This window comes from Prunus persica, chromosome G7 (genome assembly GCF_000346465.2).
Source record: "Prunus persica cultivar Lovell chromosome G7, Prunus_persica_NCBIv2, whole genome shotgun sequence".
NCBI classification, from domain to species: Eukaryota; Viridiplantae; Streptophyta; class Magnoliopsida; order Rosales; family Rosaceae; genus Prunus; species Prunus persica.
This window is the reverse complement of record NC_034015.1, coordinates 11544944-11615106: the sequence shown is the minus strand read 5'-3', so window position 1 is coordinate 11615106 and position 70163 is coordinate 11544944. Positions and strand designations below refer to the sequence as shown.

The 70163-nt window shown below is 35.5% G+C and overlaps 7 protein-coding genes and 3 long non-coding RNA genes across 14 annotated transcripts in view; 7 read left to right on the top strand and 3 right to left on the bottom strand.

Annotated features, from left to right (window-relative positions):
- The window catches only part of LOC18771881 (E3 ubiquitin-protein ligase SINAT2), a 4811-nt gene extending 2726 nt beyond the window's left edge, over positions 1 to 2085 (bottom strand). The window contains exons 1-2 of the mRNA XM_020568477.1: positions 1915 to 2085; positions 65 to 422 (exon numbers count right to left, since the gene is read on the bottom strand). Of these exons, the coding sequence (XP_020424066.1) occupies positions 65 to 214 (150 nt within the window). The 5' untranslated portion in view covers positions 215 to 422; positions 1915 to 2085. The remainder of the gene's footprint in view (positions 1 to 64; positions 423 to 1914) is intronic.
- On the top strand, positions 11072 to 14884 carry LOC18770927 (beta-glucosidase 12). 2 transcript variants are annotated; one of them, XM_007204819.2, is made up of 13 exons: positions 11073 to 11339; positions 11520 to 11589; positions 11972 to 12030; positions 12156 to 12231; positions 12366 to 12437; positions 12539 to 12626; positions 12724 to 12979; positions 13111 to 13226; positions 13349 to 13572; positions 13660 to 13691; positions 13816 to 13918; positions 14080 to 14188; positions 14289 to 14884. In XM_007204819.2, the coding sequence occupies exons 1-13, from the start codon at positions 11094 to 11096 to the stop codon at positions 14464 to 14466; spliced, it is 1629 nt and encodes a 542-aa protein (XP_007204881.2). In that variant the 5' UTR covers positions 11073 to 11093; the 3' UTR covers positions 14467 to 14884. The 2 variants fall into 2 exon arrangements, with proteins under 2 accessions (XP_020423329.1, XP_007204881.2); XM_020567740.1 differs by lacking the exons at positions 13660 to 13691; positions 13816 to 13918 and having other exon boundaries at positions 11072 to 11339.
- Positions 26888 to 33302, top strand: LOC18770798 (beta-glucosidase 12). Of its 2 annotated transcripts, none has more exons than XM_020568340.1 (14): positions 26888 to 27131; positions 29251 to 29504; positions 29685 to 29754; positions 30495 to 30553; positions 30682 to 30757; positions 30867 to 30938; positions 31046 to 31133; positions 31232 to 31487; positions 31656 to 31777; positions 31903 to 32126; positions 32214 to 32245; positions 32370 to 32472; positions 32631 to 32739; positions 32849 to 33302. In XM_020568340.1, exons 1-14 carry the CDS (start codon positions 27098 to 27100, stop codon positions 33018 to 33020), a joined length of 1671 nt encoding a protein of 556 aa, XP_020423929.1. In that variant the 5' UTR covers positions 26888 to 27097; the 3' UTR covers positions 33021 to 33302. The 2 variants fall into 2 exon arrangements, with proteins under 2 accessions (XP_020423929.1, XP_007204571.1); XM_007204509.2 differs by having other exon boundaries at positions 26889 to 27131; positions 31656 to 31771.
- LOC18771714 (gamma-tubulin complex component 3) lies at positions 35280 to 38844 on the top strand. The gene is made up of 3 exons (XM_007203705.2): positions 35280 to 37923; positions 38049 to 38498; positions 38582 to 38844. The coding sequence occupies exons 1-2, from the start codon at positions 35651 to 35653 to the stop codon at positions 38338 to 38340; spliced, it is 2565 nt and encodes an 854-aa protein (XP_007203767.2). The 5' UTR covers positions 35280 to 35650; the 3' UTR covers positions 38341 to 38498; positions 38582 to 38844.
- On the top strand, positions 39414 to 42621 carry LOC18770916 (DNA-3-methyladenine glycosylase). 2 transcript variants are annotated; one of them, XM_007204646.2, is made up of 6 exons: positions 39414 to 40041; positions 40427 to 40498; positions 40626 to 40749; positions 41604 to 41674; positions 42118 to 42175; positions 42258 to 42621. In XM_007204646.2, the coding sequence occupies exons 1-6, from the start codon at positions 39709 to 39711 to the stop codon at positions 42419 to 42421; spliced, it is 822 nt and encodes a 273-aa protein (XP_007204708.1). In that variant the 5' UTR covers positions 39414 to 39708; the 3' UTR covers positions 42422 to 42621. The 2 variants fall into 2 exon arrangements, with proteins under 2 accessions (XP_007204708.1, XP_020423408.1); XM_020567819.1 differs by having other exon boundaries at positions 41589 to 41674.
- LOC18769679 (activator of 90 kDa heat shock protein ATPase homolog) lies at positions 43290 to 45089 on the top strand. Its single transcript, XM_007203826.2, has 3 exons — positions 43290 to 44438; positions 44523 to 44602; positions 44735 to 45089. The coding sequence occupies exons 1-3, from the start codon at positions 43551 to 43553 to the stop codon at positions 44826 to 44828; spliced, it is 1062 nt and encodes a 353-aa protein (XP_007203888.1). The 5' UTR covers positions 43290 to 43550; the 3' UTR covers positions 44829 to 45089.
- On the top strand, positions 47016 to 48767 carry LOC109950153. The gene is made up of 3 exons (XR_002272454.1): positions 47016 to 47760; positions 47841 to 47919; positions 48053 to 48767. It is a non-coding gene; the product is annotated as an uncharacterized LOC109950153 (long non-coding RNA).
- Positions 49390 to 50987, top strand: LOC109950482. The gene is made up of 2 exons (XR_002272744.1): positions 49390 to 49883; positions 50697 to 50987. It is a non-coding gene; the product is annotated as an uncharacterized LOC109950482 (long non-coding RNA).
- On the bottom strand, positions 51060 to 52664 carry LOC18769815 (thioredoxin-like 3-1, chloroplastic). Its single transcript, XM_007202570.2, has 5 exons — positions 52134 to 52664; positions 51750 to 51824; positions 51520 to 51586; positions 51405 to 51422; positions 51060 to 51314 (listed from the first exon to the last, which is right to left on the bottom strand). The coding sequence occupies exons 1-5, from the start codon at positions 52433 to 52435 to the stop codon at positions 51216 to 51218; spliced, it is 561 nt and encodes a 186-aa protein (XP_007202632.1). The 5' UTR covers positions 52436 to 52664; the 3' UTR covers positions 51060 to 51215.
- On the bottom strand, positions 66938 to 69468 carry LOC109950451. Of its 2 annotated transcripts, none has more exons than XR_002272659.1 (5): positions 69088 to 69468; positions 68633 to 68694; positions 68472 to 68531; positions 68236 to 68338; positions 66938 to 67388 (listed from the first exon to the last, which is right to left on the bottom strand). It is a non-coding gene; the product is annotated as an uncharacterized LOC109950451 (long non-coding RNA). The 2 variants fall into 2 exon arrangements; XR_002272660.1 differs by having other exon boundaries at positions 66938 to 67381.

The window sequence follows — 70163 nt, the reverse complement described above, 5'->3', positions numbered from 1 at the left end:
ATTAATTTCAATTGTTAAACAGAAAATTCAGGTGAAACATAATATATCTGGACTGCAAATGTACCTGATGAATAGGAGGGTACATCAAATTTGTGCAGACAGGGCACTCAAGTAACTCATGCACGCCATTGGTTGAATAAAGACCATTTTTTCCACCCAAACCAGGGGAAGTTTTATTGAGCATACTACCTGTCTCCAACTTTGCCATTGCCATGTCATAATCTGAACTGTTAGGTGAGACTCAAGAACCCCCTTGCAAAATGACCCCGGGAGTCACGAATGATTCAAATCAAAGAACCCCTTGCAAAGTTCCCCCAGAAGACACGAGTGATTCAAATCTTAAAAAAATTATGGCTCAAAGACCCAAAACAATATTCAACTTGCCCTCTGTTCCACCTCAATTCTCCATGGACATGCTATTTCTGTCAAACAAAATATAAAAAAAATGGTATATCACATGCTATGAATGAAATACTTTCTACACAATTTATTATTCAACTCTTGTCCAAAATCCAGAAAAAACACAAAAAACAAGATTAGCATCAAACTTTCATGAAAAAGACACAGTATGGCACTGGTTAGTCAGCGCAAAACACTTAGAAATGTTATGAGATATGAGCAAGTGAGTTCAGTTGATGCAACCTACAGTTGCTTTCGGATATCTAATGAGCTTGGAAAAGATTCTTGCTTGGCAGCTAGGAGATTTCCTAGGTCGACCTTACACCTATAAATATCTGTATTTTTTCATATTAGCTCTGAAAGTGCCCTTCTAGCTCTAAAAATGCTGGAAAATTGATTACTGGTATGGACTGTGGAATTTGTTTTGATAGTGAGTGTTACAAGAAAAGGGTGCAGTAAGTTATGAATTTCCATAATTATAAAATAACTATGTTTGCTTAATATCTCTAGTTTAAAAATCAATATCGAAATGTTATTATTGCATAATTATTATGGTAGCAATAAAAAAGTTCATAAGAAAAGGAAGAAAGGATATTATGGAGATTGGAGAAGAAATCATGCCCCTTGAAAATATTTTGAAGTAAAAATGGAAAGTCTTTCTGCTTTAAAAGTGATATGAGACAGAAGAACGAAGTGAAAAGAAATCATGATAAACCAAAACCAAAACTGAAACTTCCATTTCTAGCTTCCATTGTTACATAGGTAATAAATTTGCAGATTTATAAACATATTCAGCAAGATGAGGACAAACTCAGATCGATTCAGAACTGGGCTTGACTAAAACCCACATTCCTCATTTACTCTAACAACAATAAGTTGGGAATTTTACAAGAAAAACTTCAAAATAAAGCAAATCCCATTCCTCATTTAAAACCAAGCAACCAGCCTTTATTTTTTTTGTACGAAAGCAACCAGCTTTCTCAATACAATAAACCCCAATTCAAAGCTGCACTGCAAAACAATTCATCAACAAGAGTTTAAACTAAGCTTTCCAAAGTCTACCTTCTCACCATAATCATTGATGAAAGCAAATTTCAGAGAGAGAGAAAACAAATTCCCATACAAATTTCCATCCAGATACCAATTTTCAAACTAAAAGCTGGGATTTTGCCAAAACCTAACTTCCCTCACTTTAAAATAGCAGTATGATAAATCCTGCAACAATAAAAATTAAAAACTAAAAACAAAACAAAACCCCATTCCCCTCCAAAACCATTACTAATCAAAAGAAAAAACAAAACCACAACATAAAGAACAAAGAACAGACCAAAACACAGATACCCAGACGAGATTTCCAAGCCAAATGCCTCCACGAGCCACCAGTTGAAGCAAAATAACAACTGGGTCTCGCTCCTAAATACTAATACAAACAAAGAATTGAGATTGCAACACCTCAAACAAGAACAAAGACAAAAGAAAATCGAACGACGAGCCCAGAAACAACACGCGTATTACCCGGATATGGAAATTGAAGAAAAAGAGTGCCTTGCTCGCATCGGTGCTGGCCATCGATGGCCTTTGTTGTCTGTATGCTTCAGAATCACTAAATGTGTTTTTGTTTTGTTATTTTATTTTGGTTTTCTTTTTGTTTCTTATGTGTTTTGAAAATAAAATATTCGGTTTCTGTTTCTCGGGTTTAATTTCTTAAAGGTTTGAAATTCAACACACACAAAATGACTCAACTGTTTTTATTTTATTGTTTGTTAAATTAAATTTTACCCAAGCGTGGACCAATTTTTCCTCTACCCGCACGCGATGTTTGAATATTCCAGTCTTTTTGTTTTGTTCTTTTTGTGGTTTTTTTTTTTTTTCAAGCACGTTGACGCCTTTAATTTATACAATGGGACGCTGCTCGATTTCAAATAGGGTTCATTTGCGTGATAAAAATAAATAAAATAATAAATAAAAGGATATGAAATTTGCATTCCCAAATTGACACAGCTCCTATTAGGTTTTTAATGGATTTTTTTGGGTTGATAACAATAGGGTTGTAATTGTTGCCAAATAAATATATTTCATACAAAAAAATTAAGGTCGTACTGTGACTATATATGAAATGGCTAAAAGTAATTTTTGACTCTAAAAAACTTAATAGGAAAATGGATTTATAGATCTAACTAACCTAATGGAAAAGAGCCCTCACGACATTGTAGTAGAGTGTGTGCGTGAGAAATCTTCTCCTTTTATAGTTTAGATTATGGTACTAAAAAAAATATGTTTCAAATATCGATTAGCAGAAAGACAAAGTTCTTCAGAATCATAAAAGTGCTTTTTAGATAATTTTTTAGAAAGTACTTGAATTTTTAATAAGAGTTTCAACGTGCTTTCAATAAAAGTATTTATAAACACATAATAACTTTAATTTTTTGAATGAACTCTAAGCATTTTGTATTAATGATTGGATACAATTTTTGAATGAACTCCTATTGGTATCACATTCCACATGGTAACTTCTCCCGAACTAAACACATAGTAAGAAAAAAAAAAAAAAAAAAAAAAGGGGATTCTAAATTTTGCTTTGACTATTTCCAAGAACTCTGGCAATTTTTATTCTCAGTTGTACTGACAAAAGATATTATACTGCTAAAAGTCTTTAATGACATTTTTATATACTTCTAACTAACAAAAGACTGTCACTAACACAAGATATCATCACATCTTGCTCCAACCTTCATGCAAGGGAAAGAAAGAGAAACCCAAAATCTACTTTTGACTGTTTCTAGGAGAGAAACCCAGAATTTACTTTTGACTGTTTCTAGGAGAGAAACCCAGAATTTACTTTTGACTGTTTCTAGGAACCTTGGCAGTTTCTGTACTGTCAAATTTCCACCATATGGGTGGTTGCCCATGAAGGAAGGCAACCTCTTACATGAGCTTGTCTGAAATGAGCAATTTGGGTGATGTGTTGTCCTGTGAGACCAAAACAGTACGTTGGAACTTAACAATTAGGGTTTCAGAATTCACCAGAAACATGGACCACACCCACCTTGGTTTCTAGGACCATCAAAATATTTGATTTTGGATAATTTAATGATTTTTTATGGGCAAATTCCAAACATGATATGTTCTTATAAGACAATGTTTACGAATTAATATTGAAAAAAATTAGGCCTATCTTTTGTTCTTGCTCTAGTAATCTGCATCAACTATATAATAAGAATTTGAAATTAATAAAATCTAAGAATATTAATTAGGTAACCTCTCTGGTATTAAAAGAGAAAAACTAATGATTAGGTAACCACATATGGCAATGGTTTCATACAATTATTCATACTACGTGTGCACGACTTGTTCCATCTGCTGGTAGCATATGGCTTTCATATCACCACTTTTAGTTTTATTATCTGTATTGTATTGACAAACTTGTTTAAACTAATGTTAATAGTTGTGTGCAACCAACACATTTGTGTTGAGATGAAAAGAATTTCATAATTTCTTGTTCTAAGAGGCGATTGCATGTTTACGAGCACGTTTGAGACTGTTTATGTATGAAATATTTCTGCTCATAAACGCTTTTGTTATAAGTATTTTTAGTAGAAGAATTAAACAAACAAGTGTTTTATTCAAAAAGTGCTTTTATTTCTCAAAAGCACTTTATTTTTATTTTTTTGCCAAAACGCAGTCTTAGAATCTGTTTACCTTCTTACCAATTTTTTTTTTTTTTTTTTACAAGTGATATTAAAAGAACATAGAACTTTGAGTAGAAGATTAAAAATTATTAATCACTTGAGTTCTAAGATCTTCATAAGTCTTTCCGGTTTTAAAATATGAGCCTTTTGAAATTGGCATTGCAAATTTCTTCCCACATATCACAATGAGAAAAGGGAAAGAAAAAAAGTATCCCGTGAAGTAGGTTCGTATATGCTTTTGAAAAAACAAAGCTCATAATAAATGTATTCATGATGTTTGAATTCGTGTACGTATTCTGAAAAAACAAAGCTAATAAATACAGCAGTAATGTTGAATCTGATACGTTTCAGATATTTTGTCTTTTCCGTTGTATGAAAATTTGACAAAAATACAAAGTGGGTTAAAAACTTAAAAACTCACATGGAATAAAATTAAAAATTCATACGTGTACATGTTATAACCTACATTAATGTTTTATTTTATACAAACGATATTTTATTTTAATTTAATTTAAATAACGATGAGGAAAATTTGAACTCGGATGCAGAATAAAGAGACAAGAAACAAATGAGAACTTATAAAAAATTTAAAAAATAATAAAGAAACAAATGGCAACACCCCAACCAACAAGTAAAGGGCCCAATTAAGCCCAACAAAAACTACACAAAGTCTCAGCAAACAAAGCACGCGATCAGGCTAAAAACACAGGCCAACCCAAAGAAAGGAAAACTACCCAAACGAGACAAAGAATAAAAAGGAGCAACCCCGGTTACGAAGCAGAAACTACAAGGCCTTATTATGAGTTATTTCTATTCATCTGTCTTATTTTCTCATTCACCTTATTTTCAAAATTTTAAAGATAAATTTATCCATTTGTAAAATTACTTCTAAGTACTTAGGAGGACACGCATTTTCACACACAATAAAACACACTTTTAACACCATTAGATTCATCTACTATCATTGGTTCAAATTATCGACTTATAAAATAATAATTAATGTTAATTTTGTCTCTTATTTGACTTTTTTCTGGAAAATAAATTGCCCTCCCCTAAAATCATACTTTCTCTCTCCACTCTCTCGTTAACTTCTCTAACTCGAAAGCTGAAAGAGAAGAACTTTCTAACCCATCAGAGCATGTCTAAACTAAAATCACCCTGAAGATGGTTAATCTTTAGTTTTTTGAAGAAAAAAATTAGCTGTAAAAAATTCACCATAAGACTTTTTCCAACAGGATCATCCTGCCGACGATATATGTCATTAGGTTGGGGCTATCCTGCAAAGATTGAACACATCTTTAATGGTGCGTGCCCTGTTACATCCTTCTGGGTCAGGAAAAATTTATTCTCTTACATGTTTATAATTTTCCCTCTACTGGCACATCCTTGTATGCATTTTTCTTCTCCTCTAAACCATCCTAGTCCAAGTCTGGTGGTGGTATGACTTTTTCATTTATCCTGGCGCATTCAATATCATGCTCAAGAAAGAATTTTAACGACATTAGTTCCACTTTTTTCTTTTCCTCTCATCTTTATTATTAAAATTAGAGAACTTTGAGTTCACGATGATATTATTAAATAAACAAAAATTTATAAGTGAAGTTTTAATCTCAGCAATTGAATTGAATGAATGTTAATCTAATGGTTAAGAAAGTGTCATAATAGATACACAATGATAGTTTCTCAACAAAAAAAAAAAAAGAAAAAAAAAGATACACAATGATATTTAGCTTGCTTGAATTAATAATTAAATGGTATTTTAGAAATAATGGTGGGTGGAAAGATAGGACTGTATTTTTTCAAATTTATATGGTGGGTGAGAAGATAAGGTGGGTGGGAAAATAAGACAAAATGGTGGAAATAGCAGCACTCTTTATTATTGATCTTCCACTGATACCATAAACCACAAAGCATATAAGCCTTGCTGCTATACCCAATTTCCTTGAAGCCATGGGAATTTAAGGGGCGTTTGGTATCCTATTCAAATAGGGAACTCAAAAACTTTGATTTTTCTTAAAAACAAGGAGTTCTTAAATCTATTTTTAAGATTCAAAAACTTGTTTGGCATGCAACTTGAAAACTATTTTCAAATCTTAAAAATTTGAGAACTTGTGGGTTGTTAGAAAAAAACTGAAAAAACAGATATTTTTTGTTCTTAATAATTGGAATGTTTTTTTGTTGTTCTTGAGTTTGAGTTTTTAAAAATAGGGCTACCAAACAGGTTTTCTTTATTTTGAACTCAAATTCTATTTTTAGTTTAAAAAGTTGGATTCAAGTTGAATACCAAACAGGCCCTAAGCTTCGTTATCAAAAGATTTTTCCATGATGAACCAAGGGTTGTGTTATATTGTTACAATCGGAAAAAAATAACACAACCATTAGAAGCTGGTAGGCATTTAGTGACGTCCTTTCTTTAATCAATACATTAATCAATTAGCTTCACTCACATCTATAAACTTTAAGATATCTAAATTTTAAGATACTTAAACTTGTTAGTTTCAGTGTCCTTAAAACCATCTCCAACCGTGACCATAAGTCATATATAGCCCTCAAAACATACAAAACCCATCTCCACAACGATGGATCTAACCATGTACTGGGTAGGCAGCTGCCTACCCAAAATTTTTTAGAAAAATAAAATATGTATGTAGCTCCCTAAACTCAAGACCCTAGAGGCATATGCATATGTGAGAGAGAGAGAGAGAGAGAGAGAGTGAAGCCGACATGCAACCACTAATGCTAAGGCTTTATCACTTAGTTTTCAAGGCTAATATTCTTTTCTTCAAAGTTCCATTATGATATTGGATCGTGGTCAAAGCATCTACAGAAGAAAAAAAAATTTTCACTCAAACGGTTGAGTTTAGTATGTAAATTTTGCCTACTCGACTTTTGAATTCTGGAATCGCCACTACATCTCAGGCGAATGGGCTAAAAAAAAAAATTGCCCAAATTTTGAGGGCCACATTTAGCCCTTTAGTTCTCCTCCCACATCACTTGTAGCCCGATTTTAGCCCATGCCAAATTTTTTTATGGGCCCAGAGCATGTGCTGTACAAAAAGAGAAAGTATCATTCGTGGGCGTGAGTACGAAATATCTCATGCAACTACGATCAAAAGGCTGATTTATAACCGTTTAAATGTATTTAAATTGGTTTTTTAAATTATAAATAAATATATATATTGTGCGGATGTCCGCATGTCATTATTGTGCGGATGCCATTGTAAACAAGGAGGAAAGCAAAGAGGGGTAATATAAAATACATGGCGTTCGCACAATAATAACATCTAGATGTCCGTATAAGAGAATTTCTGTATATTAGTTATTCGCTTATCCGGATGTCCGCATATTATTATCATGTGGATGCTATTGTAAATAGGGAGGAAAGTAAAGAAGTGTAATTAAAAATACACAACATCCACACGATAATAACGTCTGCACGTCCGCATAAGAGAATTTATGCATATATATATACAGTCCCCTTCTATTGAGGGATCCCTCAAATAAATTATTTGAGGAACGCCCTTTAGGATACCCTACAATTTTTTTTCCAATGATCCGAACCATCTATTTTTTAAGTCTTCATTCATAGATCATTCTTACAAAAAATTAGACAAATTGAAAACCGTTTCGACATCTAATTGTGTCCTACAAAATCAATGAACAATGTACTTTAAGAAAGTACTAAAATTTCAATAACTCAATTGAATGGTCAAATGATATCGGATTCAAGTGATTTTTTGTAAAGATGATCTTTGAATGTGTATCTACAAAATAGATGGTTTGGATTAGTGAAATACAATCCGAAATGGGCCCTATAAGGGGTATCCCTCTTTTGAAACATTAACACTTTTTTTTCCTTCTCTTTTCACTTTTTAAATGTATATAAAATTCTTTATATATATATATATATATAAAGAATTGGTTCTGACCATTGGGAGGTCATCAGCTTTTGAAATGCATCAATTTTTTTTTCTTCAAAATTGCCGTTGTTGGCTTTTATTTTTTTATTTTAAATTTTAAAAAACCTAAAATATGTCAATAAATACCTCTAAATTTTTTCAAATTCTTATCAATGTACACATAAATCTGGAATATTGTCTTTAAATAGTAGTTAAATTAAATTAAACAATATATAGCAGTGGAATGTACGAGTGTTATACCATAGTTTTTTTTTCAAAATAATAAAATATGGAGGGGGCTCAAATATAGCCCCATAGTTGGAGATGGAAAAATTTAGCCTTACATTATTCTTTCAAAAAATTAATATTTTGGAGGGCTAAAATTATAACCTTGGACTACATTTAGATAACGTTTGGTAGTGCTTAAATTTTTAAAAAAGCTGCTTTAATAAAAATTTTGACAAACCACGGTGTTTGGTAAACATCAGAAATGAGCTTTTAAAAAAAATTGCGGTCAATCACCGCTGTTTTTTAAAAGCAGGCAAAACCCAGCTTTTAAAAGCTGCTTTAAAAAAAATTTAACCGGTGGTTTAATGAATGTTTTACTTTCCCATAATGCCCTTACTTATTTTTCAAATAGACAGTCCTTGTCCCTCCAATACAAATCGAGCGACGCAAACTCCTCTTCTTCTCCATTCTGCAAACTCCCATTTTCTTCTTCATTCTGTTCATTCACAACCATCCCTCTTCCTATTCGTTCGACCTCACATCCCTTTTTCTATTCGTCGTCTGCAACAAACCCCACCCAAGCTCCAACCACAACCACAACGTCCGACCATGGGCTGTAGACGACGACGATGACAGCAATGACAAACGACGAAGACTCCACAGCTTCGACTGTAGACGACGATGATGACTGTGTAAGGAGGACGACTTCTCTGGGCAGAGGGAGAAAAATAGAACAAGGAGAAGGAGTAGAAGAGAACATTTTTTAAAAGAAAAAAAATTTGCAGAGAGAAAGGAGAAGAAGCAGGTGACAGGAGTACTGGCGGATCAAATTCCTATCAAATCAAAATATGAAAAATCGGTTTTAGTGCAAAATACGATTTAGGCTAAAAATGATGGCTCATTAAGTCAATATATACTTCATACTAAAATCCCATAAAATCAAGTTTTCTTATTTAATGTGTAAGGAATAAAAGCCACCAAAAATTATCTTGAGAAAATGATTATTCCGAAAAACTATTTTTCATACTTAATCAATTTTGCACCTCCGCTAAAAAATTTCTTGGTCTGCCACTGGACAGGAGGAAGGAGAAGAAGCAGGTGAAAAAGGAGCAGCAGAAAGGGATGCAGAGATCTGGAAAAAAAAAGAAAGATTCAAAGAGACGAAAATGTTCTGACTCAAAAAAATTGTAAATTTAAAAAAGAAAAAAAAATGTAGCGTAAAGGTTTTTTTTATTTTATATTTTAAATTGAAGTAGAAAAAGAAATAAGAAAACAACAAATAATTTCATCATGATTCATGTCCTTTTTTGTCATTATACACACTAAAAGTAATTTTGATAAAATTTTACCAAACACTTTGATTACTCACAACACTTTTTCAAATATAGTTTATCAAACGTCTAACTGATTTTTTTCACAGCTGATTATTCTCGCAGCACAGCAGAAGCAGTTTTTTTAAAAGCACAGCAATGCCAAACTAGCCCTTAGCCCTATGACAGGAAATGACCTAACTATTTTATTAACGTATCTAAGTAGAATCCTAATTCAATAAATTAGGATTTTAATGTACGTACTAGTTAGTTATTGGTCTAGCCGTACTTCTTTCCATTGTTAAAATAAATCCCAAGTGGAATTCCCCCATTGATATTATATAAAATAAAAAATAAAATAAAAAGGAACTATAGTGCACCTAAATTGAAAGTGCACTTTAGATACTGGGATATGATTTCTCCACTCTATTTTTCTCCACTTACACTTCCTTTTACTTTTAAATACTTTTTAAAATTAAGTATGAAGAAAAAGAAAAAAACGAAAGGGAGTGTAAGTAGAGAAAATGGGAGTGGGGAAATCAGCTCCCTAAATACTTAGTATAATTATATTTATCTAAACTCTATGGAACTTAGTTAGATATGGTCGGCTTGCTTTGTGTTGACTGAGTTGAGAATTTCAAAATATTTATTAGAATCTCACTACACTTGAGTCATGGGTGATTGTGCAACTGGTATATTAGCACCATGCCATAAACCCAAACCTATAAACTGCAGCTATCAAGGAAAGCGTAGAGAAGGTAGACCACACATAAGAATCCATAGTAGAATCTTAATAAACCCATAAACGTGACGCTAGCTATGGACTGCTTCACCCATAGTGTATACCTAACTATATTATAAATGTACCTAACTTAAGTAGAATTTTAGCATGCTTAATTTTGATGTTAATCTACCCACATAGAACTCTAATGTACCTAATGAAAGTACATTTTAGTTTCCAGATACCTTAGTAGAATTTCCCCTATCTAAAATTTTCAGTACCTAAATAAGTCAGTTTACCTAACTATATCATTTTAGACCATTGCTTGTATAAATATACATATATATATTTTTTACCTACAAACTAAAATATTTTTTTACCGATTTGGATTATATATATATTTTTTAAGAAAAAATATATATTTTAAAATCTTTCACATACACTTACGAAAAAATATATTTTACTTTGTAGGTAAAAAATAAAACATTGAATTCAATCCAAATCGGCTCCCTAAAAAATAATCAATTTGCCTTTATTTATTTTAAAAATATATCATCTGTAATCTAATCCATAAAATCTAGCCTCTCTTACCACTAACAAAATTAACGCATTGATTTGAACCACACATAAAAACATAGCATGTACTTTTGTCCTTTTAAACAACTAGTGCGGCCAAACTTTTTTTGATGCTACTGCGTGAACCAGTCTATATCTAGCGTCAAGTAACGACTTTTTGTTTGCAAATTTGCTTTCCTTCTAAATATTCAAAGATCTCAGACTCGTTTCTAATCAAGATAGAAATCAAATATTTTATGTACCCCCTCCCTTTAGGCTCTATATAAACTCCATGCAGCAGCAGTATACCAGGAAGAGCACCAAAAACCCTCTCCACTTAGACTTAGTTATGGCAATGCAATTACACTCTTTGCTCTTATATGTGGTGCTTCTCTTTGGCTTTGCGTTGGCAAATACCAATGCTTTGCATTGCCAAAAACCCTCGCCACCCATTGATTGCCCAAATAATCTGAACAGGGCCCATTTTGATTCTCTTGTACCACATTTCATATTTGGTGCTGCTTCATCAGCTTACCAAGTAATCATCTCCCTTCTAGGGCTTAATTAATTACTCTTTAAGTTGTTTTAATTAAGTTATTACTTAAGTTTAATCTAATTTCAATGTCAGATAATTAAGATCCATGTATGAATGCTGACATCTTCATTTGGTATATCCTCTTATACATATACGTATACGTGATACGTATGCACATTTCAGGTAGAAGGTGCTGCAAACGAAGATGGTAGAGGACCAAGCATATGGGATTTCTTCACCCACAACCATCCAGGTCTGTCAACATCAACAGAGTTACGCCACCATAACCATGACCATGTATCAAATTGACCAAATATATATGTCATTCATGCATCCATGTGAGTCGAACCTAAAACCTCATTCAACAAAATGGAAACTTCACTAGATAGTTGGAAAGTTGTAAAGAATTGAAGAAGGTTATTATACATCTAATAGGGGTACACATGGAACATGAATTTTAGATACAACAACAACAAGAAAGTTGCTAGCTATTTGAATATCTAGATTACTTTGTATTATTTTTAATTATTAGTGGTCATGTGGTATGCATAATTGGTCCCCACACAAAAGTTTACATGATATGATTTCTTCGAACTTTATGCTCTAAAAGTTAAATTATCTTTGGTTAATTGTAGAAAAGATCGATGATCAAAGTAATGGAGATGTCGCCATTGATGAATATCATCGCTATAAGGTTCTAAAATCACAAATTTTATTCTCTTGGCCTTCTGTAGTTGAAGTGTACATATTGAATTCTAATTGGATCCTTAGTTTTTAACTTCTATCTTATAATTATGTACATATATTGTGTCACTACAGGAAGATGTGGGGATTATGAAGAATATGTCAATGGAAGCGTATAGGTTCTCTATCTCATGGTCCAGAGTATTACCAAGTAAGTTGGTCATCCGCATCACTATATTTGATCGTGACAAACCAATTTAAAGTTTAGCATGTTTTATTTTATGTTATTTATATTTATAGATAGGGATTGAGTTATATTTACTTGTTGTTTTTAATTTTTATAAGGAGGAACTGGTCAACCTAACCCGAAAGGAATCAAATACTACAATAATCTCATCAATGAACTCCTAAAGAAAGGTTATATGACTGCCAATCTCATATATAATCCCCATTACATTAATATGGTACATGCACTCATAAAACATATTTCAATTTTAATTTTCTTTTATTGTATAAAGGTATGAAACCATATGTTACACTCTTTCACTGGGATGTTCCCCAAGCCTTACAAGAAAAATATGGTGGTTTCTTAAGCCCTCATATTGTGTAAGTGAATAAATTTCAAGCGCTAGATATTATTGATAATTTAATTAAATAAATAATACTATATATAATAAATAAATTCTGAAATGTGTACACACAGCGATGACTTTAGAGCATACGCAGAACTGTGTTACAAGGAATTTGGTGATCGAGTAAGGCATTGGATGACAGTTAATGAGCCATATACCGTGAGTAACCATGGTTATACAATCGGGCTCCATGCACCAGGCCGATGCTCTTATAAGTACGACCAGACATGCCTCGGTGGAGATTCAGCTACTGAACCATATTTGGTGACACACCACCAACTCCTTGCTCATGCCGCTGCTGTAAAATTGTACAAGGATAAATATCAGGTCTGACGAGTTATTATTATTATTATTATTTGGTCTGCATTGTATTATGTAACAATAGAAAATAGAATAGTTTGGATATGTAAATAAACAAAGGTTTTACTCTCACAAATATATTCAATTCTCTTATGTAGGCATTGCAAAAAGGTGTGATAGGAATAACATTGAATACTCACTGGTTTGAGCCTGCTTCTAAGGCAAAGCATGATATAGATGCCGCATTTCGAGCTTTGGATTTTATGTTTGGATGGCAAGTATTATTCATATAATATAAACTCATTTAAATGCTTTATTTATGAATTATATCATTGACTAGCTAGATAACATTACTTTATACCATACTATAAGCTTGGAATTTTCATATTTCCGTAGGTATATGGACCCATTGACAAATGGTGACTATCCACCTAGCATGCGATTTCTTGTTGGAAAACGATTACCAAAATTCACAAATGAAGAATCCAAGTTGCTGAAAGGGTCATACGATTTTATTGGAGTAAATTACTATTCTGCTAGATATGCAAGTGCTTATCCTGCAGATTATATAATACCTAAGCCCCCAAGCTACTTGACTGATGCTTATGTTAATGTTACAAGTAAGTACAAATTGAAAACTTCAAGTAATTAATGAAGTTCTTAGAATAATTAGATCCTAATATTCATATTCATATATATTGTGGCAGCTGAGTTTAATGGGGTTCCCATTGGTCCAAGGGTACGTAAAAAATTATTAGCATAAGCTATTGGTATTTTGACAATTAATACCTATACATATATTTTGTTTTCCACATACATATATAACTCCTAAAATTATCACTAATCTTCAAATGGGATTGCAGGCTGCTTCAAACTGGTTATATATTTACCCAAAAGGACTTTATGATCTTGTACTCTACACAAAGAAAATGTATAATGATCCGATTATGTACATTACTGAGAATGGTAATTAATACTTTTAAACATTAATTAATTGCATCACCAATGTTTAACATATATGTATAATGGTGTAAAATACAGTTGAGTGTTGTAAACTCTAAATTTAAATGCACATTTCTTTTTTGGATGAAAAAAAAGTATGCATTTGATACCGCATTATATTGCAGGCGTGGATGAGTTCGATAATCCCAAAGTACCACTTCAGATGGCCCTTAAGGATTCCAATAGAATTTACTACTACTATCACCACCTTTGTTACCTCCAAGCAGCAATTAAGTATGTTTTTGTCAACAAATGGTGTAACCTTCTTACATTTCGCTTATTTAATCACTACATTGACCCGAAATTTATTCAATTTTTGTGTGTATATTTGCAGAGAAGGTGCTAATGTGCAGGGATACTTTGCATGGTCATTGCTAGACAACTTTGAATGGAGCTCTGGATACACTATGCGGTTTGGTATAAATTATGTCGATTACGCCAATAGACTAAAAAGACACCCAAAAGACTCGACGTACTGGTTCCAAAGTTTCCTCAAGAGTACACAAATTTGAATCTGAAATTATGGATAAAGTACAGTAGTTGTGTGAGTTATATTTCATGTGTTAACTTTATGTTTGACTCTTTCTGAGGCGGAATAAGTTGCAACACCTCATTATGAGTCGAAATAAGTTGCAACAACTCATTATGAGTTGGTAGTCCTTTCTTGTGTGAGTTTAGTTTTAATTTTAGTTTATATTGTTGATCTGCTTGGTTTATCCAAATTTCTTCGCTTTATGTGGTGATGGTGCTTTGGCCGTTTGTGGATGTGGTTGGAGGCATACCTTATTGTCTAGATGTTGTTGAGGTATCCCTCATGTGCTTGTATTAGTCCTTGTGGTCAGCTGTCGTTTATGGCTAAATGATCAATGTAATTTCTCTAGATAAAAAACTAATAAATGAAAATAAAAACTAAAAGAAATGAATGTTGAGCCCCGATCGAAATATTTGCTACTTATACTAAGACATCTAGTTTTTTTTATGTTAAAATGAACTTAGAACAAGATATTAGTGTGTCATTTTTCCATGAATTTATTAAAAATTCAAAAGAAAATGTTCCGGTGCTTATTTGAGAAAATGTTTGCTCTATTAAAAGGACAATATTTTTCTTCAAAAGAAAACTAATGTTGCTTGCATAATTGTGTATGTCTTAATGTCAATGCTAATATAGTTTATTTAAGTTTAATAATTTTCATGAACTCTTTTAAGAGTTTGCTTTAGTTTATTTTATCTTTAGGTTGTTTTATTTCTATTTAGCTTTAGCTTTCAATATGAATATGTCCTTTATCCTGTTGCACGATGGATCTGTAATATTGCATGTTTGAGTACATGTGCTTTTGGTTGCTAAATCAGGGATTTTATGTTAAGAAATTGGGTCCTTGATCTCCACAAAATAACAAGTGTGAAACAATATAAACACAATAGAGAAAGAAATGTTGTGCGAAAACACTCCAAGACCTTCTTGTTGATGGACTATGCAACTACCGCACACACAAGCTATGCAAGAATAAAGTACACAACAATCGAAAGTAAACACAAATACAAAGAATATGAGAAATTTATAGAGGCTCAATGTTGTGCCTACATTCTCTTGGTGATCCATCCGAGAAATTCACTAGTATAAAAGAACCCCTTCGGTTACAGTGAAGAACCTCTTTTGTTCTCTCACAAACCATAGCTCCCTTTTATCTCACCTTAGCTCAAACCCAATTTGATGCCCTTGTTTTCCCTCTTGCACTCATTAGAGAAAACCATAGCATTAAAAATGCATATTTATAGATCATAGGACTTTAGTACAATGTTAAAAGGAATCAGAAATTCAATCCTAGTCAAAAAAAAGCCAAGGACTTGTCAAAAAACACACTGAGAAACAAATCACCGATGGATTGAACGATCAATTGTTTATTCACGCCTCATGCACTGGAGCTCTCTATGCAAAAGTGATCGATCGCCCATGATTGGTGATCGATTGTTTCAACTTTGGAGTACTTCTTCCTTATTCCTTTGTATCCTTAAGGTGAGCTAGAACTCCAACAATCTCTACCTTGGCGAACCTTAAACACCTTGTGAAAATAATTGAACCCTACAACATCTTCAACCTCTTGGAAACCGTTCAAGTAATCCCCAATAGCTCTAGTTGCAACAAGATTGAGTAAGCTCAAACAATGCCTGAATACATCAGCTATAACTTGCTTTGTCAAGCAATCCAAAACATTCTCCTCTATATGAAGCTTCTCAATCACAGTGACTCTTTCATTTAACCAATCCTTTATCCAGTGGTATCTTACCTTTATATGCTTAGACCTCCCATGAAACACTTAGTTCTTGACTAAACATATGGCCCTTTGAGTGTCACTCATAATCATCACCAAGTCTTGGTTTATACCAAACTTATTCGCCAATCTACACAGCCATATTTCTTCCTTAGAAGCCTTCGTTAGCACCATATACCCCGCTTTGGTAGTAAACAAGGCACAAATTGATTGTAGTACCACTCTCTAACTAGTCATTCCTCCACCATAAGTGAAAACATACCCAGTAGTAGATCTCCTCCTGTCTAAGTCTCATGCATAACCCGACACATGCATTTCCTTGTTGCCTTTACAAGAAGATCCTAAACTTCTTGGTGCTCTTCAAGTACCGGAGAATCCATGTCACCGCATTCCAATGTTGTTTTCCCAGATTCTCCATTTACCTGGAAACCATACTAATCGCTTGAGGTAAGTCTGGGCGTGTGCAAACCATAGCGTATATGAGATACCCTACCACGCTTGCATATGGAATTTTACTCATCTCATCTTTCTCTTTATCACTAGAAAGACACTCTTAGGAACTGAATTTAAAGTGCTCCGTCAAAGGAGTAAACACATGTTTGCACTCCAACATTATGTATTTTAATAATGTACTTATCTTGTGACATCCATAATTTACCCACTTCTCGGTCTCTCATTATCCCCATTCATTGGATCTTTCGTGCAGGACCAAGATCATGTCAAACTCCCTCCCAAGCAAAGTCTTCAACTCTTTGACCTTTGACATGTCTTGACACGCAATTAGCATATCATCCACATACAGTAGCAAGATGATGATCTTCTCATCCTTGAACACATAAGTGTATACACAACAATTCGATTCATATCTTCTGTACCCAATTCATAGCATATAGCTGTCAAAACACTTGTACCACAACCTTGGAGATTGCTTTAGCCCATACAATGACTTCTTCAACCTACAAACTAGATTTCCTTACTTGCTTCAACGAACCCTTGAGGTTAACTCATGTAGTTGTCTTCTTCTAAGTCTCCATGGAAGAACGTCGTCTTCACGTCCATTTGCTCCACCTTCATGTCCCATTATGCCACTATGAAGAGCAATAACTGTATAGAAGTATGCTTCACAATCGGGGAGAAAATCTCATCATAATCAACTCCCTCTTTTTGTAGGTATCCATTGGCCATTAAACGAGCTTTGAATCTAGTAGACTTTGTCTCATGTATACATTCCTTCTTCCTAAACACTCATTTATAGCCAATCACCTTCTGATCTTTGGGTTTAGGAACCAACTACCAAACAAAATTCCGATGTAGAAATTCCATCTCATCCATCATAGCACTCATCCAACTTTCCCACTTCGTACTCTCAATTACTTCTTGAACATGGTTGGATCCCTTTTTTTTTTTTTTTTTCTTCTTCTTCTTCTTGAGTTTGTTGTTCTTGCCTAAAATCCTCCACCTCAATGTCAGACTCCACCACCTTATGGACATATTCAATTAGCTGCACTTATGAAATCTTCCAGAGCACTCTTCTTGGTGAAATATTGACGGTTGTTTTTATTCCAATAATATCCTCCACTGCCTCAGATTTCTTGATATTATTCATAGGTATAGTATTCTCATCCTACATCCTTGCTGAGTATTCTCTTTCGGTTTACTGGATCCCAACTTGAAATCATTTACACCACTGTTAAAGCCGAGGAATATGCATTCAAGATACTTTGGTTTCAACTTGGTTTTCTCATCACTACGTATGAGAGTATAGGCACTGCATCCAAAAACTATAAGATTAGTAAAATCAACTAATTTATTAGATCATACCTCTTCTGCACACTTGAAATCAAGATATCTTAATGGTGAGCGGTAAACCAAATATGAAGCGTGCTTAACAACCTCCCCCCAAAATGTCTCTCACAAGTTTGCATAAATCCTTATGCAGCTCTCACACTCCATAGAAGTTTAGTTCATCTTCTCTGCGGCTCCATTTTGTTGGGGCTTCTTCTTCACAGTGAAATGCTTCTTGATACCCTCATTCTTACAAAACTTAAGGAATTTGATATCTTTATATTCACCCCCGTTGTCACTCCTTAGGATCTTTCTCTTCCTTCATGTAAGGTTCTCTACCTCCATCTTCCACTTTTTTCATAACGTAGATCCATACCTTTATAGAAAAATTATCCACCTAATGATTTGACCAGTGCTGGCCCCCACACATCTGAGAAAATATAATCAATCATTCCCGTGCTCCTATTCTCTTCGTCTTGCTACTTGAATATCACCTTCGACTACTTGCCCATGGTACAATACTTGAAGAACTCAAGTTTGCAACTGTTCACTCCCTTCAAAAACTTTCGTTTTCTCAACTTTTACATTGTTTGCTCACTTATATGCCCTAGCCTCAAATGCCAAAGTTGAGTCTCATCCTCTAAGTCATTCTTAGAAGATATAATTGCTCCACCAGTCACCGTTGTACCACATAGTCGATACATGTAGTTAAGTTTAATCTCCCCCTTTATAATCACAAGTGAACCCTTTGAGATTATGAGATTCCCACCCATGGCCTTGTAGGAGTAGCCATTCTTGTCAAAAGTACTAAGTGAGATGAGATTCTTCTTCAACTTTGGTATGTACCTAACCATACCCAATGTCCTAATAATAACGTCATACATCTTCTCCTAGATAGTACCCGTTCCTTCGACTCTACATATTAAGTAGTCCCCCTATTCTCATACGTGTCAAACCAATATTTTTTTGAACACATATGATATGAGCACCCAAAATCCAAAATCCTGTCAAAGATGAAACCCTAGAATAAATAGCAAGTACATCAGTATTAACAATGCTATCAACAAGTAAAAGCTCATTGTTGCTATCTTCTGTGACCCCGATTGAGTCATTCAACTTATTCCCTTTGTTTCTTTTCTATTACCATGTAGGGCAATACGTCTTCAAATAATCTTATGACCCATACTCAAAGCAACCGTCTTTTACCCTAGATTTTAATCTTCCCTTGTTGCTTTTCTTGCTTTCACGCTTGCTTGATCGATCACTCTTTCCGGCTTTTGCCACAAGACCTTCATTTTGAAAGCATTCTCCCAAACATTGAACCATCTTGTGATGCGCTAGGACGTCTTGCCCCACGTCTTCAAACTTCAAAGTTCCCTTGCCAAACATGAGCATTGTACGGAAGTGTTTATAAGACGGAGGCAAGGATGTCAACAACATCATGACCTTATCTTCCTACTTATAAACCTCATCCATCATTTGCAAGTTTGCAATACACCTATTAAAGGTGCTAAGATGCTCCATCATGTTTGCTCCCTTCTTTATACGTAGAGTAAGATGCTCATCCTTTAAGAAAACATTGCAAACATCTCTTCGATTTTCTCCCATATATATTTCGCAGTGTTTTTCATCGTATTACACAGCACGCCGTCTGTGAGATACCTTTTGATGGACCTCTTAGCAAGCTCATCCAGGTCTGCTTACTCTGCTTCAGTCATCGTTTCTGGCTTCTTTTCGTTAAATGCCAAAACTACGCTGAGACCATGTTGCTCAAGGACGTACTTCATTCTCATTTGCCAAAGTATGAAGTTCTCCTTGCCGGTGAACAACTTCAACTCAATTTTGACACTCGTTGCTTGTGGTGTCTTCGTATGGGAGCTTTCTCCTCACGTTTTCATGTCGCATGTCATCGTCAACATACTGCCGCTTTTAAAGTTGTAAGAGCACTTGGGCATAAATTAATGTCCACCGCAACCACGGCTCTAATACCACTTGTTATGCGAAAACACTCAGAGATCTCGTCGTTGATAAACTACGCAACTACCACACACACAAGCCACACAAGAATAAAGGACATAACAACTGCAAAGTAAACACACACATAAAGAACATGAGAAATTTATAAAGGCTCGACGTTGTGTCTATGTCCTCTTGGTGATCTACCAGAGAAATTCACTAGTATGAAATAATCCATTTTGCTTTCTCACAAACCCTAGCTCTCTTTTTTCTTACTCTCCTCAAACCCAATTTAATGCCATTGTTTTCTCTCTTTCACTCGTAAGAGAAACCCTAGCACTAAAATGCATATTTATAGGCTAAAAGACTTTAGTACAATGTTACAAGGAATAGGAAATTCAATCCTAGTCATACTACCAAGAACTTGTCTAAAAACACATGTTTGGACCAAAACATGCAGATGAGTAAGTCACCAATGCGATCGATTGTTGGGCCTTATCGATTGATCGCTTCTTCACATCTCGAGCACTAGAGCTCTCTGGGAAAGTTAAGGGACCTAGCTCATCCTTTGAGAAAACATAAAGGATACATATTAGGTGATGTGGGAGTACGTGTATTGAGAGTGTTTGTCCCACATTGAAAGGTTAAGGGATCTAGCCTGGATTTATAAGTAGTTAGGCTACTCCCTCCATTGCCAGTTGGGTTTAGAGTGGAACCTTAACTTCTTTCATGGTATTAGGGCTAGGTTTGCCTTCATGTGAAAACCTAATGGCCACATGTGCTCCACGTCACCCAATTTATGTTGTCCACCTGGTAGACTTGAAAATTTACCACATGTGCGGGGCATGTGGGAATGTGAAGGTGAAAATATCTCACATTGGAAAACTAACAAACCTTTGAAGGGCTTATAAGGTGTTAGGCTACTTTCCCTATTGCCAATTAGTTTCGGGTGGAACCTCAACTTCCTTCATGAAGTGCATCTTAATCCCAACAAGATTGCTAGGGCGTGGCATAGGTCATGGTGCAGATAGCTGGGTTCCAGGCACCCAAACACCTCTTCTTGATGACATGATCTTGACCAATTTCGGTCTTTAGTAATTTTCATGGCACCTTGTGCCTTCTCATATGCATCTGAAAGTTCTAATCGCTCTAAAATCCTTGGTTACAGATCTCGCATATGTACCGGTCTAATTCCAGTAAGATCTTAGGAGACAGAGACACAACTTGTGCATTCGTATCTATAAACATACATGTGTGAATCAAACAATGAAAACCCCAAAAAAGAAGAAAAGCAATATTAAAAATGAAAAGAGGGTTTGTGCAATTAATTAAATATTAAATAAATTATCCGGTGTCCCTTCTCATTTGCCCAATACTAAAGTTAGGGGAAGGGGTGGCAGGGAGCGCATTAGGGCAGGGGTGGTTAAGGTCGTGATGGGGTTGGCTAGGTGGGTGGGGAGGAGAGAGGGCTTTGTTTTGAATTTCACTTTTAATTTATTTATTATGTTGTGCTCTTGTTTTTCTTTCTCTGATTTTGTATTGGGCCTTTTTGTAATCTTTATTTGGTAATGACATGCCCCCCAAAACACATTTTAAAGGTATTTTAGTCTTTCTATTTTCAAGAAAAAGAATAGAGAAAAAAGAGACATCTCTCTCCCTTTTTCCCCCATCCTAAACCCACCCGCCCCAAAACACATCACACATGATACCTCCTCCCCCCTATTCTCTCTCTCTACCATGTATAAAAAAAAATTTATAATAATTTTTTCATTTTTAATATGGAAATTGGATGGTGTTAAAGTCAGATGACAAATCATGGATTTTGAAAAATTAAGGTGGCATTTCTCTTAAATTTTTCTTTAAGGTGACATATTGAAACTGAAGGTAACATGTCCACAAAAATTCCTTCTTTTTTTGATGAGCTCTTGTTTTTCTTTCTTTCATTTTGTTTTGGGCTTTTTGTAATCTTTATTTGGTAATGACATGTTCATTCCCTCAACCAAATAATAAAAAAGAAAAAGGTTCTTATTAGAAGAAAAAAAATATGTCTGCTCAGTTAAAAGGGCAATATTCCTTTCCAAAAAAAACTAATGTTCCTTTAATAATTTTACATGAATGTTATATCTATCTATCTATATATATAAAGCAAAAGGCAGAGAATGGTGAAACATTCAAAATACCAGAAAATGCCCTTGGTTAATGCAAACATTAAGAATTCAAATTATTAATTAAATGAGGATAATATGGTAAATTCACACTTTTTCATATTTAAAAAAATTAAAAGAAAAAGAAAAGGCAGATAATGGATCCTATTTTTATGGAACACAACTACCCATTATCTTTTTTAATTCTAAAATAAATTTAAAATTTTTAATGCACTTCCCTACCAATTTGCATAATCGTGACACTTAAATTTCATTTGAATTTTATGCTGCAATAAAATTTGGGTGATATTAAACGAACCCTAAAATTAACTGAGTATACTCTATTATCAAACTATTTATTGAATTACTAACTTACCCTAATATAAAATAATAAAAAAAAAAAGAAATATTAAATTGTATAACAAATGTAATTTACTCACCATATTCAATTCTAATAAAATCAATCCCTCGGATCAATTAGCAATTCACAAGGCAAGAACAAAATAAAGTTAAATTCATCTCAAGCACAACAGATGGGACGCCTGGCTTTTGGTACTCCTCATTGAATGAGGAAATACATCAACTAAATCGGCAGCTGTTAGCTTGACCACATCTTCAGGACAACTGCAGTGTAATGCATCAAGGCAAGGCAACCACCAATGGACGAATCATAATGATGTTTCTGCATTGTAAGCCCAGCAATTCATTGGCATACCAAGGGAAAAATTAGGAAATAATTCCGAATGTAAGGATCTCATTTATCATTCCCCAAAGACAACAAAATAAAATGCCCCAGAAAGAAAATCTATTATTCTATGAAGACCACTAATACGTATTAATCGCCTATAGAATTGACAACTTTTAAAATTATATTCTCCAAACCACATTAATGCGGACAAGTTTGATTCACAGCCAGCTCTCAAAAGTATTCGGTATTGTGTGATAGAGTGTATTAAGGTGTATTTTTGATAGTTAAATAGGAGGTACTTAATTAATTTTACATTTTGATTTAAATATTAGGATGTATTTAGATCATAAGGTATACTCAGTTAATTTTAAGTTCGTTTCACAACGTAATTAGTCTAAGGCCCAAATCTAAACTCTCAGTTGCTCAATGCACGCTCAGTGCCCTTTGTCGCTGACTTCTTCTTCTTCTTCTTCTCTGTTGTCTTCCCTTTGTACCTAATAACCACACTTGGGTCTCTCTACGCATCAGAACTTCCTGCCGCCCAACCACTACCACTGCACCAGCGCTCTTTGTCGGTATTTTTTTTTTCCTTCATGTCTTTGATTTTGATTTTTCATCTTCTTGCCGTTGGATTTTGGGTCAAATAAAAAAAATTGTTTTTTGATTTTATCTTATATGTTATATGCAAGAAAGTTTTCGAATTGGATCTACTCTTTTACGATTGCAGTAATCGTCGATGGTTGTTTATTTATTTATATGTTTATTTAGATTCTTTTTTTGAATTTGATATGCACTAATATGCTCTTTTTAGGTCATCTCTAGTCATGGGCTATAGGGCAAATGTAAGGTTACAATTTAGGCCTCTAAAATATTATTATTTTTAAAAATAGCATAGGGCTAAAAAATTTCATCTCCAGCCATGTAGGGCTATATTTTAAGGTTCTACATGTTTTATTATTTTGAGAAAAATTATGATACAACACTCATACATTCAATTACTATGTATTGTTCAAATTAATTAAAGTACTATTTAGGTTCTTTAGAGAAATGAGTGTGGAAAGTTGTGAATAAGTAGAGAATGTGATAAAATTTGTAAGAAATGAGTGTGAATTTTTTGAAGAAATTTGGAGGTATTTATAGACATATTTGAGGTTTTTAAAACTTTTTTTATTTAAAAAAAATAAAGAAGAAGCCTACAACGGCTATTTTGAAAAAATTGATGCATTTCAAAACCCATTATATATATATATATATATTTTTTAAATAAAAACGAATTTAAATACATTAAAAATATTAAATGAAAAAAAAAATAACGGCTAATTGACATCAACGCACCTTTAAGGGTTACATATTTTGAGGGTTACATAAGACCTATGACCATGGCTGGAAATGAATTTTACATATTTTGAGGGTTACATAAGGCCTATGACCATGGCTGGAAATGAATTTTACATATTTTGAGGGTTACATAAGGCCTATGACCATGGCTGGAGATGACCTTACCATTACTAGCGTAGTCCAATTTTCTTGAATTGTTTCCTGGTGTATTATATATGGCCAATAACTTTAATTTATGAAGAAATATACTAGAACTTAAATCGGTTAAGTCAATTGTAAAATTTCTTTGTGAAGTTTGATGGCTTAGGGATGCCTAAGTAATGGAACATCTTTCTATGAAAATAACTGTATTGACTCTATGAACGATGTTTTGTGTATTACTTTATGCTTTACCTTCAAGTTTGTCATATAATTTGTTAAAAATACTGACGTGACAAAAAATGGGATCCATTGCTTTGCTAAAATGTATGTCATGTGTGCCAAAAAAAACAATTAACTATTAAAAAATGAGATCTTTAACAATTAAGAGTAGCTTTCTGTCAATGGTCCCTAAGGAGCTGTAATAAGGGGATCCCAAGCCTCTACACTTAGGGACTGTGTATTTACCCTCATTTGATAGAATCTTGAACATTCATTAAATCTAATGGGTAAAAGCAAGCCACGTCACATATATATTTTTTTCCTCACAAAATACACAGCGCCAATTTTCCGTCTTCTTTTTTGGGTAAAAATTTTATTCTTCTTCTAAACAAAATCGAGTCTCTACTTTAAAATATTGTACATTTATATGCATTTGGAAAAATCTTAAACAACCAAGTAATCCAACATTGTTCACCAAGCGGCATCAACACTGGATTTTGTTTCTTATTTCCCTCTCGTAACATACTATTTCCAGCTTTCCCTAATTTTTTCCTCTCTTTTTTGTTTCACTCTTTGTTGCTTTGTTTATTTACAAGAAATTGTTTTTTTTTATAGCAGAATTTACAACAAATTCAAAGAACAATTTTTCTTCAACCATAGAGAAGCATTGGCACAATTGTTACCCATATTTATGAGTTCTTCAATATGAAAGAACAAACCTCCATTGAGTTGAGTATCAGAGTATAGTTGATGAAAGAAAGTGTGAGTTTTTCAGGAAGATTAGGTATTTGAACCAAACTAATTTTGGTTGAGTATCAGGTTGTGGTGAGTCCGTTGATAAAAAATGGCTTTGCCCCTTTATTTTATGAAGTGTCCTTGATCTAGCGACTGAAACACTAGTGGTGAAACCTAGATACAGAATTAGATAATATTTTATGAAGAAATTTGGAATGGCCTTTCATGGATCTATAAATTGAATATTAAAAAAATGGAATTTATGGAATTAAGAATTTTTATTTTTATTATTATTATTATTAAAGAATCTCTTAGGATAGAAACCAAAAAAAAACAAGGGAGAAGGCGAATAGGTGTCCGGCATTGCTCTACTTGGTTCCACCATATGGTATAGAAAGATGTTCAGTAAGCTTTAGATTCTGCGGTTTATGGAGAAAAAATAACATGTGATATGACTTGCTTTTACCCATTAAATTTAATGGATGTTCAAAATTCTTTCAAATGCGGATAAATGCACAATTCCTAAAGTGACATACCTTGGCTCAACTTGCAATCAGTTGTAATGATTTTGTTTCTTGGATTAAGGAAGCACCTACATGGTTGCTCTTATCTCTTTCTACAGATGTACTCTCTTCTTGAGTTTTTTTATAATGAAATCTTGATTCTCAAAAAAATAAAAAGTAAAACTCACTCTCCTCCTCTCCTCCTCTCCCCACTGCCCAACCACCTCCGACCTCTGCTTTCTCCCCATTTCCTCCAATCATTATTGCAGGTCCACACAAACTGGTAATGAAAAAAGTTGCACAAAAACAAACAAAGGGAAAACTCAATTTGTTCTCTTTATTCCCTCTCAGTCTCTCATTATTCTCTCTATTTGATTCGTGCTACCTGCTCCAGAAACCCAAACAGATTTGGTTGAAAACTTAAATCATTTAAAAAGAAAACCCACTTTTATGAATCTCTTTATTCACTCTGTGTTTCCCCATTTCATGTTATATACAATATTGTTGGTGGGGTATTGATATTGGGGTTGGTGGCTTTGATCTCTTGGTGGGGGCATGAATGGTAGTGGTTTAAAACAGGTAGTTTCAAAAAGTATTGTTAGGTAGTTGGATTGGAATTTGGCTACATAGACGATCTGGAGAAGCAATGTTCTTAAGTATATTGGAATCTTAATAATTGGCCCACTTGTTCATCATCTTACCAAACAACAGAGAGACTAATTTGCACAACAATAATGCTTCGTTTATTCCTTTGTTCACTCCTTCACGCATCATTATGTACTTTGAATTCAACCCAAATGGGCTCCCCTAAAGAATAAGTTTGCATCTTTTTCATCTATGATCCATCTAATCCATCAAATCTATATAGAAATTGTGGCCAGGGCAGGTCTAACTTTTCTTGACATGAAGGTTTTTTCGATGAACTGCTACCGCCGTGAAGTAAACCAACCAGTCTGAATATAAACCAGCTCGAGCTGTCCTTGTTAGAAACTTTAAGAAGCAAAGTTTTATATAGGCTACGAGGGTGGAATTTTGTGTCGCTCTATTGTTAGCCTTTCCTTTGTTTGGTAAGATGGTCAACGAGGGCCACTTACTAAAGATTCTAGAAAATAGTTTCCATGTACGTACGTAATTATTAAGATTCCAATGGATACTTTAAGAGAGAGGGCTACTCTCCAAATGAATCCACTGAAAAAAGAAGGAAAACAAGTCTGGACTTCTCTCTGGAGCAGACCTCTGATCTGAGTTCAAATTCCAAAATTTTCTTTCTCTTATCATCTTTGCATATTAATCTCTTGAGTGATTTGCCGCTATTGATACCAAAATTCCGACAGCGGGGACTGTCTATAGCTAGCGTCAAGTTTATGGCTGACACTACAAACACGAGATACAAATGCAGTAAGTAAAGTATTTTTTTTGCAAATAGAGACAATTCTCTTAGAATTTTTATTTCCTTTGAATATTCAAGGAGCTCAAAATCGTTTCTGTATCTTTACTTTTCTTGTCCTCATATTTAATGGATCTTTTTTTATTGAGATGGATGATAATATACTAAACTCACACACGAATGTTAGGACTTGAATCCAAGACCTTTCCTGGGAGAAAAACTTCCATGAAATGAGGATAGCATTATTTCGCTATCCCCGGCCAATGACTCAATGACACTCGTGATAACACTTTTCTGTAGGCATAGTAGTATTATTCCCCTTGTAAGTAAGTTTTTCTCCTTTATTGAAAGAGCAATTGCTCCAAACTACTACATCAGTGGGTCATTTGCGTAAGTAAAGAATTTTTGTTTGCAAATAGAGAGACAATTCTTTTAGAAATTTGCTTTCCTTCAAATATTCAAGGGGTTCAAAATCGTTTATGATTAAATATTTTATACAGTCCCGATCTCTTGGACTACATGGGTCCAAAAGATTTGTGGTCACTCACCGTTGGATGTAAATTCAAAGGTTCACTCACTCTTGCACTCCTTTTAAGAAACTTTTTTAAACTATTAGATTAATATCCAACGGTGGGTAACCACAATTTCTTGGACTCTTGTGGTCCAAGAGATCGGGATTGATATTTTATATACCTTTACTTTTATTGTCTCCACATTTTAATGGACTTTCACATACAATTGGGAGCCCAATTCGCTATGAGTGCTGCTATTTCCACTTATCTATCTTTTTTTTTTCATTCACCTTATCTTCCCACCCACCATATAAATTTAAAAAACACAATCCTATTTTTCCACCCACTAATATTCCTAAAATATCATTTTAATTATTACCTCATTTCCTCTCTCTCTCATTTTTTGTTGTATCTTATTTTCCATCTCTCACGCTCCATCTTTTTTGCCTCAATGGAAACTGCACCATCTCTCAAATCAAACTTCCCATGGTACAACAAGACCTTGTAATTCTTCATCAAATATTCCACCATGTATTTCACACTCTTCATCACATCTTCATGCAAAATATCCCCCACCAAATCACTGCATTCCTCAAAAACCAACAACCCATTAACCCCCCAAAGCCTTCTTCACCTTCTCATACCTCAAAGAATCCTCAGCCAAACTGGTTTTGTAAGGAATGTTCTTTGTGTAATCAACAGAGCCCAAATCCTAGAATTATTTATTCATCTCCAAATTTTCAGATTTTTAATTTATTTAAGGAAAAAAAATCAGAGTCCAAAAAATACTCATTTCCCAATACTTTACGTAATTGTAAAGATCTTAAAATTTTTGTTCAAATAGAATTTCCTTACCTTTTGACCAAAATCGTTCACTTCCACAACCACGCATGCATCTTACCCAACTTGACGGTTCACTCCCCCAATTTCAAATCAACCGATGTGAATGGACCCCAGCTAACACAGTTAGTGCATTGCCTTGGTGGAGCCACCCTATATTCCATCACACTTCCCCAACTTTATTAACATTCAACTCTTCAAATAAATTCCTATCCAAAAACAAAAAACAAAAAAAAACAAAAAGACAAAAAAAAAAATCTTCAAATATAAAAAATAAAAAATCTTCACATACAAAAATAATTAACATTAAAAAACTACACTTCGCGGTCAAATTTTTGTTTAAATTAAAACCACACCCCATTCCTCAGCTTTAATATTGTAATAAATTTTTGTTTAATATTGTAAAATTAACATAAAAAAAATTTTTGAAAATGATTTGAGTTTGAGATATACATGAATTGTTCTATTTTAGAGGGGGAAATTTTGGGTTTGAGTTATCTAGCACTATAGATGGACTTAGTATGTTTGTACGCAAGGTAAATTTAGCCCACTCTATTTTAAAATTCTGAGTCGATCCCTGCTTAGCTGCTAATCACACCATTGCATGTTTTTGGCAAGCATCTTTTGTTTAAATAGATTGTGAATGAACTAATTTAATTAACTTTAAATAGATTGTGAATGTACTAATTTATCGTAAACTATTTTAGATTTCCCGCATGCGTTTACAAAAGAAAGAAAAAAACGTTGTTAACATGTTATAACTTATTCTCACGTGTAGCCTCTAGGCTGTACATAAACTCCATGCAGGAAGAGCACCAAAAGCCCTCTCCACTTGTAAGACTTGGTTATGTCAATGCAATTACGCTCTTTGCTCTTATGTGTGGTGCTTCTCTTTGGCTTTGCATTGGCAAATACCAAATCCTGCATTGGGAAAAACCCTCTCTACGCATTGATTGCCCAAATCTGAACAGGACCAATTTTGATTCTCTTGTACCAGATTTCATATTTGGCGCTGCTACATCATCTTACCAGGTCATCATCTCCCTTCTATGGCTTAATTAATTACTCTTTAAGTTGTTTTAATTAAGTTATTACTTAGGTTTAATCTAATTTCAATGTCAGATAATTAACATCCATGTATGAATGCTGACATCTTCATTCGGTATATCCTCTTATACATATACATATACATGATACGTATGCACATTTCAGGTAGAAGGTGCTGCAAACGAAGATGGTAGAGGACCAAGCATATGGGATTCCTTCACCCACAACCATCCAGGTCTGTCAACCAATCAATCAACTAGAGTATATATATATATATATATATATATATATATATATATATATACATATATATATATATATACATATACAGTATGTGTATTATATGCGAATTTACTAATTAACAAAATTATGAACTTTTTTGTAAGGCCTTGGAATACATTACGTACCTAATCTAGTACGTCAAGGGCACATACAAAAAAATCTGTACACCTTAAAAGAATGTTCAGAGCATGAATATTTTCTTTCAACGACAAAATGGAAATTATTATTTTTGGTTCTTAAGAAATTAAAGTGGAGAGTGTACATTTTACAATGGGATAATGCATCAGCAGAGTTACGCCACCATAACGACGACTTAGGTATTAAATTGTCCAAAAATATATGTCGAACTTGAAACCTCATCCAACAAAATGGAGACAACTCCACTAGATAGTTCGAAAGTTATAAAGAATTGAAGAAGGCTATTACATCTAATAAGGGTAAATATGGAGGCATTTTTAGTGTATTAAAGACAATATTTAAAGTGTAAGAGGAATGACACATAGATTGAGAAGAAGTGAGAAGTTACAACAAGAAGAAGGTTGCTAGCTATTTGAATATCTAGATTACTTTGTATTATTTTTAGTTACTAGTGGTCATGTGGTATGCATGATTAGTCTGCACACGAAGTTTACATGATATGATTTCCTCGAACTTTATGATCTAAAAGTTAAAATTATCTTTGGTTAATTGTAGAAAAGATCGCAGATCAAAGTAATGGAGATGTCGCTATTGATGAATATCATCGCTATAAGGTTCTACAATCATATATTTCATTCTCTTGGCTTTCTGTAGTTGAAGTGTACATACTGAATTTTAAATTGAATCCTTAGTTTTTAGCTTCTATCTTATAAGTATTTATATATATATTGTGTCACTGTAGGAGGATGTGGAGATTATAAAGAATATGTCAATGGAAGTGTACAGGTTCTCTATCTCATGGTCCAGAGTGATACCAAGTAAGTTGATCATACGCATCACCATATTTTAGCATGTTTTATTTTATGTTATTTATATTTATGGGTAAGTATTGGCTTATATTTGCTTGTTGTTTTTAATTATTATCAGACGGAACTGGTCAACCTAACCCGAAAGGAATCGAATACTACAATAATCTCATCAATGAAATCCTAAAGAAAGGTGATACGACTGGCAATCTCATATATCGTCCCCATTAGATTAATGTAGTACGTGCACTCATAAAACAGAAATTAATTTTAATTTTAATTTTCTTTTACTATATGAAGGTATGAAACCATATGTTACACTCTTTCACTGGGATCTTCCCCAAGCCTTACAGGAGAAATATGGTGGTTTCTTAAGCCCTCTTATTGTGTAAGTGAACAAATTTCAGGCACTAGATATTATTGATAATTTAAATAAATAAATAATACTATATTTAATAAATACATTTTGAAAATGTGTATACACAGCGATGACTATAGAGCATATGTAGAACTTTGTTATAAGGAATTTGGTGATCGAGTACTATATTGGGTGACAGCTAATGAGCCATATACTGTGAGTAACCATGGTTATGCAATTGGGGTCCACGCACCAGGCCGATGCTCTTATTGGTACGACCAAACATGCCTTGGTGGAAATTCGGGTATTGAACCATATTTGGTGACACACCACCAACTCCTTGCTCATGTTGCCGCTGTAAAATTATACAGGGATAAATATCAGGTCCGACGAATTATTATTATTATTATTATTATTATTCTTTTTTTTTGGTCTGCATATTACTAGGTAACAATAAAAAAGAGAATTGTTTGGATATGTAGACAAACAAAGATTTATTTATTTATTTTATCTCATTCTAAACCAACAAACATATTCAATTTTCTTATGTAGGCATTTCAAAAAGGTGTGATAGGAATAACAGTGAATACTTACTGGTTTGTGCCCACTTCTAAGGCAAAGCATGATATAGATGCTGCATTTCGAGCTTTGGATTTTATGTTTGGATGGCAAGTGTATTATTCATTTATATATAAACTCATTTCAATGCTTTATTTGTGAATTATAACATTGACTAGCTAGATAGCATTACTTTATACAATACTATAAGTTCACGCTTGGAATTTTCATATTTCCATAGGTTTATGGACCCATTGATAAGTGGTGACTATCCACATAGCATGCGATCTCTTGTTGGAAAACGATTACCAAAATTCACAGATGAAGAATCCAAGTTGCTGAAAGGGTCATATGATTTTATTGGAATAAATTACTATTCTGCAAGATATGCAAGCGCTTACCCTGCGGATTATAAAATACCTACGCCTCCAAGCTACTTGACTGATGCTTATGTTAATGTTACAAGTAAGTACAAATTGAAAACTTCAAGTAATTAATGAAGTTATTAGAATAATTAGATCTTAATATTCATATTCATATATATTGTGGCAGCTGAGTTTAATGGGGTTCCTATTGGTCCAAAGGTACGTAAAAAATTATTAGCATAAGCTATTGGTATTTTGAAAATTAATACCTATACATATATTTTGTTTTCCACATACATATATAACTCTTGAAATTCTCGCTAATCTTCAAATGAGATTGCAGGCTGCTTCAGACTGGTTATATATTTACCCAAAAGGACTTTACGATGTTATACTCTACACAAAGGAAAAGTATAATAATCCAATTATGTACATTACTGAGAATGGTAATTAATACTTTTAAATATTAATTAATTGTATCATCAATGTTTAATGCATATGTATAATAGTGTAAAATACATTTTAGTGTTGTAAACTCTAAATTTAAAACTGAATGCACATTTCTTTTTTAGATTAAAAAAAATGCATGTATATGATATTGCAGGAGTGGATGAGTTCAATAATAACAAAGTACCACTTCAAATAGCCCTTAAGGATCCCGATAGAAGTTACTACTACTATCACCACCTTTGTTACCTCCAAGCAGCAATTAAGTATGTTTTTGTTAACGAATGGTCTAGTCTTCGTACATTTCACTTATTTAATCACTACATTGACCCGAATACGTTCCTTTTTTTTTTTTTTTGGTGTGTGTGTTTGCAGGGAGGGTGCTAATGTGCAGGGATACTTTGCATGGTCATTTCTAGACAACTTTGAATGGAATTCTGGATACACTGTTCGGTTTGGTATCAACTATGTTGATTATGCCAATGGACTGAAAAGATACCCAAAAGACTCGATGCAGTGGTTCCAAAGTTTCCTCAAGAGATCATAAAATTTGTGTATCAAAAATGGATAAATATAGTAGTTGTGCGAGTTATATTTCATGTGTTAACTTTCTTTTGACTCTTTCTAAGTCGGAATAAGTTGCAACAACTCATTATGTAATGAGTTGGTTGTCTTTGCTTTCGTGAGTTTAGTTTTCTCGAAGAAAACTAATATGTTGCTTTCGAAGACTTTAGCTTATGTATAGAAATTATTCATAGATTTTAGCTTATGTATGTTTTAATGAGATGAACTTATGATGCATAAACAGTTATGTTAATTTTTTAGTACACTGTTATTGCATTGATACACTTCATATGAATATATATCGTGCAGTTTTTTGGAACATGTTTGCTTGAATCTGTTTATGTGGTGCAGTAGCAGTGCCTTTTGTTTATTATTTCCTCATGTATCATTTGGATAAGGATGATTTACTCTACACCTCCCTGAATTTGGTCCCCATTTGCAATTGGGTTCGTGAACTTTTTTTTTAGGTAATTACATCCTTTAACTGGACAAACAGTTGCAATTAGGGACGTCATGCCGTCCAAATCTGTCAATTTGTCCTTCAAAATTAGGGGTAAAAGCGTCCTTTCAGTTAACATGGATGAACTGCTCCTTCTTCCAGAATTATTTACTGCGCTAGAGAAAAGGTAAATTTAAAACAAAAATAATAATAACAAGAACAAATATATCTTAAAGAATAAAATAACAAAAAATTCAAAAAAAAAAAAAAAACTAGAACAAGAACACCAAACCCATAAAATGGCACCCCCATCTCATCTTCCCCAACCTCCCCTTCCCCATACCCACCTCCGATGCTCAGCGACAGCGAAAACTCGTGCACCCTACCCACCCGATGATTGCCACAACGACTACGACTTAAGGCTCGTCAATGAGCCAGGTCGAGCTAGCCCAGCCGAAATTTAATGGGCTTGGGCCGGGCCTAAACGGGCCCTACTTCATTAAAAAAAAATCATAAACTTAATCATAAAGGCATTTTAGTCCAAATTTGAGATTAAACTCACTTAATTCTAATATTTTCACTTTAAACCAAATTCATAAAACACCCAATAAAGTCACACAACTGATAAAATTTTCCACAAAAATAATAAAACCAAGTATTATTTTTGAGGTTATTACATAATTAGATCGTAATACGTTTTAAGAAATAATTTTAAAAAATAATAAGTATGAAAAAAAATATTTTTTTTAAAGGATGGTATGAATAAATATGCAAATATTTGGTGATGTGTTCAAGAAAAGCATGATTATATTTGGTGGTACGATTATGTTTCGTGATATGATTATATTTGGTGATGTGATATGTTGTTCATCTTATATATATATATATATATATATATATAATTGTTGAATTAATAATTGACATAAATTAATGTGCTAATCATCCAATTATAAACTAGGAATGAGTAAAGAAAAGTAAATGAAATGAAACAAATTATATATGTGATTTAAGTGATATAATCCTAAACCTAAACTCTTATTTATACATAATTATATATGTATGCTGGCCTAACGGGCCGGGTTTTTGTGGGCGGGCCGGGCCCGACTTTCTTAGGCTTAATTAGGCCGGGCTGGACTTTAGACACCCAAGCCCAAGCCTAGTCCCGCCCAAGGTGGGCCAGGCCATCTAAAAGCCCATAACGAACTGGGCCGGACTTTTTTTTGATGGGCCGAGTCGGCCCGCATCGGCCCATGAGCCCGTGGGCCAAATGATGAGGCCTACTACGACACCTCATCCTCCGTCGTTGATGACGACGATGATTGCGTCATGTCGTCGTTGTTTCGGAGTCTCTTTTTTGTCGTTCGATCTCAACCTATCGCTGCCCCTGATGATGGACAACCTCGATTTATTCAAATTCGTTGTGGTTTGTGGTGATGATCATTCAATCCACCCCTTTATGCCTCTAATTACTGTATGGATCTCAATACTGCCCCCCTTTTTCCTTTTTTTAATTTTTTTTTCTACCCTTATTTTCTAAGGAAGGTCATTAAATTTAAAAAAAAAAAAAGGAAAGGAAATCTTGTACTTGGTGGTTGAGAAGAAGAATTTGAGTTTTTTCTTTTTTGTTTCTTCTGGTGTAGAAATAGCATCTAGGTTTTCATCTTCAACTTGATGGGTTTTAATTCCCCCTCTCTCCAAAGCTGAATTGGATTTTGTTTCGTTCAAAACGATGAAAAGTCGAATATATCCCAAACAAGAAGATCACGTGACACTCACATGTCAATCTCGACAGATTCTGTTACGGCATGACCTTATTGCAACTGATTATCTAATTAAAGGATGTAATTGCCTAAAAAAAAAGTTCACGGACCCAATTGCAACTGGGGCCATAGTTCAGAGGCTTCTACAGTAAATAACCATTTATTTATTTATTATTATTTGAATACTATGTGCAGCGTGCTTCTTTTTTCCCCCAAAAAAGAAAAGAAAAAAGAATAGTGCATTTTTTCAGAAATATATGAAAAAGAAGATCTCGCATTTCCGCGCCCAACAAAAAAAATCAAAAACCCTGCGGTCACACTCAACAACACTCTCACCAATCACCAAAACACTCTCGGACTCGAAAGATCCCTTCTCTCTCTCTTTCCCTTCAAAACCCTCTCACTCACTCACAAATGGAAGAAGAAGACCAGCAAAAAGTCGCAGATCTGATCAAAGAGCTCGTCATTCGCTTGCTCTCCCAAAACCCCAACTCTGAATCTCACCCACCAACTCCCAACTCCCCTCAATTCCAAAGCTCACTTCGCTACGCGTTTCGGTTGATCTCGAGTCGATTAACTCCATCTGTTTCTCCAGATGCCGCCGCCATAGCCGAGTCCACCAAGCGCCGCCTCGCCACTCAAGGTAAGTCCTCCCAAGCGCTCACTTTCGCCGACCTTTATACTAAATTCGCATCGAAAACCGGACCAGGAAGTGTAAATAACAAATGGGCAGTCCTTTATTTGCTCAAAATTATATCTGAGGATCGAAAAAATGTGAAAACCCAGTTGGGTTCTTTGGTTTTGTTGCCCAATTTGGCGTTAAACGACGGTGAATTGGGCAACGAGTCGAGGGTTTTGTTGGGTAAGGGAAATAAGGAAAAGGGTTGGAACAATGGGGTTTTGTTAGTTTTGAAAGACCCTGAAAATCTTCGGGAAATTGCATTTAGGGAGTTTGTGAACTTGATTAAGGAAGAAAATGAAGTTTCTGAAGAGGTTTTGGTGAGAGATGTGTTGTATGCTTGTCAAGGCATTGATGGAAAGTATGTGAAATTTGATTCTGGTGCTGATGGCTATGTTTTATCAGATGTGATTAAGGTTCCGAGAGCAATCCGCCTTATGGTTCGAAAGCTTTGTGAATTGGGGTGGTTGTTTAGGAAGGTTAAAGGGTATATTTCAGAGAGTATGGATGGGTTTCCATCTGAAGATGTTGGAACCGTTGGTCAGGCCTTTTGTGCTGCATTACAAGATGAGCTCTCCGATTACTATAAGTTGTTGGCAGTGCTTGAAGCACAGTCAATGAATCCAATTCCTTTGGTTTCAGAGACAGCAAGCTCAGGGAATTATCTTTCGCTGAGGAGGTTGTCTGTATGGTTTGCAGAGCCAATGGTGAAAATGAGGTTGATGGCCGTTTTGGTTGATAAATGTAGGGTTTTAAGGGGTGGGGCAATGGCTGGAGCTATTCATTTGCATGCCCAGCATGGTGATCCATTGGTGCACGAGTTCATGGGGCGCTTACTCCGGCGGGTGTGTTCTCCACTATTTGAGATGGTGAGGAGTTGGGTTTTGGAGGGAGAGTTGGAAGATGTTTTTGCAGAATTCTTTGTCGTTGGCCAGCCAGTGAAAGCTGAGTCTCTTTGGAGGGAAGGTTACCTGCTCCATGCTGGGATGCTTCCTTCTTTTATTTCACAATCTCTTGCACAGCGCATTCTGAGGACTGGCAAGTCAATCAATTTCCTTCGTGTCTGTTGTGAGGACCGTGGTTGGGCTGATGCTGCAACAGAAGCGGCAGCTGCTGCTGGTACCTCAACAAGAAGATGGGGTCTTGGATATGGTGAAACTGATGCTCTTGAGTCTTTGGTCGATGGAGCAGCAAAAAGAGTTGATAAGCATTTGTTGGATGTTATTTACAACCAGTATAAGTTCAAAGAGCACTGTCTTGCAATAAAGCGGTATTTACTGCTTGGACAGGGTGACTTTGTTCAGTATCTAATGGATATTGTCGGACCAGAGCTTTCTGAACCTGCTAACACTATAAGCTCTTTTCAGCTAGCTGGGTTGCTGGAAACTGCAGTCCGAGCATCTAATGCTCAGTATGATGATCGTGATATATTGGATAGGTTAAAGGTAAAGATGATGCCACATGGAATTGGTGATAGGGGCTGGGATGTGTTCTCATTGGAATATGATGCAAGAGTTCCTCTAGATACTGTTTTTACGGAGTCTGTGATGGCAAAGTATTTAAGAATTTTTAATTTCTTGTGGAAGCTTCGACGAGTAGAGCATGCTCTTATTGGTGCTTGGAAAACGATGAAACCAAATTGTATCACTTCGCGTTCCTTCATGAAGCTGCAGCATGCAGTTAAGTTGCAGTTGCTCTCAACTCTGAGGCGATGCCAGGTTCTTTGGGATGAGATGAATCATTTTGTCTCAAATTTGCAATACTATATTATGTTTGAAGTCTTGGAGGTGTCATGGTCCAACTTTTTGAATGAAATGGAGGTGGCCAAGGACCTTGATGATCTACTTGCTGCACATGAAAAATACCTCCATTCGATTGTGGAGAAATCCCTCCTTGGAGAACGTTCCCAAACCCTTTACAGTTCACTCTTTGCCTTGTTTGATCTTATATTGAAATTCCGAAGTCATGCAGATCGATTGTCTGAAGGAATTAATGAGTTGCAAGCAAGGTATTGCTCTTTCTGTGTGACTACTGTTATTTGTGAACCAAATAATGCTACCTCCTTTCTTCTTTCTTTTTCTGGTTTTTCTTAAATTGTTTTGATAAACTAATGTGTTGAATGGTTTGCTGCAGAACCTTGGAATCCTCCGTACCGTCTCGAAACAAGAGTAAAACAAAAAAGAGATTAAATGATACATCAGAGCCTGGGTCCTGGGTCAGTGAGGGTAGGAAGGCCCTCACACAACGTGCTGGTGAATTTCTTCGGAATATGGGACAAGATCTAGATGCACTATCAAAAGAATATTCATCATTGCTTGAGGATTTTATTTCTAAGTTACCCATGCAGCAGCATGTTGATTTGAAGTTCCTCCTATTTCGGCTTGACTTCACTGAATTTTATAGCCAATTGCGTCCTAGTACGTAGAAAATATGTTCATACATACAAGTCAAAACAATGTGTCTGCAACTCCTGACATGATCAAACCAGTTTTAGTTCATTCATTGTCCCTGCTCATGTGGTTGAACAATCATGCTGTCACTGGCTGACGGGCCAATTCACTTTATATTGCTTGTTTGTGTTAGGTAGGGGGAAAACCTCATGTTCTGTTTGCATTTGACGTTTTCTGGAGGACCAACATCTAATACCTTTTTCTTCATATGTCCAGATGGTGTTTGCTTCTTTCTGGATGGCCTGAGTGGAAGATTTACAGTTGACTTGAAGATATATTGCATCACTAGATCAGGGTGTGAAATTTGATTGTGTACACGTATTGTAGCTGATGATTTTTGAAGTTTTTTTTTCTTGGTGAGTTTTGGCAGCTTTGTGGGCTGCCCTTCCATTAGATTTAGAGCTTGTATATCTGTATCATAGTTCTTGATTAGATGAATGACAGACAATGAGTGCTACCTTTTTGCATCTTTATTTTCATATTTTCGTCCACTATTTTTGATGTCCCCTGTAATTCCCTCTGCCGTTGCTATATAGTTAAAGGCACAGGGTTTATTAAGCAATGAGGCATGAGATTTCCTTGCAATGTGTACTCGTTCTCTTCTCGACAAGTCGTTATAAGCTTTATATAGAAAACATGGTTTGCATAAGGAGGAGCTAAACTTGAAAAGAGGAGCTTTGGTTGGATATATATATATATATATATATATATATATATATATATATACAGTGATGTCTTGCTTGTTAGAACTTGTAGTTTTGGGTTTAGGGTTGTAGTTGCCGTAGACCTCTTTAATAATTTTGCTTGTGGATGATAGGCCTGAATGCAAGTTTTTCATCTGGGTGGATATTATGACATTTTTCTGAGTAATTATAAGATACTATATCTTAGAAGTGGAAAATCTAAACAATGCACTGCGCCTACGTTATAATATGTGAACTGGTTGTTTCACGTACCATGTGATCATACTCTACTCTAGTATCTTACAATAATTTCTTCAGTTTTGGCTCTTCTGAGGAACCAGGATATTCCATTTTTAATCCACCTATATAGGGTGATACTTTGTTTTAGCAGGTTTTGCTTGGATCACTTTAAACCCCATTTCGTTTTTTGATAAATTAAAAAAAGACCATTGTGTTTAACAATTAAAACAAAAAGCTATTTCCAAAATTTACAATTCTTATACCTAAGCCTTTGCCTATAAGATGTAAATTAAAACTAATCAAAATAGAAGTGTAAAGAACCAAATAAATACCCTAAAATGAACCTAAATGAGCAACAATAAAAAATAAAAGAAAAAATAGAAAACCAAACAAATACCCGCCAAAACCCAGCAAACAGAAATGTTGATGCGAGACGAAATGAAGAGAACACGGCGATCCAAACAAGTCACCGCCAAATCCTCCAAGAGTCCAATTCCAGCCAACCGAATCAGGGATGAGGACGATGACGAAGCTTGGCCGAGTCAACCTTCCGAGTCATTGGCCGTTACGGTGGTCAATCCCAAGAAGTCCAAATCTCAACTCCAAACCAAACCCGGCTCAATCCCAGACAATCCACCCGAAGAAATGACGATCTTGCCCTTCACTTTCTTCCAAATTGACGCCCTAGACCTCGCCCCACGTTTGCTCGGCAAGTTTCTCAGGCGTGACGATGTTGTTCTTCAGATTACCGAGGTAATACTCACTCCTCTCTCACTTTTTTTTTCATTTTTTTTTTCTGTTAGTTTCTCGAGAAAATGTAGTAAACGAGAAGAAACCGCAGTTTCTAAGTACTTGGGTTTTTATTATCTTAGCTTAATTCGTTTTTTATCCCTTTGTATGATCTGAGGAAAAAAAGGAAACAAATTGGAATTCTGAAATACTTTCGTTTTGTGGAAAAATAGACTTTTTGTGAGAACCCAAAACGATTTACATTTTGTCAAAATTGAATGCACTAATTCTATATGTTTTAGACCATAAAAAGAAAATCAAAATGTTTTCTCTTCCCATTGTGGCCCTCTTCATTTTTCTCTTCACTTAAATGTTAGCTTGGTTAACAGTAATGGGAATCTTCTGACAGGTAGAAGCTTATAGGCAAAATGACTCGGCTTGTCATGGTCGATTTGGCGTAACTGCAAGAACAGCCCCCGTTGTGAGATTCTGCCCTTATTTGTTTCCTTTTTTGTTTTCTTTTAAATTTTAGAATATACATCAAGAACTTTGAACTCATATTGATGTATTGGAAACTGCATTGGTGATGGATTGGTTGTTGGATACAGTTTGGGCCTGGAGGAAATGCATATGTTTATCTTTGCTATGGCCTTCATACAATGCTGAATGTTGTTGCTGACAAGGAGGGAGTTGGAGCTGCCGTCCTAATACGTTCTTGTGCTCCAGTTAGTGGTAACTTTCCATAGAGATTGTCGTAATACCCTTACGATCATTAACTAGAGTTACCCTTGTGTTTACCTTCTATTGCTAGTATTCATATTCTTCTACCCTTTTGTTTCAATTGAAAGCGATGGTCTTGTCCTATCATTCTCACAGAGAGAGAGGAAGAAAATTTATAAGTTCAATATGTCAACAGCTGCTAACCAACCTTTGTTACAATTATATGGAAATTGCAACCAGTTTATTATTATTATTATTTTTTAATTTCTTTTGCTTAACAATGTAGGTAAGATTGATAAATGAAGAGATTTGTCGTATTTTGTTTTTCAAATAGTAGGGTTGTTTTAGGAGAAGTTGGGGAATACTCGAGGTGGGTTGAGCAATATAACTTCAAAAAATGAAATAATGGGAGTTGGGAAAGCGCTTCAATGAGGTGAGCATTTTGGACTGGTAATAGAAGCACTCTTAATGCAGTCATTGGGGCTTCTTTGCTGATAGCATTGCAGAAGATAAAGTTAACTCTGAGTGGTGCTTAGCTGAAAGAAATGTACTTGAAAGACAAGAAGTCAATGCTACTGTGTGAGGCTAGTAGCTTGAAATTTTGTTGATGGACTTAGCTGATTATTCTTTGAGATGGTATGGATTATCATAAATTGCCAAATCTTTGCAGAAAAGAAAATAGAGAGAAGAATGTGTTGAGTATCCATGTTGCGTAGGTTCAGCTCTTTGATACCCTTTATATTTCTTGTTATTGCTTACCCGAAGCTTTTTAGAAGGACCTCTTTTTTATTTGCAATTCATTACTGTCTCTTCTGTCCATTGCTCTCGGTGAGTGTTATTCATATGTATAGTGAAAATCATTATAGGACTGGAGACCATTCAGCAGCGTCGAGGTCAGAAGACTGATAAGCCTGTGCTACTTAATGGACCTGGAAAGGTCAGCACCTTTTTCTTTAAATTTCTAATGCAATCTTCTGTTGGTACAATTTTTGTTTTAGTGGATGATGGTTGACTCTGGTTATTGGATGCTGTGTTAGTGCAGTGGTGTTGATTCTGTCCAAACAGAAACCTATTAATTTTAAAAGTCAGCCCGATTTGAAAATTGATTGACTAATTTTTCCAAAAAAGAAAAACAAGAGACTTTGTTGATTGTATGACTGTGATCGTATAAATGACGGAAAACGACCACAAATATATTGAAAGATAATTGACTGAAATGTTTATAGGTGTTAATGTATTCCAAGAATAAGAACACCGCACCGCGTTCTTATGCTTAGGAAAACTGATAACTTTTCTGAATTGTTATGATTTCATTTCCATGCACCTTGCTTTGTGTTAGCTGTTTTTGAATTGTTAAGAGTTACTATTTTCTTTCTTCAGATCGGTCAAGCACTGGGACTTTCTACAGAATGGTCTAACCATCCCCTATATACTCCTGGTACGTGTAGCAATCATGCATATTCATCTCTAAATCTGCAGGAACTTGTGTAATTTTGAAGTAAATGAATTCTTCCGGTCAGGTGGTCTGGAGATCTTAGACGGTCCGGAGCCTGAAAAGATGTTGATTGGTCCCCGTGTGGGCATCGAGTATGCTTTACCTGAGCATGTCAATGCATTGTGGAGATTTGCAGTTGCAGGCACATCTTGGATAAGTGCTCCTAAAAACACTCTCAGGCCACCCTGATTTTGGATTATATCCAGCAGGGAATTCCACAAAAGGAATGTGAAATTGTATAAAATGTAGATATGCTTGTGGTCTCTCCTAATCCTTTTTTCCTTTGCATTCTCTGTACAAAACCATCAACTGTAAGTCATCAATCTGTCCCTGCTTTGATATATTTGTGGTTTTTTAATATAAATTTTATCAATAGTATTTTGCCTCTATTTAGTTTCTCCTATTTGGCAAACTGATGATTTTCCTTTTAAATTCTTGGGGCAAATGCAACTGAATTGGTAAGTCATTGATTTTTTTTTTTGAAAAAACAAAGAGGGAATTGTTATTCATACTACATAAAGTCCTTAATAAAAGAATTTTTTTTAGAGAAATTGTACTTTTATAAGTGATATTGAAGGAGTGATTCGAACACAGGATCTTAAATATTAATTTTTTGAGCTACAAGCACTTTTCGAGAGATTGCGCTATAAAGAGTGCTTTACATGATTTGTTTTCTTTTTTTTGGTAGTGCCAACATCACTCTTAAAAGAAAAAAAGAATGAACAGATGGTTGATGAATTAACAAGTCAAGCAGGGGTTTTGTTGTTTTGAATTGTCAAGTCATCCAAGTTTAAAAAAAGAAAGAAAGTAAATTTAGGTTTTAACTATAAAAAAACTTTCACTTTTGAAAAAAGCCAAAGCTTTTTAAAAAAACAGAAAAATCTCTCAATTTTCAAATCAAAGACATGCAAATGTAAAAGATTCCTTAGAAAATCCAAAAATAAATAAGGACAATTTTGTTCATTTTGGCTTCTTTTAAAAAATTTCTCTCTCATTTGGCATTTTTCAAAATCTCCCCAAAAAAAAAAAACCTAAATAGGGCTGGCTCCAGTCTTCCAGATCCTTCTATTCCAAAATCCAAATCTAGAAATAAATTGGTTCCCCAACTTTATTGGGCCTCAGCCAGCCACCCCAAAATTCTAGACCCTTCCACTCTCCTCACAAGAACCCTCCAGACCATCTCTCCAGCCCCCTATTTCTCTCTCCCCCATCTTCGCCTCTCTCCTCTCACATTTCCAAACCCTCTCTATCGCCAGAACACACACACACACACTCTCTCTCTCTCTCTCTCGATCTTGCGGGACTTGTAATTTGATCAATGGCGAAGTATGGCGAGGGCCACAAGCGATGGATCGTGGAGGACAGGCCAGACGGAGCCAACGTCCACAACTGGCACTGGGCCGAGACCGATTGCCTCGGTTGGTCACGCGACCTCCTCACCAAGCTCCTCAACAACCTCACAGTTCTCGATGGCGAAGGCAACATTCATCTCAAGACCAAGACCGTCGACAAGGTCGACGGCGAGGCCTACGTCAACATCCGGAAGGGCAAGATCATCCCCGGCTACGAAATCAGCCTCAGTCTTTCCTGGGAAGGCGAGGCCAAAGACGCCGATGGAAAATCGCTGCTTAAGGTCGATGGGGTGGTGGAGATTCCTTATATTGCGGACGAGAACGCTGATGAGGACCCGGAGGTCAAGATTTCAGTTAAGGATGAGGGGCCCATTGGGAAGAGGCTTAAAGAGGCCATGTTGGCTAAAGGGAAGCCTTTGATTTTGGAGAAGGTTAGGGTTTATGTAGAGAGTATTGCGAAAGGTGGGCCCGTTAAGGACGAAGTAGAGGCTAAGAAGATTGCCACAAAGAGTAATTCGACGGCGGCAGTAGCGGCTGCTGCGGGGGAGGTGAAGAAGGAGGTGGTGGTGGAGAAGAAGGAGGTGAAGAAGAAGAAGGAGAGTAAAAAAGGGTTCAAGACGATTAGTATGACTGAGAAGTTTAGTTGCAGAGCGAAAGATTTGTTTGAGATTTTGATGGATGAGAATAGATGGAAGGGTTTTAGTCAGAGCAATGCCAAGATAAGCAAGGAGGTTGGTGGGCAGATTAGCATTTTCGATGGGTCGGTGACGGGTACCAATTTGGAGTTGCAGAATGGGAGTTTGATTGTGCAGAAATGGAGATTTGGGAGCTGGCCTGATGGCATTGATTCAACGGTATGTCAAGTGTTTTTCTTTTTGGTTGGTTTTAAATGGTTTTGTGATTTGTGGGTTGAGAATGTTTTGTTTGAATTTTTGCAGGTGAGGCTTACACTTGAAGAGCCTGAACCTGGGCTCACTGTTGTCAAGCTAACACATTCGGATATTCCTGAGGAAGACAGGTTGGTTTTTATTTGAACTTTTAATTCATGGTTTATTTTCAGTTTTAGTTTGATAGATTGGGAGTATGTGAGTTTTATTGTTTTCTTCTATGAAAAGCTGATTGCTTTGTTTTGGTGCCTTTGGTAATGCAGATATGGGAATGCGACTGTGGTGGAGAATACGGAGAGAGGATGGCGGGATCTTATTTTCCAGAGGATACGGGCAGTTTTTGGTTTTGGAATTTGAGATACTTGAGTAGGGTTTCTCTTGAAAGTGTAGAATTTAATGATTTTGGAATTATGATTCAGATCCAATGTTTCCTATCAAAACAATTTGCTGAGTCTAATGTTACAACGTTTCGCAAGTCACTGATAAACTGCTTGTCTTTAAAATGTGTTGTCAGTCCTCTCACTATTTCAATAACTGAAAATCATTGTGGAATTTGGTAAGGAGTTGTATCTGGTTTGTTTCATTGGGTTGATTTATTGCACTTTTACTATTTTTGCTTCTTTGTCTTAACTGTTTTCACTTTTCATCACTGCGAGAAAGAAAAAAAAAAGGGTTTGTTTCTGACTGCCTTGCAGAAGAGCTGTGTTTTTCACATCTGTGCTACATTGGAGATTCTTCTGTCATCTAAATAGGTGCTACTGCATTGAAGTATGTTATTTACTTGTTTCATTGTTAGCAAATGAACGTACGTATAATTGTTTATCTTCTTGTTACTTCTCAGCTGTTGATTCACAATTAACAATGGGGATAGAGTATTAGAGGGATGAATGCATTATGTTGCTAGCAAGTACGGAAATTTGGTGTGGGTGTCGAATCCAAATAATTCCTAAAGACCTCGGGAGATCAGTTTTAGAACATTAGATTGGAAACATCGAGGCCTTTTAGTGGTAGTGATTGATTAGAAGTTATGTTTCAGGTTGCCAGCTTTGTCAGGGTTCTAGGATCTTGATGAGTAAGAGAAAGCTTAGGTTTGGATGTTTGTTTTTTGGAGAGGGGGTTTAGGGTTGTATGATGCTATCCGATGTCCTGGGCTATCTTGTCTTGGTTATTGTCTTTGTAAACGAGTACGTTGTCTGTCATGCTTTGGACTGCTGGAACTTCCCACATGAGGGCTTTGTTGTATGCTTGTGGCTGTAGTTGTGTTCCTCGATCCTATGGATCTTGCGTCTGCCGCTGGTTATCAGGCTTCAGGATGAAGGTTTTAGGCTTGTTTGTCAAACAGTGCTGGTTATGTATGGTAAAAAGTGTTATGAATGTAGGTGAAGGTTCAATCGATGGTAAAAGTGCTTGGTGCTGCATTTGTAGCCGAACCATGAGATAGACGTTAATTTGCATTTGATGTTTGGTTGTATACAACAAAGGTGCTGGTTTGAATTACATACAAAGGTTGCATTGCGCAAATTTTTGGATCATTTCCCTCACTTCATCAAGTACAGGCCAGGCTTTATCTACGCAAATCACTTCTGCTTTAAACTGTCCGCCATTCCATTACTTGCAGTATATTTAACAATGAAGTGTGTGTGAGTTTAGCATCCGTTTAGCGTCCATGTAGTGTCCAAAAAAAAAAGACAATGAAAGAGAACTTGTGCAATGTTTCCCTATACAATCAGAAAACTTGTCTTCCACAATGGAAAATCTTATTTGAATTGTTGCCAATAAACAATAAAAAAAAATCTATAGCATGAGTGTGAAATTCAGATATGCAGGGATATTTCCACGCTTTCACAAGGTAAACCCTGTTGTGTACTACAATATCAAAATTAGTTGCAATTGATCACAGCCGTGAAAAAGGTCATATTTTACAATTTAATGTTGTCAAATTTATGACAAGGACACCGATCTTGCACCATCTTACAATTGCAGAGAGTAATTTTACCTTTTTCATAACAAAAATAACAGATACAAGTCAATGTGTAGAACTTGCCTCAAAATATAATCGATAAAAGCCCATGTGTAGAACTTGCCTCTACAAAATTACTTGAAAAGAAAAAAGGTGTCCAAGAATCTTCAACCATCCCAAAATATTTTATCCAACATTGTTTAACCAAATACCAACCTACAAGTCAAGATTAGGATTGGGAGAAAAACACACCATAATGTCATCCCAAACAAATTTTATTTTTTGGCCTATTATCCCAAACAAGTTGGGGAAAAAAGTTAAAAGAGTTCTGCTGTTAACAAGTCGGGTCTTCACTACTGGAGCTTAATTTCTCAGAGAGGAAATTAATCCACAGATAAATTTGGCACAGGTAAAGAGCTCCCCAATGCAATTTTGTATCCATACCTGAGATTAAGACTCGGACTCCATTGGGCTTATTATTAAATCCGCAAGGAAAGGCCCAACTGCTGAACAACTTACTATTAAAACCGAGTAGGCTTTGTCCCACATCGAAGAATTGTTTATTTGACGAGTTCTTTATATACTTTCGCTTAAGTCTCATGCTCGTCCCTTCGGGGACATCCGATAAAATTGGAACGATACAGAGAAGATTAGCATGGCCCCTGCGCAAGGATGACACGCATAAATCGAGAAATGGTCCAAATTTTTTTTGCCCTTTTTCCACCAAATTTCAAATGTTTTTTTTTGCGCTCTCCACGGTGTTTCCCACAATCTCTAGGGCCAAAGGCGTAGTTCAATTCTGTTGCAGAGGTTTGAGAAGCTATGAGCATTTTGCATTTGAAGTCTTCGATGGTTCGGTGACTGATTTTTTAGTATGGGATCTTGTGTTTCCAATTTAATCCATGTAAAAAAGCTCACCTACTAGCTGTTTGATAAAATGACTCTGTTACTATGACCTTATAAAATTGTTAAGTACGCACTTCAAATGATTCTCTGATAATCCCTTACACTTGTGAAGAGCTGCTCCACTTTTTTTATTTAGTCGAGTCAATGTTCAACATAGGATGAATAAACCCAAGATATGTTTCTTTTTGTTGAGTTAGGTGAGTATTAGTTTAGAAGTTTCAATCTTGGTTGTTTGACAAATTCTTAAATCATAGATGGAAGGGTTTTAGTCAGAGCAATGCTTAGATAAGCAAGGAGGTTGGAGGGCAGATTAGTATACTATTTTTGATGGGTCGGTGACGATTACCAATTTGGAGTTGCTGAATGGGAGTTTGATTGTGCAGAAGTGGAGATTTAGGAGCTGGTTTGATGGGTTGATTAACGGTATGTGAAGTTTTGCTTTTGGTTGATTTTAATTGGTTTTGTGATTTGTGGACTGAGTTGTTTCGTTTGAATTTTTGCAGGTGAGGCTTACACTCGAAGAGCCTGAACCTGGCTCACTGTTGTCAAGCTAACACATTCGGATATTCCCGTGGAAGACAGGTTGGTTTTGATTTGAGCTTTTAATTAATGGGTTCTTCTCAGTTTGTAGTTTCATTGGTTGGGATCCTGTGAGTTTTATTGTTTTCTTATATGCATTGCTGATTGCTTTGATTTGGTGCCTTTGGTAATGTAGATATTGGAATGCAACTGTGGTGGAGAATACACAGAGAGGTTGGCGGGATCTATTTTTCCAGAGGATACGGGCAGTTTTAAATCTTAACTTCTCACTTTTCATCACTGCGAGAAAAAAGGGTTTGTTTCTCAATGCCCTGCATAAGAGCTGTGGTTTTCACATCTGTGCTGCATTGGAGTTTCTTCTGTCATCTAAATAGGTGCTACTGCATTGGAGTACGTTCTTTACTTGTTTCATTGTTAGCAAATGGGGGAGGAATACATTATGTTGCTAGCAAGTTGAGAATTATTTTCTTTCTTAAAGACCTCGGAAGATCAGTGTTAGAACATTCTATTGAAAACATCAAGGCCTTTTAGTGTTAGTGATTGATTAAAAGTTATTTTTCAGGTTGATTGCTCTGTCAGGCTTCTAGGATCTTGATGAGTAAGGGAAAGTTTAGTTTTTGGTGTTGGTTTTGGAGAGGGGGCTTGCATTGTATAAGATGCTATCTGATGTCCTGGGCTATTATTTTGTCCTAGTTCCTGAGCGCTTTGTTGTAAGCTTTTAGCTGTAGTCTTCACCTTTTTCTCCTCTCATCTATGGAGCTTGCATTTTCTGCCAGGTACCAGGATGAAGGTTTTAGGTTGTTTTGTAGAACAGTGCTGGTTATGTATGGAAAAGAGTGTCATGAATGTAGGTGAAGATTCAATTAATGAAATTTAGGGTTACAAACTTACGAGTTGAGCTTAACGAAATACGGGGAGCTATTAGTATAGTATGAGATTTTGAGAGGTACAAAAGTGCTGGTTTAAATGTGATGGTCATGAATTTTTGTCTCGACCACAATGGTGTTCTGTTCCTTGTCCTTGGAACTAGTCTCAGGCCTTTGTGGATAAGGATTTGAAATTTTTGTAATAGCAATGTTGAGTTTTCGGTTTACAAATTTGAGTTTTTTTTTTTGCCGGGTACATTCATCTGTAATTCTTCCATCTGGTGATCATGTTTCAATGGAGACAGACTGAAAATAGAATGGGCATATAATTAGTAACATGACATCTGAAACCTGTGTGACCTGCACTTTCTTTTACAGAAGTACAAGAAATAGAAAGTTCAAAAAACATAAGCGTCATACAAATTTTTGGATCATTTCTCTCACTCCATCAAGTACAGGCCCATAATATGAAAACAGTCGTATTTTGCAATTCAATACTGCTAAATTTATGACAAGGACGCCAGTGTCACACCCAAAAACAATTGGACATAATGTAATTTTGCTGTCTTATAACAAAAAACAATTGATAAAAGCCTCTGCGTAGAACTTGCCTCTAAAAAAAAAAAATCTGTTGAGTTGTATCAGTTGTCAAGTCGGGTCTTAACTTTAATTTATCAGAAAAAAGAAATTAATCCAGGTAAAAGAACTCTCCAATGGAATTATGTGAGCATTGGGCTTATTCTTAGATCTGCAAGGAAAGGCCCAACTGCTGAACAACTTGCTAGTAAAACCGAGGAAGCTTTGTCCCATATCGAAGAATTGTAAATTTAATGAGTTCTTTATATACGTGCGCTTAAGAGCATAGCTTGTCCCTTCGGGGACATCCGATAAAATTGGAACGATACAGAGAAGATTAGCATGGCCCCTGCGCAAGGATGACACGCATAAATCGAGAAATGGTCCAAATTTTTTTGCTCTTTTCTGCCAAATTTTTTTGCCCTCTCCACGGTGTTTCCCACAATCCCAAGGGCCAAAGCCGTAGTTCAGTGCAGTTACAGTGGCTTTAGAGGCTATACGAACTATGAGCATTTTGCATTTGAAGCCTTCGATGGTTCGGTGGCTTAGTCTTTGATTTTCCAGGTGTGAGTAAAAGTTTGAATTCAATCTACTTTTCTAATTTAAAAGCATATCTGTCCAGTATTTGATGGTTTAGTGACTGATTTTTTAGTATGGAATCTTGTTTCTTGCAATCTAATCCATGTAAAAAGCTTGCCCACCAGCTGTTTGATAAAATGACTCTGTTACTATGACCCTTGTAAAATTGTTAAGCATGCACTTCAAATGATCCTCTGATAACCCCTTACAGGGCTCTAGCTTTTGATCTCTGGCCTGATGTTGTCCCTTCGGTATTTGGTATCTCCACCTTTTTTTATTTGGCCGCGTAGGATGTACAAATCCAAGATATCCTTCTTTTAGTTGAGTTCGTGAGTATTGGTTTAGAAGTTTCAATCTTGGTTGTTCGAGAAATTCTTAAATGATAATGGTGGTAGCCATTTAGATTTAGAAGTTTATAGAATGCAAGGATCAGCCTGTGACTTCAATATCCTGCTATGCTAACAGTAAGATTCATTAATGATTTGAAATGCTAAGTAAAAAGAAAGCATATCCTACATGATGATATCAGGTTAGAGTTGGGATTAGGGACATGAAATCTGGAACCTATTTTCATGAAATTTCTTTTGTTTCTGACATGGTTTTTTGTTTGCGTACACCTATGTTCTTGGCTTGAATTTCATGAAAACAAAACCATGTTCTTGCCCTGAATTTCTTTTCGTCTATTGTCATCTGGGGGTGATAACAGAACCTATGTTCTTAGGTTGATTGGCAACCTACTGATATTTATGGACTCTTATGCCTTTGACTGACCCGCGTTTCATATTCGTATCATGACAGGCCCCTTGAGCTCTCAAGCTTGCACTCATGAATCTTTTGAAAGTCCATACTGTCTGTTACTTCGAAAACCATGAAGCTGATGGATTGTTCGAAGTAATTTTTGGAGTTGCTTCAGTTTGGGAACTAGAAGGTAGTGAAAGCCATACCACTTTTTTTTTTTACAAGTAATCAACTCAAAACTAAAGCCTTTACCACTTTGACATATAGTTGGCCTTTTGTATCTAAAGTCTGCTTGCTTGAGGCATGTTGGCACTTCACATATTTTCCTTAACAATATCGCGATTCAACGTACAAGTTTCTTTTACTTTTCTTAGGGCTGCAAAGATTAGAAAACTGAGCACAAAACTGGAGTGCATCTTAACAAAGACCTCTAAGGAAACAAAGATAGAAAGAAATTTGACTGTACATATTGTGTTCTTCATTATATGCTGTGGTTAGAAAAAATTACAAGGACAGAGGCCTAGCAGAAGAGAGAAAACAAAAATAGTACAAGAAATAGGGAGACCAAAACATCAAGCATCACACAAATTTTTGGATCATTTCTCTCACTTCATCAAGTACAAGCCAGGCTTGATGTCCCCCAATCACTTCTGCTTTAAACTCCCCATCTTTCCATATCTGCGTTACATTAACAGTCCACTTAGAAAAGTTTCGCACTGTTAACCAATACAATCAGAAAAGACTTGCTGCACAATCCATAAATCTCACCTGAATTGTTGGCATTTTCTGAGAAAACAGGAAGATAAAAAATTATTAATAAAAATTAGACAACTTATTAACCAAGTAAAATTAAAATCATGGAAGGGGTGAAATTCAGACATACAGAGATGTTTCCACGCTTAACCAGAGCTTGAGGTACCTTGTTGACATCAACATAATAGAACTTGACCCTGTTGTGTACACACAATGTCACAGTTGTAAATTGAACAACTCATCACATGAAAAGAGTCTCTTATTTGCGCAATTTAATATTGCCAAATTCATGAAAATGATACCAAATTTCAGTGTGTGTGTGAGAGAGAGAGAGACAGAGAGAGAGAGAGAGAGAGTTACTTGGTGTCATATTCAGCAGCCAATTTCTCCAATTTAGGCTTCAAATAAATGCATTTGCGGCACCAAGCTGCCATCCTGTCCCCAAAAAAAATCCTAAGATCCATTCACTGTTCTTTTTTTGTTTTTAACAGGGCGGTATTGTAAACTACTCTAAAGTAAAAGGACATGGATCGAACTAGAGTACAAAAGAGCGGACGCATTCCCTCGACCAATTGGCCTAACCCACTGGCCTAACCTATGAGACTGAACTTCTTAACCAAAATTCATTTGTTTACTAAACCTTATCTGTTTATAACCAAGTAAGATATTTAGATAATGTGAACAAAATAAGTGAGCTGGCATTCACTCATTCATCAAGACAAGATAAGAGAGAGAGGGAGAGACCAGTCAATGATAATGGGCTGGGATTGCTCTTGTGCATGGCTTAGAATCTGATCAAAGTGATCACAGTCGTTGATGGCTTCCAGCTCTACAACAGTGGGTCTTGAATCATTCCAAAAAGCCTCAACTTTGAAGTCCCACTTCAACATCTTCTTGCCATCATCTCTGTTTCTGTTCAAAAGTCCAAACCCAGAAGAAGCTTTTCGCAGCAACAAGCTGCCACCACTGATCCAAAACTGTTGCTGATGCTCTCTGTGATGCATTTCTCTACACAAAATGTGAGAATTTGCTGCCAAAACAGACATCTTACTTGCTCTCTAAGACTCCAATACTCTGTAACTAAAAAGAAGAAGAAGAAGAGCGATAAAAAAAGACGTTGATTTAGCGGAAGTGAGAGTTTTAGGATGATGGGTTAGAGTCGTGGTGTATAAGAATCATATTATAGTTGGAGCTCAAAAATGGTGGTTTTTGTTTGTGGTTGGCTACTTGGGTTTCTGGAAGTGAAGTTTGCTTCTGTTAAGGGTCCTTGTTTGTCTTGATTTTATAAATGGGGGAGAAAATGCTTATCCATAACTAGTGTTGGGATTGGCGTAACAAGTAAGAACACTAGAATGTAGGGCCCACAGCCGCAACTTGTGTCTAGACGTACTTGAGTTTATTGAACCCAACACAGCAACTAAATGAGTGGTTATATTTTTGGGTTATAAGGCCATCCCCAATACATGAACTCAAACTTGAAAATTTCTAAATTTAATTTAATTTTTCTCCTAACCCAAGAAAAATAATGGGTTAAAATTTTTAAAAACTCAAACTTGAGGTCAAATATCAGTGTAGTTATCGACTAATCTAGAAAACTTTTTGGTGGCGTCCACTCAAAGCTAACGCAGCCCATGTGCAAGGAGGAATCAATGAGGCACTAAGTGTCGCGCTATTGTTGTTGCAGAAGCTGTTGAGCGCTGGTTGCGCAATACCATTTTTTTTTTTTCCAAAAATAACCCAAATCAACGATCCATGTTAAATCCAAGCTATTGTAAATATATATAAAAAAAATCCAAATGTTAAAAATAATATTTTAAATTAATCTAAATTATATCCAACCCAAAACTCACTCAAAACTTTATAAATACCCACCTATTTCTCAAATAAAATTGTATTTATAGAATTTCAATTTTTTTAGGTCAAAATTTTCAAAAAATTAAATTATGAAGTTATTTAAAAAGATTAAGTGAAGAAAAGTTATCCATGAATTTTTTTTTTTTAACTTAAAGCATTTTTAAACAATTTAATAAAGTTGTGGACTTAAAATTTGTATCTGAATGGTTGAGGGAAACGATTTTAGTCAGGGCAAAACCCAAATAGTTACTTTTTAAGAGGGAGAAATTTGGGTTTAAGACTAAACGGGTTGGAGAAGGCTTAATGAGGGGGTTCAATCCAATAGTCAATAACAACTCTGCTATACACTAGATCGGACGGTTGCTAAGAACCCCCTCATTATTACCCCTTATTGTAGCCTTCATGAATAGAATCTAAACATAAAGAGAAGAAATTTTTTTAAAAAAGGGTAAAATAGTCTTGCTGTGCAAAGAAAAAGAAGGGAGAAAGTACAGAATAGTAATTCACACGAGACTACTGGGATTAGAAGTGATGTGGGTTATATCTATATTATTCGACTCATTTTATATTTGATCATTTGTGTCTGTATTGGTTGGGGATTGTTGAGTATATCCAAATTCAGGCGGGCATGTCACTTTAGTGTGTTTTGACATAAAAAATTAAAAGTGTTTTGTGGAAGTATTCTTTTAGCTTTCTAGAGAAGCAATTAATTGCTTCTTTATAAAGCACTTAAATATTTTATAAAAGCTTCAATACAGTTCAAGTGAAAAGTGCTTATAAACAGAAGTTCTTACGAGTCCTGGAGTAGAAATGCAGTAATGCACAATTTGGGTACTAAAATTTGATAGAGAAAGTGGTTGTTTTGTGAGCAGTCAAGCTATGCGAGAGTTTGACAACTTACGACTTGAGTGGAGATTGGCATTTGTGAAGCATACAAGCTAGGGCCAGCTATGAGATTTTAGGCCCTCGTACAAAAAGCAAAGTCCTGAACAAAAATATATAAAAAGACATAGACCATATGTATTGATAATAAATTTATAACTACTCATCAATTTCTATATTTTAAATATTATAAAGGACCAAACAAATAATTCAACAAGGAACATAAAATTAAAAATTCATAGTTCATCAAATTACTAAGAGCATCCACAATGATGCTCTCTGTTTCTTAGCTAAAATTTAGCTAAAAATATAAGAAGCTATTTTGGGAGCTCTCTAAAACATTTTAACTCCAACCATACTATCTAATTTGGAGATTCATAAATGTTATAACTCTTTTTTGATTGGTCCATCTCTATTAAAAAATAAAACAAAAAATAGTTAGCATTAAATAAAGGTTTGAGATATTCATTAAATAAAGCATCATTAAATTATAGGGAGCCACTAAGAATCCTTTATCTCTCCTCAGATTTAGGAGCACTTAGGGGACTTCCTATTTTAGGAGGTGGATACGGAGCATGGATGGTTGGAATTGTATTTTTACAATTCCTCCCTAAAATTTGTCTAAGAAAGTGGTTTAGGAAGCCCATTGTGAATGCTCTAAGTTCTTTATTTACTACACGTGTGACGCTTTATGTATGAGGAAGTTCTATGGTGGGGCTGTCACAATGCTCGGTTTTTTTTTTTTAAAAAAAATTTTGTTGACTTATATAAACGATGTTGGGAGAGTGGAGATTCGAAAAAAGGACCTTGGCTGCTGGTTGACTGATGAATGATCGATGGTTGTCTCCTTTTGCTTGATATGATTGAGCAATTGTTTCAATGCACAAAGCCTCTCGCAGTTGATGGAGTCGGATCCATATATTAAACACAAACTTCACATAATTTTCTATAGATAAATGATGTATCCACTTTATTGTAGTCCCACGTTTCTATTAAAAGAAGAAAACAAGTCACAGCCATGGATGAATGAATCGTTTCGATAAGAAGTAGAAGGGTAGCAGTTATTGCACTCGTACTTCCAAAATCTATAGGGTATAAGAAGTGATGGTTGAACTTGTTAATGTTATATATATATATATATATATATATATATGCAGCTAGGTGAGAAAGTTAAGTTTAGTTTTCTTTCCAAACCGGAGTTGCATAATCTGAAAGCCCTACAGAAACAGTCTGTCTCTAGGTCCCTTCAGGTTGTCCAGAAAACTAACCAGTTGAATTTTCTTAAAGAAGAGATTAAGTTTAAAAGAGTTGAACAACAACTTGCCAGTCAGTCCTTACAGTTGCAAATTCAAAAATTTGAACAAAAATTAAAAGAAGAAATTTGTTCTGAGTTGCCCACAGCCTTTTGGTATAGGAAGCAGCATGTCGTCCGTCTTCCTTACATCAAATCCTTTAGTGAGAAAAATATCCCCACTAAAGCCAGGCCAATCCAAATGAGTCAAGAAATGATGGAGTTTTGTAAGAAAGAAATTGAAGAGTTGCTTCAAAAGAAAATAATTCGTAAGAGTAAGTCTCCTTGGTCGTGTCCTGCTTTTTATGTTCAGAAAAATGCTGAATTAGAAAGAGGAGTCCCAAGATTAGTTATCAATTACAAGCCTCTTAATGCGGTCCTAGAATGGATTAGGTATCCTATACCTAATAAAAGAGATCTCATTAACCGATTAGAAAAAGCAGTTGTCTACTCTAAGTTTGATTTGAAAAGTGGTTTCTGGCAAATCCAAATAGATGAGTCAGATAGATATAAGACTGCATTTGTCACTCCTTTTGGTCATTATGAATGGAATGTAATGCCTTTTGGTTTGAAAAATGCTCCTAGTGAATTCCAGAATATCATGAATGATATATTCAATCCTTACAGCCAGTTTTCGATTGTCTATATTGATGATGTTCTGATCTTTTCTGAGTCAATAAAACAACATTGGAAGCATTTGCATAAGTTCCTTCAAGTTTTCAAACAAAATGGCTTAGTTGTTTCTGCCAAAAAGATCAAGTTGTTCCAAACCAATATTCGTTTTCTTGGTTTCAATATTTGCCAATCTCAAATATCTCCAATTGATCGAGTCATTCAGTTTGCTGATAAGTTCCTTGATCAAATTCTTGACAAGAGTCAGCTTCAGAGGTTTTTAGGATCTCTAAATTATATCTCTGACTTCTATCAGAATCTGAGAAAACAGTGTAAGCCCCTATTTGATAGGTTGCAGAGTAATCCTCCTCCTTGGTCGTCTACTCATACTGAAGTTGTTAAACAGATTAAGTCCCATGTCAAGACACTTCCCTGTCTTGGTATTCCTTCAGTTGATTCATTCAAAATAGTTGAAACTGATGCCTCTGACATAGGTTATGGTGGCATTCTTAAGCAAAAAGTTAGTCCAAGTTCTCCAGAACAAATTGTTCGATTCCATTCTGGAACCTGGACTCAGTCGCAGCATAATTACAGTACTATTAAAAAAGAAATATTAGCTATTGTATTATGCATTAGTAAATTTCAAGATGATTTGCTTAATCAAAAGTTTTTAATCCGAGTTGATTGCAAGTCTGCAAAACATGTTTTAGAAAAAGATGTTCAAAACATTGCATCTAAACAGATTTTTGCAAGATGGCAAAGTATTTTAAGCATATTTGATTTTGAAATTGAATATTTGAAAGGCAGTGAGAATTCTGTTCCTGATTTTCTCACTCGAGAGTTCTTGCAGGATGCACAATGGCTCCCAAGAAAGATAAACAAAAAGCAGTAGCCAGTCAACCCAAGTTGCCCAAGTCGCCCAAGTCGACCCAGTCATCCCAGTCGTTCAGAGTCCTTCCTTCCTCCATGAGTCAACCTAAGCCAGAGTTGCCCAAACAAATAGTTCCATATCCGGGTCACCCCCCATTATCAGTTGCCACTCCAATTTCAGTTGCAAACAGATTTTCCTCTTTAGGATCCACAGTTGGCCAAGTTCGCCCCAGTTATCAATCCACCTTAATTTCCAGTTATGACCCCTTTGCAGTTGAAATCCCTGCAGGGCCATCAGTTGTCCACAAAAAATCGTCTCCTTATTTGCCTAAGAGTAATTCCCATCTATTTGTCATTGAGTCTGTTTATGATATTCATGCAAATCCAGTAGAAATTGCCAAACACTATTTCCCTCCTGGATTTCATTATATGCCCCAGAGTCCCTATAAGTCCCTCAAGTACTATAGAGATATATTGCTTGAGACACAATCAGTTGAAATTAAGCCGATAAAGGATCGGGATCATCCTGAAACCATTCTTTATCATTCTCTATACATTCATCAAATTGTCAGTCAACAATCTTTCAGTAGCCATCCCTATGAGTTGAAAATGCTTAAGTCAAAATTACAATATAATTATTCGGATTATATTGAAGCCTGGTATACTATCTTTCTTCACCAATCTGAAGATTTTAGTCATTCCTGGTTCATTAATTTTGATAATAAGTTTAAAAGCCCATTCCCCTACTGGTTTCTTCACTGGTGGGAAAAATATGGTCCAGTTGACGAAATTCTACCAGCCTCAGTTCTTGAGTTGATTCACCATTATGCCAAAAAAGCCAAGTTTTCTCTAGTTGATTTATTTTTCCCCAAACAGTTGCTGTTTTGTGCCAGATACAAAGTGCCTTGGATCCTCAAATGGTCTTATGCCATTACCAAGGATGTCCGAGTATTTGCCCGCCAATTCTCAGTCAAATGGTGGGACAAGTTTGAAGTTGACAGAATTGCCAAGTATGTCTATAATGACCTCCCCCGGGAGCCAGTTCCTCGCCCAGTATCTCCTACAGGCTCAGTCAGATCATCCTTATCAATTGAAGGAAAGTCTAAAGCTGAGCTCCAGGAAATTGCACGCCAGCTGATCATCCAGGCCTCCCAGATGGATGATGATGAGGACAATGATTCTCCCTCATCGTCTAGTTGCCAGCCCATGCAGAGTCCTGCCAAGTCAAAGCCTTGGTATGATGACAGCCAGGATCCCTATGATGCCTATGATCTCGGGGAATCCTATCCATAATTGCCTCAGTTGCCGACAAGCAAGCCTCGTCAAAAGTAGTTGCCGACAGATCACTCTGTCAAAAGAAGATGCCAATCCACGTGAAAGCAGCAGACAAAGCATCTCTGCTTTTACTTTAATCAGATCGCCGAAAGCAGCAGACAAAGCACTGTTCGCTTTTGACAAATCACCAAAAGTAGCCGAAAGCATCTGCAGAAGTCAAAGTTACCTCCACAGTTGCTAAAAGTTGAATCAGGTTGAATAACCGTGATCTTACAGTTGTCCAACCATAGTTGCTTTTGTAAACCATAGTTGAAAGTTGTCTTTAAATTCAAGCTTCGGCCTCAGTTGTAGGCAGAACTAGTTTTACTAGCTGCCTTTTATTTTTCCAGTTTTTAAAGATTCTCTCTGAAACACCTTTAGAGAAATCACGCTTGTACATAGTTTAAGTGTGTTGAAGTTTGCAGTTGCAACCTTTGTGAGTATAATAGAAGTTGCTATTTTAAAATTATTCTATTTTGACTAATTTCATATATGCATTATTTTCTGCATATGCATTAGTCTGATTGTTGAGTTAAGTTGCTGCATAATCATATTCATCTTCTTTCTCGCTATCTCTCTGTGTCCCCTTCTTTTGGTATCAGAGCCGTAAGAGTTACGGTCTTTGTCTAAGTCTGCTACTCATTCCCGCCCAAGTGGCTGGTTTAAGCATCTGAGTAGAAGGTTTCATCTTCTTCCTCTTCTTTTCTTTTATTCTCCAAGTTGTCTGTTCATCTTTCTCTAAGGTCTGACCCGTGAGTCCTTTTTGCTAGATCTGTAAGTCCCGAGGGTAGGGCGTTTGTGCTGGGCAGGAGACAGAAAATTGAGAAAGGTTAATAGGTTATTTGTAGAGTAAACGGTGAGTCTAAGAAGTCCCTGTTTATCTTCTTCCTCAGTCCGTTTGAGTCAAACACTTGAGTAGCCATGAGTCGTTTTCTTAGGTCAAATTCCTGTAAGTCAAGCAGTTCTAAAGCCAGTATAAGTCGACTCCCAGAGATAGTTAATGAAGAACAATTTGAATATGATTCTAGTTGCAAAGAACAATTAGATTTTAGAGATTGGAATATCCCTAAAGTCCCGAGTCAAAAAATCTATAAGAAACATTGGTTGCCTTCTAGTTTTAATAGCACCACACATGTCAAAACAGTTGAACAAGTTTACGCTCTTAAAGAACACGAAACTTGCCAGTTGCTTAATCTTGAGTCAATCAAAAAGCACAAGACTGATGGAAACAATTTCCTGCATATTGGTCTTGTTCAAGTTGCCGTTAAGCCCCTAACCAGGTTAGGATTAAAAGCCTCCATACTGCTCTGTTTACGCGATGCCCGGTTCACCGCGTTCAGTGACAGTACCTTAGGAGTAATTGAGTCTAGTTTGTGTAACGGTCCAGTTCATTTTGATTGTTACCCAGACTTCACTGTAAGCCTTAGTGATCCGCACATATTGAGAACCCTAACTCTCAATATTAAGACAGAAGGCTATAATGTCCTCCCAGGAACCCAGCCTCTGGCCCTAGTTTACAGAATTTACTATAAGGTCACCGGAACCAATATGAACTTCCAGGCCTTAAACAAAAGCCCAAAGGATCAGACAGTCCTGATCCAGAGTCACACCTCAGATGCCCATATTCAAGTTCCTCAGACCATTAAATGGTCAGAAGTTGCCCTTCCAACAGATTGGACCCTAGTTACCGAGAGCCAACCAGCTCCAATTCAACGTAGTCTAAACAATTTAGACTATATCCAGCAGTACCTAGATGGCACGGTTAAGATTAGGTTCGATAGCCAGCCTCTACGTAAGTCTAATGTCCAGTTACACCAGTTACCAACCCCAGGTCAGTCGCAAAGGCATGCCCCTGCTCGGCATTCCTTTACTGCCTCTTCCTCTACTCTAGAACGAGACCTAGAGTTAGAAAAAACTATGATAGATTTGAAACTTGAGTCCCTGAGAAGATCCTCTCAGGTAACCCAGCCCTGCTATGGCACGGCTCCAGTTGATGAAAAGTCAGAATCCCCTGAGTCACCTACCCAGTCTGACTTTGTAGTTGAAAACTATGCCACAGTTGATAACCAGTTAAGAACCCTTAATAGAAAATTTAAAATTGATTGGTCACGTCTAAACAAACATCTCAAAGCCCCTGAGAACCAGTCTAGACGAGATAGTTACCACCAAGCCTATCCAGAAGTCCAACGCCGCTTAGAAATCTTTAGTGAATGGAAAGATTACATGCGGTCTGCCCAAGTTGAAATTTTCTACCTTGATTTTGTTGAAAGCCGCTATATGTCTAGTGATGAGTTGAAAACTTTGACTAAGGAAAAATGGAAAATGTCAGATAAGTCTGTCGTTGAATCCAGCCATCCTCCAGTCGAAACCATAATTATTGAGCATAAGAATGCGTCTATTCCTGCCACCCCTTTCAAAACTTTTGAAAGTACTGACAGTAATAGAAAGATTCTTGAGCAAAATAATTATACCAACCAGAGTCTAATCGTTATAGGAAAACAGTTGGATACAATTGAAACTAAAATTGATAAGCTAGGTTCTACAGACGTAGAGTCTAAAAAGAAAGTTGAAAAACCAATTGTCCAGTTCCAGGATCTTAGGTCTAGCCCGTCTCTTAAGATCACACCCACAATGAAGAAAATAGAAGACATGTTAGCCCAGTTGACCCCTGCCAAAGTGGAGAAATCTGGTCTTAAAACACTAGATGCTTTTGCAGTAGAAAACACCTCTGAGTCTGAGTCGTCAGAAGTAAGTAATATTTCTAAAATTGAAAAAGCCTTTCAAACTTTAGAAATTCAAGTTGAACCCAAAGTTAAGAAATTAGAAAAGTTTGTCACCCCCAGTAGTCTGACCAAAAATTGGTATAGTCGCCCGACACCCCCTGACATTCAATTTGAAGAAAGAAACCTGCAAACCCAGTTCTCTGTTTCTTCCGACAAATTGTATGAATGGAACATTGATGGTCTCTCTGAGCAAGAGATCCTCAATAAGTTACAACATATGTCTATGGTTGCCAATAGTTATATCACCAATCACAGCTTCAGACAGTCTGAAATTGTCCCTCTGTTAGTTACTGGTTTCACCGGTACTCTCAGAAGTTGGTGGGATAAACATCTGAGTCCTGAGTCTAAAAGCCGAATAACCTTTGCTGTAAAACTTAATGATGACGGCCACCCTATATTTGACGAACGAGTAGGTCAAGGTATAGAAGACGGTGTCAACACTCTGTTTTACACCATAATCGACCATTTCATAGGAACCCCTAGTAATCAAACTGCTAGGATCCATGATCAGTTGAGTAATCTTAGATGCCCAAAGTTGTCTGATTTCAGATGGTACAAGGATGTCTTCATCTCTAGAGTAATGCTTAGAGACGATAGTAACCAACCATTCTGGAAAGAAAAGTTTGTCAATGGTCTGCCAAACCTATTTGCCCATAAGATCCGAACTACCCTCAGTAATGAATTAGGTCATATTGATTGGGATAGTCTAACTTATGGTAATATTATAAGCACAATTAATCAAGTTGGTATGAAAATGTGTGTTGATTACAAAATCGGAAAACAAATACAGTCCGATAGGAAATCAGCCAAATATGAGTTAGGAAACTTCTGTGAACAGTATGGTCTCAGTAGTATTCCGCCCTCCAGAAGAAATAAGTCTAAGCCTAGTCACCTTAGGAAGCGCAGGTTTTCCTCTAAAAGAAAACATTTTGCAGTTAAAAGTGATAATGAGTTTTATAAGAAAAGAAAAAGTTTTAAAAGAAAAAATTGGTCTAAAGCCCCCAGGAAAGCCCAGAAAAGTCGATCCAAAACCGATAAGTCCAAAGTTAAATGTTTTAAATGTCAAAAATTTGGTCATTATGCCTCTGAGTGTAAAGTTAAAGATGCCATTAAGCAGTTGCAAATCTCAGAAGCTGAAAGAGAAAAGTTGATCCAAGTTTTAGAGTTGCGAGACTCTGAAACAAGTAGCCCTGAAACCTTAGTTGCCAGTTCTGGATATGATTCTGAACAAGCTTCAGATTCTCAGCCTAGTTCCCCTGATATACAATTTGGTTGCACCGATAAATGCTGTAATAGATTAAAGTCCATCTTTGTTCTTACTAAACAGGAAGAACAAGAAGAATTGTTAATTGATTTAATCAGCCGAGTAGAAAACCCTGAGTTAAAGTCTGATTATTTGAAAAAATTGCGAAAAGTCATCAGTCAGGAAAGCTCTAGTAGTCCTAAACCACAGCCAGTCAGTTTAGCCACTACTATAGAAAAGTTCGCCCAGAAAAAGAAAGAAGTTACCTTACAAGACCTCCAGTTAGAAGTCAAAATAGTCAAACAAGAATTAGCCGAGTTAAGACAGATTAGTAACCAGTTGCAGGTTGAAAACCATACAATCAGGCAAGACTTAACAAGTCTTCAAAAAGGCAAAATGCCTTTAGTGCCCAGTAGCCAGTCAGACAGCCCTGCTGGTTCTGACGAAGAAACCCCAGTTGTCAACTTAATCAAACAAGTCAATTTCCGAAAATGGTATTCGAAAGTTACAATAGTTGTCAAAGATTTTGAGTTTACCACAGTTGCCTTATTTGATTCAGGAGCTGACCTTAACTGTATTCAGGAAGGTCTAATTCCTACTAAGTACTACCAGAAGTCTCGAGAAACCCTAAGCACTGCTTCAGGAAAATCTCTCCAGTTGAATTATGAGTTGCCTAAAGCCCATATTTGCCAAAACAAAGTTTGTTTTAAAACTTCGTTTGTCTTAGTTAAAAATATCACTGATGAGGTTATCCTAGGATTACCTTTTATAAGTCTGCATATATATATATATATATATATATAGTCTCCTTCTATTTGAGGAACACCCTTTGTAGGCCCCACTTCGGATTGTATTTTACTAATCCAAACCGTCTATTTTGTAGATACTCATTCAAAGATCATCTCTACAAAAAATCACTAGAATCCGATATCATTTGACCACTCAATTAAGTTATTGAAATTTTAGCATTTTCTTGAAGCACCGTGTTCATTGATTTTATAAGACACAATTGGATGTCGAAACAGTTTTCGATTTGTCTAATTTTTTTTGTAAAGATGATCTATGAATGAAGACCTAAAAAATAGATTGTTTGGATCATTGGGAAAAAAATGGTAGAGTACCCTAAAAAGCGTCCTTCAAATAAAATTATTTAAGGGATCCCTCAATAGAAGGAGACTATATATATATATATATATATATATATAAAACATTTACAAGTTCAATAAAGATACCTTGAATCTTAGTACAAGACTACAAGTGATTTATGGGAGAAAATTGAACTTTTTTTTGCCAATTATTATTGTAATTTGAATAATTAATTAGATGAAATCTTGTTTGAATGTATGATTCAAATTAACAATTCGACAATGTAACACGTGAGATATTCAGGAAAATAAACATTTCCACCGTGTATATCTGTTTCCACAAAAGAAAAAGAGAGCAAACTAAGAATACTTTTACAACGAAATCAAAATTTTGGTGTTGACCAACTTTCGTACGATCACACATGTGGAGATTTTTTGTTGAAGCAGGCTATCGAACACATCTCCAAACAATATTCAAATTGATGATACGTATGCATCAACCAGATACATTTAGTCTAGCATGTTTCAACACAGATGGCAAGTCTAACTGAGCTCATGACATGCCGGAGCTTTGATTTCCTCATCGTCACAATAGAGCGGTTTTTTGGTCGGACCACCGTTGTTAAAGAATGAAATGATAAATGACAATGAGGATTAATTGGAAGGGAAGCAGAGCGAGCAGGAGCATCAACCTTTGCTTGCACCAAAACTTGAAAACCAATCACCAATATAATTAGTGTTCTCACACCAAGTTCATCCATGGCTTTGCATACAGTCTATTATTGATTAGGGTTTTCATCCATGGCTTTACCCTAAGCTTATTACTTGAAAAGCAGCAATGTTTTAGTTTTGTGGTAGTAAAGGTTCAGAAATCTTATAGAGAGCAAATCACTCCATTTTGTTTTTTGTTTTTGTTTTTCGGGGTTACGCCTTTTGCGATGAATTTTAAGAGCAATTATATTCCCACTCTCAATATTACTTGTAAAAAAAAAATATAAAAATATAAAAAATACGAAAGATGCGGATACGTGAATTTTAAATTTACAAAAAGCCTCAATACTATTAGATTAATATTATTTATAGTGGGCCTACCTTTTATGCATGTTGATACCGAATTAATGCATATGCCCACCACCCACACTTTAGCTGTGTGTGTGTTTTTTTTTTTTTTTCAATCAAACACTCATGTATGTTGGTATGTAGGATTACTCCCTAGCACTTAGGCATGCGGTACCGAACCTCCACATAATACCCACCAACTAGCACCGATATTATCCCCAACTTAACCACCAAAAATCCAATAGGTCAGTAAACCTTTATCATAGGTGTGGGGTTATATTTAAGGTGTAAATTACTGTTATAGTTCCTCGATGTGGGAGACTATAAAAACGAATAAAGCGGTAATTAATCAACAAGTCCCCGTGTAGCTGACTTTCTAATTCGCTGAGTTCTTAGCCTTGCTGTCGTTGACAAATCTTTTTTTTGAAAAATGCTTGTTTAGCCATGATCATGGGCTCATGCCATGCGGCCCAGCCCAGGCTTCCCTGTTACAACTTCCATTGTTTTTTATTTATTTATTTCTTCTTCTTCCGTTTCTTTTTCTTTCTTTCAAGTTGGTAATGATGTAATCTATCAATAATAAAGTAGAAATTGTATTTCCGTTAGTTGATTTTATGTTTTAATTATCAAATTTTGAGGCTAAAGATTTTATCGTAAATAATCAAGAATCAACTATGTCAATAAATAGAATCAATACTTGAGATTTTCTTCTCATATATCTCATTCATATTTTAATTCTAAAATACTAAATATGTGCTGGTGATAATATTATATGAGCAGCTTAAATTCCTCCTGGGAGTTTGAGTAGATGAAACTCCACCTTTTAAAGAGGTGATCGAAGAGACCCATCATGCTTTTTCTTCAAGTTCAATTTAACTTGAGCAATATTGCTAATTGTTTATTTAATCAAAATGAATTTGATTTATATTTTTTTTCTTATTTGATGGATGATTATAACATGATGGATACAATATCAATTTTGCTATTTATATTATTTTAATCATTGTATTGGTGCCATACACGTATCCTAGTTGTTGAAATTTTTCCTTATCAGCGTATCCGTACTTGTACTCATATCCATACAACTTGTAAGCTCTGCTTACTCAACTTTCAAATTCTAAATCCGCTACTAACCATTGGGGTTGCACATGGTTCACTTTAAAATTTTCATATATACCTTAGCTTATTACTTGAAGAGCCGCAATGTTTAGGCCACCATTAGTTTTGTGGTTGTAAAGGTTCAGAAATCTTATCGAGAGCAAAATGATTGCAGGCTTCTCGTTTTGTTTTTCTTGTGCAAAAACATAATGAATTGGTGTAGTTGTTACTTAGTAACGAATCGATACCTCTTGTGTATTTAGCGACATTAGTAATGATTAATTGAACTTGAACTTGAAGAATTGAACTTGAAGTTAAATTGAACTTGGAGTTTACAATTAATTTAACTCCAAATAAATTTGACAACTTTACAATTAATTTATATGCATGAAGTATCTTGGAGCCGTTGGTAATATGACTGTAAAGAGATTTAGTTCAAGTGTTTAAAAGCAATTATTCTTCCATTTGAGGTCTTTTTTTATTTATTTATTAATATTCTCACCACTCTCAATATCGCTTGTGAAAAAAAAACATACAAAAATACGAAGAAAAAAAAACAAAAAACAAAAGGACACCACATTTAGATTGAGTTTTTGGTGTTCTAACACGTAAAGGTAACGCTTCCAGCTTATAATGTTTTCATGGCCTATTAGTTAAACTGTTTTCTGAAAGCGAGAAAGATGGCTATGGTGAAAAGGTTACATAGAGCCTTTTGTCTTTTGGTCTCTAGCTAAATTCAACGTTGTAGTAAATAATCCCATTTTGTGAAAAGGAAATTTAATATGTAATTTAATATGAAAATATGCGGATATCCGAATAAAAAATTTACAAAAAGGCTCGAAGTTATTAGATTAATATTATTTATAGTGAGCCTATCTTTACCCTACTAGCACTTATGCATGTCGGTACCAAATTTCAGTATAGTTACCCACCAACTAGCACCAATATTGTCCCCAACTTAACCACCTAAATCCAATAGATTGATCAAGCCAATTATAAGTGTGGGGTTTTCCCTAAAGGCCTTGGTGCTATTATCAATCAAACCCCTATATTTAAGGTGTAAATTAATGTTACAATTCCCCAATGTGGGACTCTATAAAAACAAATAAAGCGGTAGTTAGTTAACAACTCCCGGTGTAACTGACTTGGTAACTTGCTAAGTTATTAACCTTGCTGTCGTTGACGAGTCTATTTTTTAAAAAATGCTTGTTTTCCCTGTTACAACTTCCATTGTGTTTTTTTTGGTTTCTTTCTTCTTCTTCTTGTTTTTTTTTTTTCCTTTTTTCTGACAAGTTGGTAATGAAATAATCTTTCAAAAATAAAGTAGAAATTGTATTTCAATTATAATACCACAGTAATCAGACATTAAGCAAGGTCCATAAATTAACAAGCCAATTAACCCATTAGGTAATCATCCATCCATCTCCTATGACTGTAGCAGACAAAATCTTATTTCAGCCTCTTTATATTATTATCAGTACATGTAGCCATTCATTTCTAAGGAGGTGAGAAAGCTTATGCATGCTGTCAGACATGATCTGCTTTCACTACCTTCTAGCTCTCAAACTGAAGCAACTCCGACAATCACTTCGATAGATTATATTTGTAAACCGAAAACTCAACATTGCTATTACAAGAATTGCAAATCCTTATCCACAAAGGCCTGAGACGAGTTCAAAGGACAAGGAACAGAACACCATTGTGGTCGAGACAAAAAATCATGACCATCACATTTAAACCAGCACTTTTGTACCTCTCAAAATCTCATACTATACTAATAGCTCCCCGCATTTCGTCAAGCTCAACTCGTAATTTCATTAATTGAATCTTCACCTACATTCATGACACTCTTTTACATAAATAACCAGCACTGTTCTACAAAACAACCTAAAGCCTTCATCCTGGTACCTGGCAGAAAATGCAAGCTCATGGATAAGAGGAGGAAAAGGTGAACACTACAGCTAAAAGCTTACAACAAAGCACTCAGGAACTAAGACAAAATAATAGCTCAGGACATCAGATAGCATCTTATACAACACAAACCCCCTCTCCAAAACCAACACCAAAACCTAAACTTTCCCTTACACATCAACATCTTAGAACGCTGACAAACTGGTCAACCTGAAACATAACTTTTAATCAATCACCAACACAAAAATGCCTTGATGTTTTCAATCGGGAATGTTCTAAAAATGATCTTCCGAGGTCTTTAAGAATGAAAATAATTCTCAAGTTGCAAGCAACATAATGTATTCCTCCCTCTAATACTCTTTCCCCATTACTAATTGTGATTTAACAGCTACGAAGTAATAAACACGATAACAATTATATATATGTTCATTTGCTAACATCAATGAAACAAGTTAAGAACATACTCCAATGCAGTAGCACCTATTTAGATGACAGAAGAAACCCCAATGCAGGGCATTGAGAAACAAACCTTTTTTTTCTCGCAGTGATGAAAAGTGAATACTTAAGATATAATAAATAATAATAAATTTTTTAAAAACAAAACAAAACTACTAAAAGTACAAGAAATCAATCCAACGAGACAAATCAGACACAACTCTTTCTCATTTTCACCAATTGCCACAATGATTTTTAGTTACTGAGTTCGTGACAGGACTGACAGCACATTTTAAAGACAACCTGTCTATCAATGACATTGCAAAACATTATAACCTTAGACTCAGCAAATTGTTTTGATAGGAAACATTATATCTGAATTATGCATCCAAAATCATCAAAATCCTACCCAAGTATCTCAAATTCCAAAACCAAAAACTGCCCGCATCCTCTGGAAAATAAGATCCCGCCAACCTCTTTCTGTATTCTCCACCACATTCACATTCCCATATCTACATTACCAAAGGCACCAAATCAAAGCAATCAGCAATGCATATAAGAAAACAATAAAACTCACAAAATCCCAATCAATGAAACTATAAACTGAGAAGAACCCATTAATTAAAAGCTCAAATCAAAACTAACCTGTCTTCCTAGGGAATATCCGAATGTGTTAGCTTGACAACAGTGAGTCAGGTTCAGGCTCTTCGAGTAAAAATTCAAACGAAACACACTCAGTCCACAAAGCACAAAACCAATTAAAATCAACCAAAAATACGTTCAACCAAAAGCAAAACTTCACATACAGTTAATCAATCCAATCAAGCCAGCTCCCAAATCTCCACTTCTGCACAATCAAACTCCCATTCTGCAATTCCAAATTGGTAATCGTCACGACCATCAAAACTAGTATTCTAATCTGCCCTATGTTGGGTTTATTCATCCTATGTTGTGAACATTGACTCGACTAAATAAAAAAAGTGGAGCAGCTCCTGACTCGACTAAATAAAAAAAGTGGAGCAGCTCCTCACAAGTGTAAGGGATTATCAGAGAATCATTTGAAATGCATACTTAAACAATTTTATAAGGGTCATGGTAACAGAGTCATTTTATCAAACAGCTAGTAGGCGAGCTTTTTTACATGGATTAAATTGGAAACACAAGATCCCATACTAAAAAATCAGTCACTGAACTGTCAAATATTGGACATATATGCTTTTAAATTAAAAAAAGTAGATTGAATTGAAACTGTTACTTATACCTAGAAGATCAAAGACTAAGCCACCGAACCATCGAAGACTTCAAATGCAAAATGCTCATAGCTTCTCAAGCCTCTGCAACTGCATTGAACAACGCCTTTGGCCCTAGAGATTGTGGTAAACACCATGGAGAGCGCAAAAAAAAAAAAACATTCGAAATTTGGCGGAAAGGGGCAAAAAAAAAAATTTGGACCATTTCTCGATTTATGCGTGTCATCCTTGCGCAGGGGCCATGCTAATCTTCTCTGTATCGTTCCAATTTTATCGGATGTCCCCGAAGGGACAATAACAAATCTTTAGCGAAAGGATATAAAGAACTCGTCAAATACACAATTCTTCGATGTGGGACAAAGCCTCCGGGGTTTTAATAGAAAGTCGTTCGTTATTTTTCCTTTCTTCCAAGTTGGTAATGATGTAATCTACCAATAATAAAGTAGAAATTGTATTTCCATTAAAATGCCACAGTAATCAGACATTAAGCAAGGTCCATAATTAACAAGCCAATTAACTCATTAGGTAATCATCCATCCATCCCCTATGAAAAGGACCAAAACTGTAGCAGACAAAATCTTAATTCAGCCTCTTTATATTATCATCAGTACATGCAGCCATTCATTTCTAAGGATTTATCATTTATATGGATGCTATAGTCTCATATGTCAGTCCAGCTTAACTTTTACTCAATTTTATTTAAATTCGATTACATTTATTGATTGTTTTAGGACGTAGTCATACTAGTTAATTTATTTGATTTTCTGTGTTTTGAAGGACCTTTTCTATTAAGAGGGGCAATAGAATATTACACGAATGCTAGGACTCGAATGGGAGTATTTGCTCTAAATTATTACACTAGTGATTCCTTTACTTTTATGTTTTACTTATCAAATTTGAGGCTAAAGGTTGTGTCGTAGATAATCAACTATGTCAATAAATGGAATCAATGCTTGAGAATTTCTTCTCATATATCTCATTCATATCTTAATTTCAAAATACTAAATATGTGTCGGTGATAATATTATATTATGAGTAGCTTAAATTCCTCCTGGGAGTTTGAGTAGATGAAACTCCACCTTTTAAA

Excerpts from the sequence above, each read along its gene's own strand:
- LOC18770927 (XM_007204819.2), top strand. The coding sequence starts at position 11,094 with ATGCAGCAGCAGTATACCAGGAAGAGCACCAAAAACCCTCTCCACTTA. Across the intron at positions 11,340-11,519 it reads CTGCTTCATCAGCTTACCAA|GTAGAAGGTGCTGCAAACGA; the intron begins GTAATCATCTCC and ends TGCACATTTCAG. Across the intron at positions 12,031-12,155 it reads ATGAATATCATCGCTATAAG|GAAGATGTGGGGATTATGAA; the intron begins GTTCTAAAATCA and ends GTGTCACTACAG.
- LOC18770798 (XM_020568340.1), top strand. The coding sequence starts at position 27,098 with ATGGCTGACACTACAAACACGAGATACAAATGCA. Across the intron at positions 30,758-30,866 it reads ATGGTCCAGAGTGATACCAA|ACGGAACTGGTCAACCTAAC; the intron begins GTAAGTTGATCA and ends AATTATTATCAG. Across the intron at positions 31,134-31,231 it reads TTCTTAAGCCCTCTTATTGT|CGATGACTATAGAGCATATG; the intron begins GTAAGTGAACAA and ends GTGTATACACAG.
- LOC18771714 (XM_007203705.2), top strand. The coding sequence starts at position 35,651 with ATGGAAGAAGAAGACCAGCAAAAAGTCGCAGATCTGATCAAAGAGCTC. Across the intron at positions 37,924-38,048 it reads ATTAATGAGTTGCAAGCAAG|AACCTTGGAATCCTCCGTAC; the intron begins GTATTGCTCTTT and ends GGTTTGCTGCAG.
- LOC18770916 (XM_020567819.1), top strand. The coding sequence starts at position 39,709 with ATGTTGATGCGAGACGAAATGAAGAGAACACGGCGATCCAAACAAGTC. Across the intron at positions 40,042-40,426 it reads TTGTTCTTCAGATTACCGAG|GTAGAAGCTTATAGGCAAAA; the intron begins GTAATACTCACT and ends ATCTTCTGACAG. Across the intron at positions 40,499-40,625 it reads CTGCAAGAACAGCCCCCGTT|TTTGGGCCTGGAGGAAATGC; the intron begins GTGAGATTCTGC and ends TGTTGGATACAG.
- LOC18769679 (XM_007203826.2), top strand. The coding sequence starts at position 43,551 with ATGGCGAAGTATGGCGAGGGCCACAAGCGATGGATCGTGGAGGACAGG. Across the intron at positions 44,439-44,522 it reads CTGATGGCATTGATTCAACG|GTGAGGCTTACACTTGAAGA; the intron begins GTATGTCAAGTG and ends GAATTTTTGCAG. Across the intron at positions 44,603-44,734 it reads GATATTCCTGAGGAAGACAG|ATATGGGAATGCGACTGTGG; the intron begins GTTGGTTTTTAT and ends TTGGTAATGCAG.
- LOC18769815 (XM_007202570.2), bottom strand. The coding sequence starts at position 52,435 with ATGTCTGTTTTGGCAGCAAATTCTCACATTTTGTGTAGAGAAATGCAT. Across the intron at positions 51,825-52,133 it reads CAGCCCATTATCATTGACTG|GATGGCAGCTTGGTGCCGCA; the intron begins GTCTCTCCCTCT and ends TTTTGGGGACAG. Across the intron at positions 51,587-51,749 it reads GCTGCTGAATATGACACCAA|GGTCAAGTTCTATTATGTTG; the intron begins GTAACTCTCTCT and ends TGTACACAACAG.